We start from the raw sequence: 72089 nt of genomic DNA, 5'->3' as shown, positions 1-72089 counted from the left end.
TTTATCATACACACACACACGCACGCACGCACGCACGCACACACACACACGTAAATACATACACCCAAATAAGAAGACAAAAATGCACTCTTAGGCTCTATACTACCTGTATTTAATTGCAACCAGCCCAACCACATTCTTGGTTCATTTGCAATATATGCAAGACTTCCAGGAAAGTGCGAACTCTGTGCCTAATCATTGACTGACAGTTGCACTTTCCAATCGCTACATTATTTATCAGTTTATAGATGGGAAATACACATGATACTTGACGTGAAGCAGACCTAATTACACCCACTTTCTGTGTCCCTAACTGACGGCTGGCTTAGCTTCAAACCAAATAAATCATTCATCCTTATCATTTCGGCGACCGTACAGAGTTTTCACCTCCTCTCCATCCTGCAAAGGACGTTATTGCCTCTCCAGATGAGGCTGTTCCCAATCTATGTGGGAAGTGGTCAGCGTCACAACGGCAGGGTATGCGCATCATCAGTCTGATCTTTCCAGGGTGAAAATGAACCCCTGGCCTTGTCAGTTCTGTTTGACAAAAATTTACCATCGCGGGTTGAGCTTAGCTCACCACACTATTTGAAATGGATGCTAAAAAGATGAGGTCAGTAGCAAGCAAAAACAAATGATGTGCTTAATTAATGTCTGTTAAAAGGAACTGAAAAAAATAAAGTAACTGAAAGAACAAATTAATAGTGGGGGGGACACATTAACATGCCCGGTTTTTGTTTGTTTGTTTTTGCTTTTTATCCATCATTCATATAGGTGCAGTGATTGAGTACGCATCATTATGTCTCATAAACCAACTTCTTAGATATTGAGTGGGAAAAAGCTGTAGAACTAGAAATGAGACTGCTCTGTGTTTAACTTCATAGAGAGTTAATTGTGCAAATACACACAGTCTTGTAAGGAGAGAATTTGACACCTTAGAGTTTATACTTTGATTTCTATAACAGTTCAGTAGTTTAAGAGGGGGGGGGGGGCGGGCAGGCAGGGGTCAGGGGACATTTCTCCTAAGAGAGGCTTCTAGGTATAAAGGGTGAGAGGGGTTTGGGGCTGATCAAGGGAAAATAGTATTTACTGAGTGGAACTTGGACAGGGTAGCACCGGAGGGGAGTCCACACAGCGTAGGCAAGGGGGTCACCATCCAGAGGGGGAGGAGGGCAGGGGAGCCTTGAGGGAGAGGGGTATCTCAATGGGGCTTACAAATCTAGGGGATGTCACTCAGCCAATGGGGCTTACAAATCTGGAGGATGTTGCTCAGCAGCAAGGCCAGCAGTCTCTGAGTCAGAGAACTCTGGAGGGCGGGAGCTGCCTGGGGACTTGTAACTACAGGGCGGTCTCTTATCAAGGGCTAACAGTTGCTGGGTGAGGTTTTCCCCGAGAACACAAAGCAGCCAGTGTCCCCAGGGCTGAAAATCTGCTTGTTTGGCTGTGAGAAAGAACTGGAAATGTAAAAATTTGTGTTAGGGGCCAGTGGGCTTTTGAACTCAGGGGTCTCAGCCTGCCATGAGGAAGTAAACAAACTAGGTGCCAATGCACACAGGCCAGCTTTGGGTCATTTTTTCTTCTTTTTTTTATAACAATGAAGTCCCAGAATGCCTGCCTTGTATAGGAATGGGATCTTCTCCTACCAGTGGGATTCTGTCAACCCGAAAGATGTAGCAGGGCACTTGTATTCATTTTCTATGGACACAAACATATGACCATAAACTTAACTGATGGCGTGAGACAATGCACGTTTACGATCTTACATTTGGTGATCTTGGAAGTCCAAAGTCAGAATCAGTGAGCTAAAGTCAAAGTGTGGGGAGGTTCCGGGGGAACTGTCTTTTTTTTGCTTCTAGACGCTGTTTTCATTCCTTGGCCAGTGGTCCCACGTCACCTCAGTCTTCTTCAGACCTCTGTGTTCCTTTTAAAAGCGTCCTTGTGATTACATTGGGTGACCCTGGTAACCCAGGTAACCTCCCTGTCTCAAAATTCTTACCTTCAGCACATCAGCAAAGTCCCTTTGCCAGGTAAGGTGACATATTCACAGGGATTGGGGGGATCAAGGTGTGGACGTCTTGAGACCGTTATGGGGCCTCCCACAGGGTTTGGGCAGATCTCTGATGTGCCCCAAGGTGCAGACTCTTGATCTTTGAAGGGCCTCAGGTTTAGAACACAAGATAAAAGGAGGGTCACACCCAGCCACACCCGGGGACCTCTGGAAGGGAGTGCAGTTGTTTTGCAAATGGAGGTGGCTGGGAGAGAATTCTTGGTTTTAAGGAGTTCTTCTGCTTGGGGCTTCTTTCTGAGTCTCAGCCCTGGGGCACTTTGAGAGATGGGAGCAGGTAAAGGTAAAGTAAGGCCAGTCTTCGCTCATCTTCTTCCTTTCCCAGGCCATCCTGTCCCATCTCCCCTTTTCAGTTTGTGTCTTTAAGTCTGCACCCTGAAACCCTACTGTATGTCCTTCTGGGCATTCTTCTGACACATTGCGTGAGGCTTGTGATATACATCAAAATGGGGACCAATGGCTCAGACAGTTCCTGTTCTGGAGGAGGCCATGGCCCAGAGGAGGAGACAGAAAGGAGAGGAAGACTGCAGTTGGATCTTCAAGCCCTGACAGAGTGGTGGACAGAGACAGAGGGTCCATAGGGGGCATGGTGGTCACCTGGATTGGGGAAGGTATCACAGGACAGGGGACATTTGACCCAAGACTTGATGGATGGTCTTACGTTTGCCTCCCTCCTACCACTGGCCACAGCCCCCATTCTTCAGTAGATTCCTGAAGGTTTTCTTAAATCCCCTCTCCCCTCCTCCTTCTGTGTTCTAATGATGCCTTATACGTACAAGGTACCAAGGAGCACATGTACTCCGATGTTTACAGCGGCACTAACAACAATAGCCAAAATACAGCAAGAGCCCAAATGTCTATTGACTGACGAATGGATGAAGATGTGCTACACACACACACACACACACACACACACACACACACAATGGAATACTATTCGACGACCAAAAAGAATGAAATCTTGCCATCTGCAACAACATGGATGGAACTAGAGTGCATTATGCAAAGCGAAATCAGTCGGTCAGAGAAAGACAAATACCGTATGATCTCACGCATATGCAGAATTTGAGAAACACAAGAGAGGAACACAGGGGAAAGGAAGGAAAAAATAAGATAAAAACAGAGAGGGTGGCAAACCGTAAAAGACTCATTTAAACACAGAGAACAAACTGAGGGTTGCTGGAGGGGAGGTGGGTGGGTGGGGGTAGGTTAAATGGGTGACGGGCATTAAGAAGGGCACTTGTTGGGTTGAGCGCTGGGTGTTATATGTAAGTGGTGAATCGGTGGTTCTGCCTCTGAAGCCAAGACTACGCTGTAGGTTAACTAACTTGAATTAAAAAGAAGTGCTTAACTAAGTAGACTCCACTTCCGACAGATGCTGAGTTACAGGAATGGGGCTGGGCTTAGGGCTTAGGGAATCTGATTTTTTCTTTTTTTTCTTTAAGAGCCACGGGTTCTTCTGAAACACACAGAGTAATCAAACACTTGCTCTCTAGTTGGGATCTCAGGAGGGGAACTGGAGAGTGTACCCCTACCTGATGGAATTGAGGGGGCGCCTCCTAGTGGCTGAATCACAGCCCGAGTTCGAGTCTCTGTGTTGGGCATTTTGTGTTTTGTGTTCATTCCTGAAGCCTCGGGACCTACAACAGTGCCTGGTTTATGCTGCCGATACTTGATGAATGCACAAATGGCTCTTCTTTTTTTATCAGGCGCATAGATACTGACACCAGAGAGGACAGGAAGGCCAACTTTGAAGATCACTAAGAGACAAAGAACTTGAGTGACTGGATGCATCTCCTACATCACCCTCAGGATTCCCTGCGGTCTGTGCTTTGTCCCTGCGGTCAGCTCTGGAAAGGGAGGCGCAGAGACGGCAAGTAGCTTCCTCGAGGACACACAGCCAGATGCGGACAGGGTCGGAACTCAGAATGGCGCAAACTTACTGCTGAGTGACCGGAGGGCATCGCGAAGGATTGGCAAAGACCTCAGTCACACACCGCGTGTCTGTGTGTGACACTCCAGGGAAAGCAGATAGATGCTGGCATCTCTAGACAGCTAGGGCTTGAACACCTGAAGAGATAAATCAATTTGGGGGGTGGGAAAGAAAGAGGAAGAGGAGGAAGAAGAAGAAAGCTGGGCGGGGCGGGGGGAGGGGGCAAGGGGAGGAGGAAGGGGAGGAAGGACGGGCGAAGAAGAGGAGGGAAGGAGGAAGAAAAAAGAAAGTAACAAAGTAAGACATTGAACCCACTTTGTGTTCACGTCAGTATTTCATCCTCGGCCGGCACCTATACACTTGGACTTGTTTACTCTCTTGGAGGGGTTTCTTAATAGTTTCCTGTGCAGGATTCCTCTGCACTCCTCGGTGGGAAGCCAAGACTCCTCCCAGCCAGGAGGCTCCCTCCCGTTCCTGCGGTCCCCTTGAACCCTTTCCAGGGCCCTGCTTCTCTGGCTGGTGGCCAGGGGCTCAGACAAGCACTTCTCTCTCAGCACAGAAACCAAGTACCTCTGTACAGACGGGAGGCTGGAATTTTTGGTGCCAGCCTGGAAGCGATACTCACCCCAGCTGGTGTTTCTCTAGACAACAGCAGGGCACCGAGTCTTGGTCCAGCTCTTCACCAGCTCTGTGATTTGAGACCAATACCTTCGCCTCTGCAAGGCTCAGATTTCCTTCTCCGGTAAAGGTCACAGAACTAGACCTCTTTAAGGTCCTGGCAAGTTCCAGAATGTTGTGACTTCTAGGTGAGAAAAAGAGGGGAGCTTTGTCTGTTCTTCTTCCTATCTGCCCTTCTCTCCCTCCCTTCCTTCCTCTGTGCTCCTCTCTTTTTCCCTTTTGTCTTTCTTTCTTCTTTTTCTTTTTGTCATGTGCCAAGATTTTAACTCACAGGCTGCTCTGGCTGAAATTAGTACCTTAGTTTTATTTTTTTTTGTTTTTGTTTTTGTTTTTGTTTTTGTTTTTTTTTTTACATCATCCTGGATAGGAGCCAGAAAAATGATCTCTGAAGAGCTGTGACCATTTTGGGATGCTCTTCGATGAGGAAACTGGAGGATCTCTTGGCAGCCGTGGCTCCCTCTGTCCTGAGACACATCTACTTGCAAATCTTGTTCTAGAAAAGTCACCCCTGCCGTGCAGAGGGTTTCAGTGGAGGCGGTTAGCAATGGTTTGGGAGGGCAAGCCATTTTGATTTCATATGGGACATCAGTCAGTCATTGCAGTGGGAGAGGCTAAGTCAGCGCTGCCCTGGTCCCCAGTGGGGCCTGGCAGGGACCGGCAGAGGGCAATGGATGTAGGATGTGCTCTAAACTGTACCTTACCGCTGGGGAAACGGAGATGGTCCTTGAAAGTCCTTTTTCAGACCTGCGTGCAGGAGAGGAGGCATGGAGAGTAGCAGAAGGATCTGGTGTCATGAGATCTTTTGGTGGGGCTGTGGGCGGAACAGGGCTTCTTTGCGGTCCAACGAAACAGTAGCTCCGTGTACACATCCCAGCCCCTTTCCTCCCCAGCCGCACGGGCAACAGGGACAAGTTGCAAGGGGAAACTGTGCCGAAGTCCCTGGATGCTCTGCAGATTTGTGGGAGCTAGAAACAAAGGTTGGATACCAAGCCTTTGAGATTCAGCGACGTTGCCATTGTAGATGCCTTGGGTTGTATGATACAACCTGAGCTTAAGCAGACAACTCACTGGGCAGTGATGACAGCTGTTCACTGTGAGCATGTGACATGCTCCTGTTGGGGATGGAGGAAAGAACTGGAAGACATGGATGAGAGGAACCGGGACCCTGCCATCAAGCCAGGGGCGTCAATGGCACTATCGTTTTGAACTAAATGTATATGTGGCCTTGCTTGGACGCAGAGCGGACGTCTTCGGTGTATTCTGTCTCCCTGAACCTTGACATTGATTGCCTCCTTGCAGGAGAGGAAATTGAAGCTGGGGTTTGAGCCCAGGAAGGTCTCTCTCTCTCCGGCAAATTCTCCCCATCACAGGACACTGAATCTGTCCTCCGTTTCTCTCTGCTCTGCTCCCTTTGCTTGCACGTGCGTCATTTTAACACAGTGAAACCTTGGATCGTAACTGGTTTGTAACTTGGATTGTAACTCGCGGTAACTGGTTTCTGCGAGTGTTCTGCAGGACGAGCAAACATTCCTAGTCAATTTTAACTCGATAAATGAGCGATGTCTTGCAGTATGAGTAGTACGTGACACCGAACGTCACATGGTCACAACTGAGCCAATGGTTCTTGGAAGTCGCTTCGATATATGAGTGCTTTGCATTACAAGCGTGTTTCCAGGACGAATTATGCTCTCAAAGCAAGGTTTTACATTTGCATTTGATGTGTGCGTAATCATAGCACGTTACAATGGACCTTTCCTGCCCAAGACCCTGTCATATTCATGGCATACGAGGCAACAATCAATGTTGGGAACACCTCAAGCTTGGGTCCTCAACCTGTAAGAAGCACTTGGAGTTTAAAAACCCTTACGCTCTTGCTGCGAAGCCATGGGAGCTGGTAGAACTGAGAGGGGTTCGAATGTGGAGGAATTTGTTTTTCCTTGGAAATCTCATTCTTTAATTTTTTTTTAACGTTTATTTATTTTTGAGACAGAGAGAGACAGAGCATGAATGGGGGAAGGTCAGAGAGAGAGAGGGAGACACAGAATCTGAAACAGGCTCCAGGCTCTGAGCTGTCAGCACAGAGTCCGACTCGGGGCTCGAACTCACGGACCGCGAGATCATGACCTGAGCTGAAGTCAGACGCTTAACCGACTGAACCACCCAGGCGCCCGGAAATCTCATCCTTTAAACAACCTCCAGTTTTTAAACACCACACTCCTGTGATGTACTCTAGACTCTCATTAATAAACACGAACGGGTATTTGAGGTGTAGATACACGGCAGTCAATAAGGGATAGGAACACAGATGCAGAAGGCAGGTGGATGGCGTTGGGGCTCCACTTCCGCGGCTGGCCACCATTTACACGGGGTTCTGCTTCACAGGAGATCCCTCCCCACTTACGTACCTTGCTGGCTGACCATTGAGGGAAGGCAAATTTGCTTTTTGTTTTTTGCTTTTTGAATGCAGCATTCAAGGCCTTTTGCAAGCTTGGCCTGCTTGTACCCTCCTGTCCCCTTTCTCTACTCCTCCACATACTTAGCAGCATGTCAAGCCACGAGAGTGGCAGATACACCAGCCGGGATTCCCAGACAGACCATAATTTTTCACACCTCTAGGCCTTTTTGGCTCGAAACATTTTCCTCTTCTTGGTGCAGTGGCCTGTGTGACTTTCAGAGCCCAGCTGATACGCACCTTTTGGATTTAACCCCCTAGGTAGAAAACACCTTCACAACGTCTCTGAAGCACTTTTTAAGCGTGTCCAGACCTTATCATTCAGTGTCCCGGTCATTCTTGGCTGGAGTCCCCAACCAGGCACAAAGCCTGTGTCTCCTTGTCTCTCTCTTTTACCTCACGCAGCCCTGGCCTCATAGCGGGTGACCAACAAATGTTTGCTGCGAGAATATTTCAAGAGCCAATAGAGAGTAGACAAATACTCGTGTCCTCCAAGGGGGAGGATATTTTTTTCTCTCCATCTAGAAGAAGACATGCTTCTGAATCCTGTGGCACCAAGGGCAGGGCAGGGGGAACAGTCTGCCCTGGATGTGGGCACTGATGGGCACATTGTCCATCCAGAGTTTAAAACCAATAGTGAAAGGACGTAAAAGTAGGTCTGCTTTTTATTACTCCCATGCACTGGTGATGCTAACCCACATGAGTGATAAAATATTCTTCCATACAGACCACTCTTGCCCCTCTCCTCCACTTTATAGGTCACCGTCTGGATCGCTCATGATCTCCTCCCTTCTGCAGACTACTTCCGTCCTGCACCTTGTTTCTGTTGGGTTTTCTCCTGAAGCCCATTCGTTTATTCACTTGACACGTATCCTTGCAGCTATAGTACCCGGCAGGTATCGGTACACGATGATGAACAGGAAAGAGGCATTCCAGATCTCGTGAAGCCTGACTTCTAGTTGGGGGCCCAGGAAACAAGATGAGCGTACACGCGCTCGCAATTTTAGGGGTGATCACTGCTCCTCGGACAGCATCCCGGGATGATGTGGTCATGGTGGAGGAGGGGTATAGGGTCGTCAGTGCCAGCGACGGCATCTGGGGTGGAGTGAGATGCGGGCTGAGCTCCGAGGGGTGAGAAGGAGCCAGACACGTGAAGTGCAAAGCCTTGAGATGGGAAAAAGTGCTGCAGGACAACCCAGTGAAGCACCTGCTATGGGTTTGATGCGTCTGCTGTCTTTGAAACCCCCCTACTCCGGCTCAGCTCTTCGACTCAGCTGTGCCCCTCACACACTCCTGACTTGTTATCTGGGCGCCGAGCAGAGCCCGGCGGAGAAATAACGTATGTTCTGTCTCCGCGCCATCTCTCCGTGGTAAGTTGTGGTGGGTGCTAGAGCGGGCACAGGAGCCCAGATGGAGGGCTCAGCCTGTCCCCGCTCAAGCATCGTTCTCTTCCTCTCCATGATAAGGCCTAAATGAAGGAAGGGTGCGGGTCTGACAGCTCCCCGTCACATCTAGGACTGTGGTTCATAGATTTTGACACCACTCAATCACGGAGCTCTCTGAAATGAGCTCACGTAGCATCTTAATTCAGTAGATAAAACAGGTAAAGCCCAGAGAGGTTGAGTTGCCTACTTGAAGTCACACAGCTCTACAGGGGCAGTGCTCGAGTCAACGTATACATGATCCTTCCTTAAGCAGCGATCAGACGCTGGACGGTGTGAACAGCACTTCACATGGACTGTCGTTCCTCAAGCGTCCTAGATGTCCGAGAAAAGAAAACGAGGTGAGGGAACTTAATTAGGTGGCTTTTGAGAGAGATGTTAAGAGGAGAATCTCTCTTCTTTCTGTATCTCACATTCTCAAGATGCATACGCTTTTCAAAAGCCACAGGCCAACGTTTCATAGGCACTTTGAGAGGACCTTACTGATGTAAGTTAGATTTTTTTTTAAGGTTATTTATTTATTTTGAGAGAGAGAGAGAGAGAGAGAAAGTGCAAGTCAGGAGAGGGGCAGAGGGAGGGGGAGAGAGAATCTCAAGCATGCCCTGAACTGACAACGCAGAGCCCGACGCAGGACTCCATCTCGTGAACCGCGTGAGATCGTGAGCTGAGTGGAAGTCGGACGCTCAACCGACAAGAGCCACTCAGGCTCCCTGATGTAGGTTAGGTTTTGATTTAATATTTTGCAAGTATCAGATCCATTTCTGTCTTTTTTTTCCTTTTCTCTGCTTTCTCCTTTTCCCCACATCCCCCTCCCTACCATTTTTTACTGGTTGTTTAAGATGAAAAATTGAATAACATTAAAGATGTATAATTCATCTTCAGAGGAAGCTTGAGCACAGTCAGTTGAGGACAAATTAAAGCCTATCGTGCTTCATACGACACACTCAGAGAGCATGTAGCCTCACAAAGCTACGCACACAGGAGTGTGTTTTCTTAAGGAGTGGCAAGGACTGAAAATACAAGTACATTGTTAAAAGCCTCAGATAAGTTTTTGAATGGAAGGTATACAAGAGATGTTGAGCTCAGCGCAGCATACGTAGGGAAAACGCTCCATTCAAATTTGATTTTTCACAAAATGCCTCTCAAAATATTTGTCACAAAAGCCTCAACTTGAAAGTGGCCGTGTCCAGATTTTTAGGACTCTGTTGGGGTTTTAGTCCTTGTGGGCTTGAAGGGATACGATTTGGGCAGATGCGTGAGACCCCTTCTGTCTGACTGCAAGGCATGGGACAAGGGGGGGGTTCCATCACCTGGATAATGGAGAACTTTCTATCAGTTAGGGACCGTCTATGGCAGAGTACCAGTAGGAAATAGATTAACTACAAAGGTGCGGGGGCTTGTGGGCAAAGTATGAAGAACAGTGTGATCATTTGGATTAATAAAAAGGACAGGATAAGACGGTTACAAGCACCCACTGTTTTGAGAGGAGCAGTGACTTCAGTCAGGGACCTACCTGTCCTATACTACCCTTAGGGCAGGAATCAAGGAAGCCGGTAGCCTGACTTCTCTCCTCCCACCCACCAGTATCCTGCTGGATGTTGCCTAAATCTATTGGCTCAATCCAACTAGAAGCAAGAATACATTCCACAGAGACCAGCCTCATGGAGAGAAGCATGGGGTGGAGAAGAGTGAAGAGACCATCTAGAGCCAGACAGAGGGTAGGCTGACTACAGTCCAAGAAAGAAGGAGCCGACCTTGCGAAACACTCTGTTTTTCATCACTGCTGCTTGTGAAGAGAGGCCGAAGGACCATTTCTTTGGGAAACCTCAGCAGAGGTGGTGTTTGGACCAGATGGCTTAGAATGTTCCATTTAATTCAGAGACTTTGTAACGCTAGGGTACCTCAACCAAACTAGAAGCCCACAAATAACCATTACAAGTGCAATTGCATATTACAGTCACTAGCCTCAAGTCCAGGAAAATTGAGTTCTTCTTCCCTTTTATAGAGCAATAACCTTTTCTGGCATCCGTGTTGATGTTCCTCTGAAGATTTTTTACAAAGCAATAAAATCAATGGTATATTTAATTGAGGTGCGAAGGGACGTTGATGGTCAACAAGCCCAACCTGGGATGAATATGTAATGGGAGCTCTTTAAGTTTCACCCAAAGACCAGGGTGCATGATAAGTACATTTTAATAGGAGCTAATATATATTAAGTGCTCACCGCGTGCCAGGCACCAAGCCATGAGCTTTGTATTAACTCATTTAATCCTGCGAAGAGTTTTTTGAGCTAGGCACTATTATCGGTTTCTCCTTCTCATCTATGCCTTGAGCACCCATGGAAAGGTACTGTCCGGATCTCTCACGGTAGAAAGCACAATTTGCTGAGAGTCCCAGCTGCTGTCCCCTCGAATGCACTACCATGTCTGAAAGAACACACTTTCCCTGGGCGCCTTCCAACCCAATGGCCACGTAGGGCAGAACACTCCACATCTGTTCCAGTGAGTTGCAAGACTCGTTCGGTAAGAGACTGGCCCAAGTACACCTATTAGCTCAGCCAAATCTTCCCTGAAGCTGTGCTACAAAGATCCTTCCTCCTCATCAAGTCTTCTTCTCTTCTCATCTTTCACAGACATCAGACCCCATAGAATTCTGTAGGTTCTCCCAACTTCCTCCTGCTCCCTCCTCACTATGGATTGAATCGGGACCCCCTCCACCATTGAGATGTTGAAGCTCTACCTCCCCCCCCCCCCATCTCCAATGTGACTGTGTCTAGAAATAAGGCTCGTTAGGAGGTAATAAAGATTTAATGATGTCACAAGGGTGGGTCCCGAATCCAATAGAAATGTGTCCTTGTAAGAAGAGGAGGAGAGAGATCACACTCTGTCTCTCTCTGTCATGTAAACACACAGCAGGAAGGTGGCCAACTGAGAGCCAGGAAGTGGGTTCTCACCAGAAACCTGAATGCCTAGCACATCCAATCTTGGACTTGACCGTCTCTGGAAACTATGAGAAAATAGATTTCTGTTGCCTAAGCCATCCAGTCTGTGTTTTTTTATTTTAGCATCACGGGCTGACGCTAATACATTCCTTCATTAAATGTCTTAACGTGTCTAACGCCATATTGGCATTGGGGGCTCAGGGGACCCGAAGGAACACATGTACCGCCAGGAATTTCAGGTCTTTGCCTAAGTTCATACACCAGGGCTAGCCAAAGCTGGGGCTCAAGGCAGTGGGACTCAGGCTGTACCTGCCTACTCACTGAACTACCCTGCCTTGAGTCAGTAAGTGACTTGACTTGCCTCGGGGCACTTCAGAGGGAACAACTTCTATCCCCACTTAACCAAAGCGTTTCTGTTGTTATCTATCTTGTAGAAGATAGATGGCTTGAAGTCAGACCCCCGTCGTATCCTACTGAGACTTCTTCACTCCAGCAAACTCCTCTGGTACTTTCTTTTCATTGTTTGTGATGACGCAGGGCTCAGATGCCCCCTCCGTCTGCCTCCTGCTCTCCAGAGGAAAGTAAGACAGACGTGAGCGTAAATGGGTTCCAACATTTCCCAGCTGTGAAAGCTCAGACACACTGACTGCCATGAAGCTTTGTTTAATTATATGGGGAAGAAAATGAGAATATCCGTTCCTAACTCGTGGGTCACTTGGAGTGCTAAGTGAGTTAACATTTAAGGACCTAGGAGTCAGCTAATACATACAGCCATTTATAAATAATATATCCTACCCCGATTTGGATGTATCTTTTGATTTATTCAAACCAGTGGCTCATAAATCTCTTGCCCCAAAATGCATAAAATATTTTCACTTGTGATGGTGGCCTTTTCTACTCCTCCCTTGTGGTGAGATTTCCAATAGAGAGACTCAGGACAGTCCATTCAGAAGCTCTGCCTAGAATTGACATTTTCTCATATGTTCCTATGAACCAAAAAGAAGCATTCTTGTTTCCTAGCTGGTCATCTCATTCCCAGAATGTCTCACAGACTCGGTCCTGACTAGCACCTGAGTTGCTGTCACCGGCCTGTGTCAGAAGTTGCTGTTTCCGGGGCGGGGTGGGGAAGAGTTACGGAAGCCATTCTTCGTCACCACGATCTGATCTTCAATGAAGCATAGTCTGCTTTCAGCTACCTCTAATCGTTCTTTATCTGAACCCATGTTGAAAAGTTAAAGACAAACAGACAATTGTTGGGGCACCTGGCTGGCTAGGTCGGTTAAGTGTCCAACTCTTGATTTCGGCTCAGGTCATGATCTCACTCTTCATGGGTTCAAGCCCCACATCGGGCTCTGCATTCGCTGTGAGGGGCCTGCTTGGGATTCTCTGTCTCCCTCTCTCTCTGCTCCTCCCCCACTCGATCTCTATTTCTCTCTCTCTCAAACTAAATAAACATAAAAAAAATTGTTTAAGCGATCCTTAAAATTGAAAATGAGATGTAGTGTCCCGTCCTGGGAATAGAATGACCTTCAGAGCCCTAGGTGAGAACTTGGTCTGACGCTAATGAGCTGAGTTACCTTCGGCGATTTCCTTAACTTCTCTGTGTTTATTTTCTGCAACTCTTCCCCCTCCTGAGACCTTCGGTGGGGATGGAATGGGATTGGGCACCCGAAGGCCTCTGTGTCAACATGCAGAAGCCCCCACAATGGTCATTGGAACTGTGCGTGCACGAGCCTGCTATTTGCGTGACACCCACACCATCTCTTCTCATTCCAAATTGTAATGTGTTCAAAACTCTTCAGGGTTTCTGAGAACTTCTAGGGGAGGATTTCCACTGTTTTATTCCCAAGAAAGTCGAGGATGGCCTGTTAGAACTTGGAAGTTCCACTTGTGATTACTATCATTAGAAGACACCATGAACAGGCTTTTTGTTCTTTTGTTTGTTTTCAGTAAAACGAATTGTTAATTCTTGCCATTCAATGTGGGTTTTGTTGAGAAATCAAAGTTTAGGTGTCGGGTAATACTCCTTTGGCTGTGTTGATTTCCTTGCTTAACTGATCTTTATGCTGATCCTTTGGAATATACGAGAATACCTAGAAAGTCCCACTGGGCTGTCCCTTGGTTATTACCTGCATTGCCAAATACCTGCGGCAGGTACTGTTTCCTGTTACTGTAAGTTCTGAAAGAAGGCCACTATTCTCTGAAGAACAATACACCTTATCCAATCATTTCTTAAAAGCGATCTTGTTGAATACGTCCATATGTCTAAAAAGTTTCATTTTAATGTTTGTTCTCTAGCTCATTTCTTCACGTGTGTCTCCAAGCGACAAGCTCTTATGTTGACAAGCGTTATGTCTGTGCTCGTGAGACACTGTGACTCCTTCCTAACACCAAGCTTCTGGAGCGTTTTGGCCCCTGAGAAGGTGACCACAGCATGGTCAGATGCACCCATGGCCGGGGTGCGAGGACTCTGTGACATGTTATAATGGGTGGCTTTCATGAACCATAAGTTGGCACCAATGGCTTTTCTCCGTATTGTGGTATGATAATTAAGACTTCTTTTCCACAAGTTTCATCCACTGAAAAATAAACTATTGGGTAAATAAAATATTGATTTTAGGCCCTTGAGAAGAATTTGTAAGCGTCAACCCCTGCCGTTGCCCTTCTGTCACCCCAGCTCCTGAGTGGACTGGAGACATCTTTCTAGAACACGACACATCCCTGTGTCTGCAGTATTTCTGCTCAAGGCAGGACAGGTGTCAGCAGCCTCAGCCCCTTCTCCAGTGGGAGTCTAGTAGAGGGGTAGTAATCCTAGAATTGTGCCTCTGTCACTCGTTAGCTCTTTGAACTTGGGCAAGTTCACTCATCATCTGTAAAACAAGAATATTCCCTCTTTCGATGGTTTACTTTGAGGACTAACTGGGGCATTACATGTAAAGTGTCTGACCCATGGTAAGCCCTTAATGAATGTAACTTATCATCATCATTATTTTTCCTCTCCCTCCAGGCGGCCATGTTACTGAGTCAAGACCCATCTACTCTGTTCCAAGCCTGCCCCCATTCTTGTATAAAGCATTATGACTGACACACAGGGTCACGGGGCCAGGCTGAACCTCCTCACTTCTTGGTGACTTTGGAAATTTATCTCATCGGCAACTTCCTTTCTCATGCGTGTAAGAGGTGTCATATCTCCATTAGTGGTGCGGTAAAGAGTGCATGAGCTAATTTATGTGAAGTGTTCAATAAGAATTCCAGGCAGCATTGGTACTCAATACTATTTTTTTTTTTAATGAAAATAAGTGTAGGGGCGCCTGGGTGGCTCAGTCGGTTTAGCGTCTGACTTCAGCTCAGGTCATGATCTCACAGTTAGTGAGTTCAAGCCCCGCGTCGGGCTCTGTGCTGGCAGCTGAGATCCTGGGGCCTGCTTTGGATTCTGTGTCTGGCCCTCCACCTCTTGCGCTCTATCTCTCTCTTTCTCAAAAACAAATAAACACTAAAAAGAATTAAAAAGAAAAATAAATTGAAAAAAAGAAAATAAACGCAAAACTGAGTATGTATTGGTAAGTTTCGAACCAACAGTATATTGGGTCTGGTCTTTTAAGAATCCCCACCTTGTGTCCACATGCTAGGGATCACTCTTGCTTTCCGGACAGCATCATCAGGTAACTAATTCAGCCCCTAGCACTGTGTTTGTTTTCAGTTTTGTTTTTGCTTTTTCCTGGCCACTGTTCTGAGAAACAGAGCGCTCACTTGTCTTTCGGAGGCTGGAGGCACAGGGCAGGCATCATCACCTCTGCCCTTACTGCTTTCCATAGAACATCACAATTCACACAGGGGCACTAAATACATTAAAATGAGGAAAAGTGAAACTCTGCTAAGTAAATATTCATAAAGCACAATTTGCCAAATGAAATTCTGTACTAAGTGAACATGCTTAAAATAAGACCTCATTGCACAGGTACAGAATTTAACCAAGTTATAAAATTCATTAACCAATGAGTACACTCATCCATTAACAAATTAATTGGCTTTCCCTACTTTAAAAATGAATTCATAACGGAATGGCTTATTATACTGATCTTTCCTCATTGAAGGCTATTCATACAGGAACATCAAATGTGGAGGGAAGAAGGTACAGCTCGCATTTTTTTCCCCTCTCCTTTTCCATTGGTCTACTGATAAACTCGGTCTTAAGTCAAGACCCTTATGTCTTCACAGTCAGGAAAAGACACAGCATGTTTTGGGTTTGCTGTTTTTTGTTTGTTTTTGACATTTACGAAATGTCAATGAACATATTTCATTTTCAGAGTAATCCTGGTGGGGGTAGAAATCATTAACCATCTTGATTGGCCTAAACAAGGTCACATGCCATGAGTCCCTCTCAGAGCAGGGACTTGGCCAAGAGCTGTCTGACTCGAAGCCTGGGCTCCCTCTACCTCAGACCCCGCCAAGCCCCAGTCTTAACCAGGAACAGCCCTAACTGATGGATGTTAGATAGACTCTTAGGACAAGTCCGTCCTGCAGGTGTTTGCCAAAGTTCAAGGACTTGCTGCCCAAACTTGCAGTTTTGGGATGGTGTTCTTGGCGATGTTGCTACCCCCATCTCAGGGCGCTGATTTGAACATGGCTTCCTTACACTGGAACCTCTCTAGGTTCAAGTTAAGGGGAGCCCTGGGGTCCTCTTCCTTAACACAAGCTAGAATCAGTCGGATTCATCTTCTTGAAGAGAAACAGTGCAAGCATGTGAGGAATGTCAAGGTGATTGTGGGTCATAGGAATTCAGAGCTTGGTATCTACCCCATGTTCACCCCCCTCATCCGCTCATAAATGAGGGAACTGAAGCTGTCTCTTTTATTGGCCAATTTGAGCAGCTTGGGAGAAGGAGTGCTTCAACAGTGTTTCAAGCTAAAACCAAAGCTGTTATGAGATGAAGCGTGACTCCTAAAATTCATGTGTTGAAGTCTTAATGCCCAAGACCTCAGGATGTGACCTTATTTGGAGACAGGGTCCTTACAGAGGTAATCAGGTTAAGGTGAGGTCATTAGGCGGCCCTAATCCAATGGGACTGGTGTCCTTATAAAAGGGGATTTTTTTAAATGTTTATTTATTATTTATTTTGAAAGAGAGAGAGAGAGAGCATGCACAAGCCAGGGGAGGGGCAGAGAAAGAGGAGCGAGAGACAGAACCCTACGCAGGTTCGGCACCTTCAGCGCAGAGCCCCAAGCAGGACTCAAACTCACCCAAAGGGGGGGGGCTGGAGCTCACCCAACATGGGGCTCGAACTCATGAACCATGAGATACGACCTGAGCCAAAGTCGGACACTCCACCAACTGAGCCACCCGGGTGTCCCTGGAGACGGGATCTTTAAAGAGGAAATGAAATTAGGAAAACATCACTGGGGGAGCCTCCTCCAGTAAGACCGGGGTCCTTATGAAGCGGGAACATTTGGACTCGGAAAAGCCTAGAGGCAAGAGCACGTGAGGAGACGTAGGTAAGAGATGGCCATCCAGGAGCCATGGAGAAAAGCCTGAGACGCATCCATTCCTACAGCCTCAGATGGAGCCAACCTTGCTGGACCTTCAGTGTGGAGTCTAGACTCCAAAAACTGGGAGAGAAACTATTTCTGTTGTTTAAGCCACTCAGGTCGCGGTGCTTTGTTACAACGGCCCTACAAACTGCTACAGCGGGTCTCGAGGATCTCGTCCTGCTCTGCCCCTCCCCCCAGGCCCTGTGCCAGTCTCCTTTTCCTCTATCCGCAAAGCTCCAGGTGTATCCCCTGTCAACACCGTCCTCTACCTCTGACTGCCAGCCACTCCCGGCACAGGGCTTGCCCTGGAGCAGGTGCTTCATAAATATCGATGGACTGGATTTCACTTGCAAAGAGCGCAGATCAGAGCAAGGAGTCTTGAGGAACTCAAGGAAAGTTCCACTGGTCCTGCCTGGGTCACACCCCAGAAGGATGTGTTGCTACATAAGGGCACCGAGTAAGGTCGTTCTGCATCCCAAGCACAGTATCCAGAAAGAGCTCTAGGGGCACCTGGGTGGCTCAGTCGGTTAAGCGGTCGACTCTCGATTTCGGCTCAGGTCATGATCTCGAGGTTCGGGGGTTCGAGCTCTGCATCAGGCTCCTTCCTGACAGTGCAGAGCCTGCTGGGGATTCTCTCTGTCCCTCCCTCTCTCTGCCCCTCCTCCACGCATGGGCACGTGCGTGCGCGCTCTCTCTTTCTCAAAATAAATAAATAAACTTAAAAAGAAGTAAATTGTTTAAAAAAGAAAAAAGAAACAGCTCTAGGAAAAGTGATTAACCTGGAGTTTGCTGGTTTGTTCTGCGTTTGCTGTCGGTTCCTGATCACCCTTCCGATGGGAAACGTTTGTAAGAGATGATCACAGGGATTATGTTCTATTTCCGGATACCACAGTGGACTGGCGTAGATGTCCTTTCTGGCATCTTGGAGGACGTGGGGCCTGAAGCTTTCCTGGGGAATCTTCTTTCAGTCAGCATAACGTGTGCTGTCTTACCCTGTTCCCCAGGTGGCTATGCCCAAGTAATAGCGTAGGTAGAGTACGTTTGTGCAATGCTTACTTCCCTGCATCTCAGGAAATTGCATTGCCTAGAATGACCACATTTTTTTTTTTTCTGGAATTGGTAAAACTTGGCTCATTTAAGCTTTTCCATTTAGAATGATAATATTCTTGATGGAGCCTTCCACCGCATTAGAGCACATTGCCCCACGTGTGAAGGTAGGATCATTCTTTTCCGAAAAAATGTTTTCATATTCGTACCTTGGGGGATCATCAAATGTACCGTAAGTAAGACCTTACCTTTGGTGGCCTTGGGCTACTATTCTTCTGGAACTCTGGTTTCCTCTCGGAGGCAGCTCATGTTAGTGGAGAGATGGTACCTGTCGGAATAAACAATTGAATTCAGAGGAGTTTGCTGAGACAGGAAGGGTCGATCATCGCCGTAAGGCACACACACAGTGCCGGAACACGTCCTTGACTCTCAGGCTAGGTGGGTGCTGAGCACAGTGCTTCAAGAGGAACCTGGGACTGAATCCTGCTGTTTTAGGGGTCTAGGGCCGCCATGCCAAAGGACTAGAAATTGAGGGGCTTAAGCCACAGAAATTTATTGTCTTGCTCTTCTGGGAGCCAGAAGTCCAAGATCAAGCTGTCAGCAGCCCCTGGCGACTGGGAGGAAGGATCCGTTCCACATCCGGCTCCCGAGGTCTGGTGCTTTATTGACAATCTCTGGAGTTTCTTGGCCAATGGAAGCCTCGCCCTGATCTCTGCCTTCACCTTCACGTGGTGCTCTCCCTATGTGCGTACCTGTCTCTGGACTTCCTCTCCTGATGAGGACACCGGTTATAGCCAGAACCCACGCTAATGGCCTCTTTTTCATCTAATGACCTCAGTAAAGACCCTGTCTCCAAATACAGTCACATGTGAGGTACTGGGCATTAGGATGTCAACTTTTTTTTTTTTATGTTTGTTTATTTTGAGGCGGGGGCGGGGGGCATGCAGAGAGACAGAGAGGCAGAGAGAGAATCCCAAGCAGGGCTCCATGCTGCTTAACCCACTGAGCCATCCAGGGGCCCACACACTTCAACTTTTAACGTCTGGCAAAACAGTGACCAGCTCTGTTGGGGAGACAGTCACTTGACCTCTCCTGTCGCCTCACATGTGATAGGAAGCAAGGACCACACGCCTCCCAGGGGGGTACGTGAGAATTCCTAATGAAGTATGGAAAAGTGTCTTCGAACCGTCTAAGTGCTACCTGTGGTTCTAGGGCCAGGACAGTGCCACCGTGTCACAGAAGAGCGTGCATGTTAGAACGTGAGGGAGTTGTCACGGGAGCCATATGTCAAATCCTAATCAGGGAAGTGAACCTCTTTTGATAAGCACTTACTATGTGCCAGTACGGTGCTGGTTGATACTTCTGGGGAACTCCAGGTTTATCTGGCTCTGTCTGAAGAGGGCTCGGTTGATTGGACTATAAGCACCTACCTGCTCACCCTGGACATATTCCCGTTCTTGGCTGAAATAGGAGGGGGAAGGAAGAGCATTGGGGGATTCCTAGCGACAGCCATCGTTCCTACCTATGGGCCAAACTTAGAAATGAAAGGAGCCCTTCTCTGGAAGCATACTAGGTCCTGAAGTCTGCACCTACCCCCCACCGGCGTACCTGAGGGTTTACAGGTTGGAGGTTCCCTGGAAGGTGTCTCTCTAGCAGGGCAGTGTTAACTTGTAAGGACAGCAAGGGTGGGTGCCGGGGAGCACCCACCGGGAGACGCGTGCATGACGTCAGTCATCAGCTCACGTATGAGCACCTTATAAGGGAGGCGGATCAGAAACTTCCCAGAAGGGGCTCCTGGGTGGCTCAGTCGGTGACCCAGGTCATGATCTCACGGTTCGTGAGTTCGAACTCCGTGTCGGGCTCTGGGTTGACAGCTCGGAGCCCGGAGCCCGCTTCGGATTCTGTGTCTCCCTCTCTCTCTGCCCCTCCCCTGCTCATGCTCTGTCTTTCTCTCTCGCGCGCTCTCAAAAATAAACATTGAAAAACAAATGCAAACATAAAAAATAAAAATGCACCTCAAAATAAATACGTAATTATTAAAACTTAAACCCGTTGCCCGGCAATCCCACTCCTAGGTATATACCTAAGAGAAGGAGAATACACATCCACACGGAACCTTGTATATGAGTGTTCAGGGCGACATTATTCACAATGGCCCCGAAATGGAAACAACTCAAATGGCCATCAGTGCATAAGTGAGTCAATAAAAGGCAGTGTATGTATAAAAGCAAATCTTTATTCATCCGCAGAAAGATTACTGATTCTACAGTGGTGGGGGGGGGGGGCCTCCAGACCTCTGGCTCCGTCAAAGGTCATATAGTGTTATGGGTCCTTATCTATGAATTATCCAGAATAGGCAACTCAATGGAGATGGAACGCAGATTAGAATCCACCAGGGGTCAGGAGGAACAAAGAATGATTTGATGGGTATGGGGGATTTTTGTGGGATGAGGGAAAAGTTTTGAACCTAGACAGAGATCGTAGCTGCACCAGATTAGGAAGGTACCAACGACGCTGAATTGTTTGCCGTAGCATGGTTAGCTCTGTGTTACGTGAATTTGGGCGCAGTTAAAGAGTCACCATTCGGGTGTCATGAAATTGCCACGTGAATCCACAGAGGCATGAAGCGGGCACTTGGGGCAACACAGGCCTCGGGGCCCTCGCCCTCAAAGCGGGGCGACCTCGATTCAGGCTTGTTATTTTTGGCTCAAAGCCCTGCCCCGCTTTGCCTGCGGTGACCACAGTGTCTGCAACGGAACGCCCGGCTTTTGCTGTGGCAAAAACGTTCCTGGGCCGCAAGCTCTGAGATGGCACAGGCAGGGAGATGTCAGGTCCGAGAAGGAAACAAGGAAAGCCTTGGAGCCAAACGGGGGAACCTAGCCCCCAGCCAGAGCCACACCCGCACCCCCTCAGTGATTGTCGCCTCGGCCCGACACCCTCAGTTTCAGATGCAGATCGATCGTTGTCGGCAGATTGGAGGCACGAAGGACAGGCCGTGGACCCGTCCTACCTAGCCAGTCACACAGCCAGACTGAAATCACTCCGGGCACACCGACAATCCTTGTCATTCCGAGGGCTCCTGGGGTTTTAACAAAAGACCCCATAACCTTGTGCCCCTACCTACCACGCTTCTTCGCTTTTCAGTACAAGTCTTCCAAAGGGTTTCCCAGCCCATCTTCCTCTACCTCTCCCTGTCTCCCCCATTCCTCCATCCAAAGGTACCTGGGTGCTATCCCCAGCCCTGCAAATGCTGTCTGCATTTTGGCATCGACCTTGCAGGAGGTCCCCCGGCGGAGGACCCCCTACAGAAGACCTTCCCCCCACACCCTCCTGTTTGGGATGCTCCCTTTCTTAGCGCCCTCGATACCTGTCTCCTGGGGCTCGTCTCTTCTGTCCCCTCCATTGGACTCTAAGCAAAGCGAGGCAGGGGAGACACTGGCTTCATTCTGTATCCAAGCACCGGGCAGTGCCTGTGTCTTTTCCTTGTGGGAGGGAACGAATGAATACTTCCATTCTTCCCGGTGAAAGACTGGGATTCCATTCTCTACGATGAAAAAAACAAAACACAAAACACGCCACAAACGAGCAAACAAACAAACAAAACCCAGGAGCCGTGGCCTGTGTCGTGCTGTAAATTTCCCTGGATAACATCCAAGCTCTGAACGTTCTTGTTGGAAATCTTCAAATGCTCTGTGGAAAGCCGGCCCTGACTCCGTGACTCTCCTGCGTCTTAAGGGAGTAGGTGTCTTCCGTTCTGGAAGCACCACAATGGAGAGTCACATGAGCATCAGGCTGAGCAGGGTTTCATTTCAGCTCTGTCACAGAGTAGATAGGTGACCTGGAGTGACCGAGCCCTGCCTCCCACATCTGTAAACTGGGGAAAATAACATCCACAAAGTAAATACTGACATAATACCCACCTGCCGTTATTAAGCTAAATTAAATGAGATGGTATACAGCCAATTTTGCTGTAATGTTCATTACACTATGTACCATCATGCAATAAAAAAACCCAGGGCTCAAGGGAAAAGACGCAATTGTTGGCACGGCACTCCAAAATCTCATCACTGACACATTTTCACCAAACGGATAGGAACTTAATAGAAATGGTAGCACAGCTTTACAAGTAGTAAGTGGATAAAAAATAAAATGCCTCAATAAATATGGCCCTTGCCCTTGAAAAAGACTCAGCGTTTGGAGCTCATGAGTGATTGGAAACTGGATAAAACTGGGTGGACCGCTGGACAGTTTTTATTATTATTGTTTTAAGTTTATTTATTTATTTTGAGATAGAGAGGCCAGGAGGAACAGAGAGAGAGGGCGAGAGAGAGAGGGAATCCCAAGCAGACTCCGCATTCTCAGCGCAGAGCCCGACCTGGGGCTCGAACTCGTGAACCGTGAGATCGTGACCTGAGCCAAAACGGAGAATCGGGTGCTGAGTCCAGTGACTCACCTGGGCTCCCCAAATTGGGTGGCAGGTTGTAGCACAGGATGTGGACAGGAGGATACGACTCGTGTCCCACGCGAGGGACCTGGGGGCTAGTAGGTGTCACGGATGTTTGACGTGTGCGTTTCACATATTCCCACGTGGCTCTGTTCCTGCGGATGCAGTTTTCTTTATTTATCTAGTGTTTCTTGTGGACAAAATTCCACGAAGCCAACGCAAAATGTGCGTTGTCCTCCAATTGCTCCCTGATACATCAGTTGGGCTGGAAAACATTTGTGTTATAAAAATAAGCCTTGAATCAGAGCTGGCTGTAAGTAAAGTACGCGTAGCGTCCCTGGCCTGCGATAAACATTCAATAAATGCTTTCTGCTTTTCCTTTCTATTTCCACCCCTCTTCCCCATAAACTCTGATCTTCTTGAGGGCAGGCACTATGTTTTGCCCACATTTGTGCCCCCAGGGACTGGCATCCATTAGTCCATCGATAAGTACTGTTAGATGGTAAGGGCAGGATGGGCTGCAGCCTTTGGGGAAAAGGCTGCTGTGTTTGACAGAGGCTCGATCGCAAGGCGTGACTCAGTGGCCCTAATGCCTGAGGGCCTGCGGGTTAGTGCAGCCCCAGACCCGGCTGGCCCAGTGCCGGATCCTGCTCACTGACCTCCCCGGGAGGCTCCCCGGCAGGTGGACAGGCAGGTATCTGTCACAGCGGGAAGTGGAGTGCTCCAGAAGTAAGAACGAGCCATTCTACAGCTCCTGAAGGAGTCTCAGGGAGGTGACAGTGTCTCGAGTTTGGTAAGTGACAGAGTCGGGAGCACGAGGGTGTGGAGAGCTGGCCGTGTTCTCCTGCGGAGCAAGGCGGGGATGGAACGGGCCGCCTGTCCTGCAGGGCAGGGGTGGGTGGATGAGGGACGGATGATGGATACCAAGTGCTGTCTGCTCTTGGCGGAGGGCACTCACTGCATCGGCACCGGACATCATTCTGCTCTGGCCCTAATAGAAGCATAACTATGGCCCTTCTCTGCCATGAGCAATTTCCTCGGCTCTGCTGACACAATGGGAAATATCCTCGGCGAGAGAATTAACTATTGGTGTCACAGGACTATTAAAGAAACAAACGGCTCGGCGCACTTCCTCTTCCTGCTGCAACCCCATCTCTCAGGCTGGCACGGAGCCCTTGCACAGGGGCCCGCTGTCCCGGCTTCCGAAGCGGAGATTGTTTTGAGGTGTCTGGAACTTGGTTTCGTAAGGTGATTCATTCATTCACTGTTTTGACACGTTCATTCACGGTCTGCATCCGCGTAAGGTTTTACCTGCGATTCACATGCGTGAGCTCCAGTCCGGGCTCTGCCTCTGAGCAGCTGTAAACTTGGGCAAACTCTCTCCGAGTGCCAGGTTCCTCTGGACCCATGTCCTCACCTGTAACATGGGGATCGTCATCATCAGTATAAGCATCATCACGGAAATACCTCCTCCTGCACTGGGTTGTTTGGAGAATTAGCTATGTTCACATCTCAAGTCTAGAAAACACTGTGCATACAGTAGGCAGGCGCTCAGGAACGTGACTTTCTTTTTTTATGTTGACTTACGTATTTTGAGAGGGAGCGAGAGCAGGGCAGGGGCAGGGGGAGACAGAAAGAGAATCCCAAGCAGGCTCCGCTGTCACCAAGGTGCCCGATGCGAGGCTCCATCCCAGGAATCTCAAGATCATGACCTGAGTTGAGATCAAGAGTCAGACGCTTAACCACCTCAGCCACCCGGCGGCCCCAGGAATGTGATTTTCTTTTCTTTCCCAGGGGGCCCCAGGGCCTGTGCCCAGCAGTGTGGGGAACACGGACAAGTGCCAGGGAGAGCCCTGTCTTCACGGAGTTCACGGTCTGGCCCACAGGGACCCATGGGCCTGTCTCCCAGCCTGCAGAATTATGCCCCAAATCCAATCCTGGAGAGACACCTGCCTCCCTTTCTCTTGAAAAACAACAACAGCAACAACCACAACAACAACCCACAGTGACTGACAAGTTTTGTGGTGAGGAGATGAGACCCCAAGTGCGATGAAGTGTCCAAAGCTGTGCAACGGCCCTCAGTGAGCAGGCAACAAACCCAGCGTCTCAATAACACGTGCAGAGTGCTTTCAGGACATTTCGGAACAGGAGTCCGAGCTGCTCCCCAAGTAGATCCCTGTGCATCGGTCACGCACACGGGAAGGAAAGAACCATAGAAACTGATGCACTTCGGGAAGATCACCCAAAATTAGCCAGCCATCTCTAAACGAAGTGTGACGTACGCTTCCTTGTTGGGGGGCAGCGTGCAGGGGGGTCATGGCAGCGACACATTCAACACTACGTGCATTAACTGTTGCTCCTGCTTTGGCTCCAAATGCCCATATTTGGCCACGTCTAACATCTAAAGGCCCGTTGAAGCAGAAATCAGAGAGCTTCTGAGGGTAGGAGTAAAAAACTCACCTGGAAATAATTGTTGAGTTGTTACTCTTGCCTGACCCTCAAATGCTTGTAGGGGCACAAAAAGAAGTCTCCGATGTGGTTTCTGGAAAAGATGGTGGTAAGGATTCGATGTTCCAGGTGTGGGCTCATGCCATGCATCAAAAGATCCCTTGCAAACGTTAAATCTTACATGTCGAAGGCATCGCTGTCACTCCAAGTCATAGCGTGAGCTAAAATCGTTTTCCATTTGGGTACAAGAATGGCTTCCTAACCGGTCCTAATTGGTCTCATTACCTTCATCTCATGTCCCCCCTGCCCCCAACCCCATTGCCATCATCCACCATCTATGCAGCTGAAGTATCTCATCAGATCACTGATGAGATCACTCATCAGATCAGGAGTGATACTCCTCTGCTGGCCTGGCCACAAAGCCCTCCCTAATCGGGGTCCCCCTTCCTCTCTGACTTCAGCTTGGACCTCCGCCTTCCTTGCTCACTGGCTGTCCTCCTGTGCCTCAAACATCCCAACCTTAGGCATTCTTCTCATCATTTAGATTTTAGCTTCAAAGTCCCTTCCGCTCAAAGGCCTATTTTCTAAAAACAAATGCCCACATGGGTCATCTTTTGGTCACGTGCCTTGTTTTGTTTTTTGTTTTTTTTTTTATTGTCGTCCTGGCAACTGTTTCTATCTGAACTTACTCTGTTTATTTGTTTGCTAATTTATATATTGCCTGTGAATACCCTACCACAAAGCAGACTCTGTGAGAACCAGGGCCTCATCTGTCTTGTTTATACCATGTCCCCAGTGCCTGGAACGTGGAGGGCGTGCAATTAACTTTTATTGAATGAATGAGGGAATGAGTGAATGGGTAAAATAACTTGGTAGAGCCACAAGGCTTTGGAATGGTCTGGGGAAATCTGCGAAGCCTTTACAAAGAACAGAAGCCAGAGCGTCAGTGGAGACATGAATGGTTAACTAAGATGCGTCCCCGCAACTGAGTCATTTACCATTTGCTTCCCCACGGGGTTTGCCACAGCTGCTGCCGGAGGTAGGTAAGTCATGCACAACATCGGTATGTCCACTCCAGATCAGATCCTTAAAATCCCAAGATGATCAGCCTAAGTCAACAACATGAGGCTGAGAGAAAAGTGCTGGGAGGGGGAAATGCAGCCATTCTTCATAATGAGTTGGCTCCCAGGGGTTCACCGTAGGCTTTCATACCCAGGTCGGTCTCTGCAGCAGCTTCAGGAGGTGGTAACTCCCCCCGGAAGTCAGGGGGACATCGCACAGAGGCAAACACAGGGGGTCTGGAGCTGAAGCAGGGTGCTTAGGTCACATTCCAGCTACTTGGGCTATGACTTTGGGAATGTCATTAAACGACTTTGTCCCTGGGCCGCCTCTTATGTAAATGAAAAGGTACATAATCTCCTCAAATGAAGGCGGAGATTAAGTGAATCAACTCACGTAAGGTGATTAGCGAGGTGGCTCGCACACAGGAAGTGCACAGTTCAAATTTACTACATTATTATTATGATTTTTGTACTAAACCAAGACTCAGAGAATGACGAGACTTCCTGAAGGTCGTGTAGTGAGCAAATGGCAGAACCAGGAGTCAAACTCAGATCTGGAACACTGTAAACCTGAGACACCTGCCTGCCCTCCTCCTAGGGACTCAGTCACTAACAGTCAATTCCATATAATTTATATACTTGGACCATTCTTTGATATTCATTTTCCTCAGAGGAGCAGTAGGCATCTAGAAAGCAGATTACCTGTGTGTAAAGCAGGATGTTTGGTGCTCAGACACATCTTGCCGATTCATGAACTTTGACGTAAAGCATCCATTTACGGAAACCATCCATTCTTATCGCCTGATGATTCCAAAGGTGAATTTCCCTCTAAGCCAGCATCGTTGGTGTCCCTGTGGCGTATGTTGCCTGATTTTAGTCTTTCTGGTTTTCTGTTTCAATACGAAAGAGCTCAGTCAATCGGTAAAGTCCCCAGTGTGGTCTCTGCCATGAGCTAAAAGCATCACTACCATTTGATTGTCTAGAAAAGTAGCTTGGAGAGCAACACAGATCAGCCCCTGCCTTGAGAGTGCTTATCCTAATGAACTTCATCTGAACACGTGATTGTGCACCCAACAGTAAAAGGCACTTAGGTTACAGGGATGACTCCACCCTCCAAACCTAGAGTCCCATGAGGAAATCAGTTATCTGTGAAATAATCGTAAGATGGCCGGATAAATCCCGCAATAAAGGGAAGAGTAGGAAGGACCCACAGTTAGTGATGCTAAGAGCAGGCCCCCGGCCAGGCTAGGGGAAGAGGGAATTGGCCAGGTAGGGTCTCGGGGGTGGGCTTTCTGAAGAAGCTAATACCCGAATTGAATTTTGTACCGTTCGTAGAATGACACCATCTAATGAGGGTGGAGAGACTCTTCTGTAGCTAGAGGTGGGCAGTATTTTGAACAAAAACAGGGAGGCCTGATACATGAGAAATGAGGCGGCATGGGACATAACCAGCTTTGAATGGCTGGGCTGTGAAGGGTCAGGATGAATCTCTGAGCACTCTTCAGGTCCTGTTAGGGGTCTCGGACACTTCCCTGCAGGTAGAGCAGGAGTCCCTGAACAACAGTAAGGCAAGGCAGAGCCACAGCAACAGTGGCATTTATTCATACTTTCTTATGAGCCAACACACAAATTTATGACCTTAGAGTTCTGGAGGTCAGAAGTCTCATATGGATTGACAGAGCTGGTTCTTTCTGGAGGGTCTAGGTGAGAGGCCATTTCCCGGTCTTTCCTGCTTGTAGGGGCTGCCTGCCCTCCTTGTCTCAAGACCATACATCACCCCAGCCTCTGCTTCCAAGGTCACTTCTATTTATTTTTAACTTTTTATTCATTTTGAGAGAGAGTGAGAGAGTGATGGGAGGGCAGAGAGAGAGAGAGAGAGAGAGAATTCTAAGCAGACTCCGTGCTGTCACTGCAGATCCCGCCATGGGACTTGAACACACCAACCTTGAGATCATGACCTGAGCTGACATCCAGTCTTGGATCCTTAACCGGTTCAGCCACCCAGGCGCACCCACTCCTCGTTTTCTAACTCAGACCCTTCTGCCCTTGTCTTACAAGAACACTAGTGATGTCTTGGGCCCACCTGGATAATCCAAAAAATATTCCCATCTCAAGATCTTTAAAGATCTGTGTTGTTTTAAGCCACTAAGTTTGTGATAATTTGTTACAGCGGCAATAGGAAGCTAATACATGGAACCAGATCTTAAAAAATTATCTTTATTTTACTGACGAAGAAACTAACTCTCAGAGGGGATAATTTGTCCAAGGGCACCCTGCTCACAAAAGGTAGAACTGGTGTAACAATTAAACAGGGCAAATCCATTCTCCAAGAACAGCTTATTCTGTGCGAACCCACAGTTCTCTCGACTGAATTGAATGGAGATCCTTTCTTGTCGGTTTCTTCCTCTCGCTGTTCTTTATGAAGCACCCTTTATGCAGTCCTTATGCCCACCAATGTGCCATTCTTCACAGAATAAATGAGAACGGAGAGATCTTTTACTCCTGCCAAAAAACCTAAAAGCGAGGAGGAAAAACACGGGTTATTAACATCTCAATGAGATTAGAGAATCTGAGTTTAAAAATTAGATTGGGTGATAAAAAGCACATTCTTCATAAATATTTAACCTCCGTCAGCATGACGGTAATTAGAGAGCTGAGGGGAGCTCACTGCTGGTGACAGGCTGCCCCTATCTCTGAAAGGGAAGGTCTCTGTGGCAGCTTTATCATTCCTCTTTAAGAAATAAATTATTGGAGTCCACAAAAATGAAATACTGCACCGGCACCAACATTTTATTTGAAATGTCCCCCAAATGAGGCTTCTTCAATTGTTGAACTCCAGCAAATCTGCCTCCTATTTTAAGGCTATAACGGACCTGAAAGCTATATGTGGTCATCTCAAACAGTTCTCCCATTTCATTCTTCTATATTCTTTTGGTATGCCTCTTGCAGTGGATTGATTTCAGTAATAGCCCCAACTTGTTCAAGCCTCCCTCAATGCACACCCCACGGTAGTGCCCTGTGACACTGACTCTGACTCCGGGCTTGGCCATCGGCTTGCTTTGGTCAAAAAGTGGTAGCGAACAGGAGGCAAGACTTGAAAAGTCCTTGCCCAATAACGCTCACCCTCTTATCCTGCTCTTCCAATCCTGAATGGGACAAGCTTCGACATGCCTATTAGACGATACAAGCCATGTGGTCCAGTTGCCTTGTCACCCCACATGGGAACCAGCCAACTGGCACACGTGAAATTTGGACACCTTACACTATCCAGCCCCAGAAAACCACCAGCTGTCTGCTGACCACTGGTAGATAAGCGAAACCAGCTCGGCCTTGGACAGTCGTGTGGCTGAGCCCAGCCTAAAGTGCCAATCTGCAGAACCAGAAGTTAAAACAAAACATTGTTTTAAGTCACTAACTTTTAGATTGGCTTGTTATGCAGAAAGCTGAAACTAATATACTCATCTGCATTCAAGTATACTCTTGGCGTCTTCGCTGTTAAAATATGCACAATACAATAATACCAGGAAAAAGAAATATATCATAACCCATTCATTCTTGCAAGGCAGCTACTTTGCAAAAACTAATGTGCATCATTGAAGGGAACAACACCTTCGGCGGTCACTAGCTTTCTCTATCGTCCTCCCTACCTACTCTCAGCCCAGATCCACTTTTTTTTTCATGTTTATTTATTTTTGAGAGGGAGGGGCAGGGTGAGGCGCAGACAGAGAGGGAGACACAGAATCCGAAGCAGGCTCCAGGCTCCGAGTGGTCAGCGCGGAGCCTGATGGAGGGCTTGAACTCCCGAACCACGAGATCATGGCCTGAGTTTAAGTCCGATGCTTAACTGACGGAGCGACCCAGGCACCCCAAGCCCAGCTCCACTTTTCTAGCGATTTCTCACAAAGGTTGCCAACTGATGCTGTTCTACTTTTCTAATTCCCACTCTCGATTCACTTCAGTATGAATTCCACCCGAGCTGCTTCACTGAAACTGTTTTTACGAGGTATTTGTCAGGACTCTACCATTTAATGACAAGCAACAGAAACCCAAATTGAACAAATGCACAAGGCCAAAAGGAAAGTTGTAACAAGGATCCGCGGTACCTCACAGAACCCAACGATGGAATCCAACAAACACCTCGGCCACCAATGGAGCCACCCCTTGTTATCTGTGTATCTCACCTTTGGGTCTCTTCGCATGTTTGGTTCTCTCTTCTCTGTTGCTGCAAACAGGCGGTCTCTATTTCTGAGTCTGTAAGACAGAAGAAATGGTGGCAGCTAATAGTGTTTGGGTTGCATCACTTCAGGTCAAGACAACAGCCAGGCCCATCATCCCTCGGATGGATTCCACATTCCCTGAGGACCTTTTCAATTGATCCAACTTGAGTGAGGCACCAATTTCTTCACTAACCAATAGTGGCCAAGGTTTGGTGCCATACTGTGTAATCACACAGACTCTCTCATGGTGACCTTGTAGATGGGATGCGTGGAGGGAAGGACAGATCTCAGAAAAGATCCAGAAATGTGGTGGATATGAGACAGACAAAGCTAGGAGCATCCACCATGATTCACCTCTTGGTTTCCGATCACATAGTCTTTCATATGCACAATTTCAAAACTTCCCCACTCTAAATGAATAAAAACCTTCCCACCATGAGTTTTGATAACGGCTCTCGGAGTTGCAGCTTTATTATTTTTTATAGACTTGTATAATTAATGTTTGTCTGCCCCGCTCATTTATATATGTATGAAGGCAGGGACCAACTTGTTGCTTAGCTCAGAGTCTGGCCCATGTTAGGAGCCCAAAACAATGTTTGCAAATGACTGAAGGGACACCAAGTAATTTTTAGGTTTGGCATCTAGAAATAATGATGTGGATAACTGAATTCTGGGTCCACAGTATATCTCTGTGTGTATGTGTGTGTGTGTGTGTGTGTGTGTGTGGTGAACAAAATGAGACAACACCTAAATTCATACAGCTAATATATGGTAAAACCTGAGCTTTGATACTGATATTTTTTATTTCAGAATACTTTTTAACTATTTTGTTCTATAGATTTTTCCAAACATACTGATATACAATGGTGAAGGAGACGCAGGAAAAACAAGGAGGAAAGTTGATGTAGCTTATGCTGAACATTGATCCAGAGCATAAACCACATTCTGTTGGACAATTACAGTGAGATCAATGACAGGATGAATGGAGCCCATGGAGATGAACTTCATGAATCACTTCTTTTGATCAAGGAATGAGACTCAAGGTCAACTATATGGCTGCACCCAATTCTGTTCACTGGGAGATTTCTTTTGTACATAAACTTTCAGGGTTTGATGCTGGAAGTCTGTATTATCTACTGTAGAATATTGGCCCTGCTTTGACCCACATTCTGCCTGATTAGGAAAGAAGATTTCAAAACTTTGGTCCCCAAAATGAGGGACACTGTGGAAGTTTTTCTGGAGAGAAATGCTGGTTCTGATAGCCTTAAGTTATCTGACTCCTCCCAGATATCACTAATCTACATCTCTATTATCATACACAATTGCCTGGGGTCTCTAATTAGGAGTAGAAAGTCCTTTCCTTAGTAAAGATATTTTCCTGTCCTAATATTCTTTTTTTTTTTTTTGCTTTAATTTACCATATGTTAAATTGGATAATACTCCTCTTATTGTATCTTCCAGAAGGCCATACATAACTGAACACACATATTCATGATGACCTGACAAAATACTTCTAAGCTTTAGCTTCAATACATACATCCAAGACCCCAGATGAACAGACAATAGTTTTTAATATTAGTTCCGTACAACACAACAGACATGGCAAGTTTCCTGGTCCGGGAGAAATACTTTGTCATTCCTCCCACTATCCATGACCCTACCAGTTCTGAGCACCTGCTGCTTCTAAGACTACTTGTGATAAATGCATAGTATAGTGGCTTAGAGCATGAAATGTGGATCCAGAGTACCTCTGTTAAGACGTAGCTCTGCTCCTCACTGGCTTCATGACAGTAGGCTAGTTATTTGACCTTTATGTGCCTCAGTTTCCCTGCCTACGATATGGGTTTAATAATAGGGCCAGTGTACGCGTTCAAGATGAAATAGTTTGTAACTTTTTCATAATATATGTTAGCTACCGTAGCATAAATTCGTTTATTTGTCAAAATATTCATCTTATAAACAAAATAAATCAACCTTGAATTAGCTGAGGCATAAAGAAGGATTTATTGTAATGATACAGGTTTATGAAAACTAAGATTAGAATGAATCTAGAACAATGGAGAAGTTGGACACACAAACTCATATACCAGTATGCATTTTTCTTGCTGTAGACAAGCTTTCTCTTTTTCATGGTTTGAATGAAGCAAAATGGCCACAGTCAACTTTCTTGATGTATTTCCACTCAACGCAAGATAGCAGACGAACTTGGCTTGAATATTGATTTCATTCCCAATTGCTAGCTACATATTCTTATGGGTATGGTTTGGGCCAGGTGCTTACCCTTGACTCAAGCAACTGTGGCTGGGAGTCAAGATGAAGTTATACCAGTGGACATTTCCCAGAGTAACAGTATAGACTGAAGAGGGAGGGAAGGTGCTTTTTCACAAAGGAGCAGAGGTGTAGAGCACGGTGCCCAATAAAGAAGAAAAGAACAATAGTTTTCTACCCCAGACTCAGATAATCACTTTGTGGTGGAATCTAAAAAATAGTTTTCAGTCTTCTTTTTACTTGATTTCTCAAAGGCGAGGCAATTAATCAAATTCTCTTGAAATACTGTGTTTATTTGAAGGCTGTATTTCTTTCTTTCTTATTTTTTTAACTCTTTCAATGTCATTTCTATGCCTATATTCTATGCATCTTCCTCCACCATTCCATATTTGAATGTTGATATTTTTCAAGATTTTCTCCTTATAAGTACCTTTGTCTTTGTGTATTTTCTTCCAGGCGATCTCATTCACCACCAGTTTCAAAGGGCTTCTGTATGCTGATAACTCCAGATTTCTATCAAGAGTTCCAGACTGTCCACTCAATTTCTGCACTGCAAGTTTCTCAGCATGTCAGATCAAACAAATCCAAGCAGAATTCCAGGCTTCCCTTTTGAACTTGCTCCTGATCCATTACTCTACCACGTGACATTCTATGTACATTCTCTCCAGAAACAGGCATAACAGAGGGTAACCGACCGCACTGGGGCATCTATTTTATTGAAAGCCCCATTTATAGCAATTCTAGAAAGATCAAGGAAATTCCTGAATTCAGAGATAGAGTTTAATGGAAAAGATTCCATCAAATGTCAAAGAGGTAGTTCTTTTAAGGTCATTAACGTGCCTTTGTTTCTCCAAAGCTGAGATGTTGCCTGATAGCATAAGTAAATATAGGAGATGTGAAGTCTAGTCATTTATATATTGTCTGTAACTTTTCATGGGAATCCTTTGAGAAATGAGTTCTCATGGGAATCCTTACGTAAATGAAGATTGATCTATGACATTCAGGGATGCTAGGAGACATAAATGACACAGTTAAGAAAGTGGTAGAACTGGGATTTGAAGCCATCTAGCTCCAAGGGAGATGTGCAAAAATAAATGAATAAATAAATAAATAAACAAATAATAAAAATGAGGAAGTTGGGAGTTTCAGAGTCAGGATATTCACAGGAATGTCTAAGTCATAATCAGAAAATTTCTCCAGCCCCTGCACCGAGGAAAGGGTGTGGTCCTTAGTAGTAATGATGTACTTGTGTATTGACTGCATAGGGAGCCACTACATCGTTAAAGTCCCTGAAATCCATCATGGCAGCCCAGGGGTGCCAATGAGGCTGGAAAAGGAGGGTCCTGCAGACAGCTTTCAGACAGGCACTTGAGGTGGAAAAGAGGCAAATTACCACTCTTCTGGGGAACATCTCTTTCTGTGACTGAATTTTTAATTTACAGAGAGCATAAAGGAAAATATTTTTGTATAGGAAATCCCAGCACGTTTTCTAAAGATGTGTACTTTTCTTATAGAAAAAGGGATATGCGACTTAGTGGGGCAAAAATGAATTTTTATTAGGGAAAATGTATTTTAGCATTTAAATGACACCATTTGAATCCTGGGATGACACATTTGGAAGGTAGCCTAGAAATAATCCAACTCAATCCCCTCATCTTACATTTGTGGATACAGTCAAGGGACGTGAGGCATGGGACAAGTTTGTGTGCAGGGAGAATTGTCATACCACCACAGACCCCAGGAATTAACATGCAGACTTCCCCTTCTATCAGCTTGTTAGAGCAAGTGATATCATTAATCTCCTCTAACAAAGGAATCCATCTTAAAAGTAATCACATGTCCCTTAATTTTGATTATTTTCCCATGATACTAAATAATGAATAATTAATTCACATTCACAAATACACATTAGAAACTGTACAAATATAAGGTGATATTGAAGACGATGATGGTGGGATGGTGATAATAATGGTAAATAATAATAATACCTCTGCAGTTCCTTTTTTGTTTGGTAGGTAGTTCATGATTCCGAAATTCCCGTGTTATGTGTGTTAATTTATGAAAATGATATTTTTGAGAAAACCCTTAAAAAATAAAGACTCACTCCCAGTGCTATCACACATAGATAGTCATTATTATTATTTGCGTGCAGATTGTTTCTGTTTGTTTCTTCTAGAGATGTAAGGTCAAAAGCAGAGGTTAAGAACGCTGGCTTTCCCTTGGGGGAGACAAATTTCAAATCTCAGCCTCATGCCTGGAAGCTGTTGACTTTGGATGCGTATTCCGACGCCTCAGTCGTGGTTTCCTCCTCTGTGAGGCCAAGGTACTAACTAGCAGGTTCTGAGGATTTAATTGTGAAGCATCCGTCCATTCCAGGGACAAAGCACATAGAGCTCTTAGCTATTGTTATTTTAATATATGTTTACAATCTACTCTTGAAAAATATAGCATATATTGATATCCATAATGTATCTTAATATATACATGTCTAACCTCTCGAGGAAATTGCACATTCTACTTTATTTAAGGTGCCATTTATGTTAAGAAGTTTTCATGATATAACATTCACATTTAAATGTCATTTTTACAGCTAAAAATAAAAAGATACGAGTAATCAACCCTCTTTGTTGACATTTAAGGTCTTTCAAAAGTTTGCAACTATGAATAATGCTGTGATGAATGTGTTTATATATACTGGCTTTGTAAGGATACATTTCAGAAGTGGAACTACCATGTCAAATATGATGGATATTTATAAAGCTTAGGAGGCACATTGTTGGATCGCTGTCCCAAGGGGTTACAACAATTTACACAAAAATTAGCAATGCCTGACAATTTTCTTGTCTTTTAGTACACTTGAAAGAATTCCATACCAATATTAAAAAAAAACAACAACAACGAAAACGACTTGGAGAATTTGATATTGAAGCAAAGAGATTTCATTGTGATGATTTCAATTTCGTATGACTTTGACGACTGGTGTGTTTGAACATCTTTGCATTGCTTTTTAAACCAACGCATTTCTGCCATGGAGGAGATACTATTTTTTTTATTTATCTATAGACATCCAAGCATGTTTCTTATTGATGTGTTTGAGCTATCTGTTCAATGTTGATAACAACCTCCTCCATGTTCGCTACACATATGATTTCCCAGTAATAGATTTACATCACCTCTTTCCATACCCTGAGTTTCTTTGTTTATTACTTTGTTTTAATTTATATTTGCTCTGATCTGAACATTCCGATGAGTTTATGCGCTAAATGCAAAAATGTTAACATTTAGGAATTATATTTCTGGTATGCACGTTTTGTTCCTTTCATCTGTTTGTTTAGGCCTAGGTCAAAATCACACCCTTTTTCTCGTTGTACCTTTATCGCATTTTAATATCTGATAAGATTAGTTCTCCCACGATGGACTTCTGTTTGGAAACAATTCTCTGCTATTTTTACATTGTTTTTCTTTTTAACAAGATAAATTTGGATTAATCTCTCCTAGTTCAGGGGACAATCTGTTGTGATTTTCATAGAAATTACCTTCTACTTTAAAACAATTTGAAAATAAATAAGAGTTTAGAGTCTTTAGTCTTCTCATCCAGAAATATGCTCTATAGGCCGATGACTCAAGTATTATTTTATACTTTCCAATAGTATTTTGTACTTTGACACAAATAGCCTTACATATTTCTTACTGAAATTACCTCTGAGGATTTCATTCCTCTGGCTATGGTTAATGGGATGTTTTCTGATTATGTATTTTTAAATCTAGTTTCTGCTGCCTATATGTCTGCGGTACTGTCCTTGACCCCCACAGTTCTTTGGGTGACTCCTTCAGGTAAAAAGTGCCCGCATTAGTTATCTTTGGCTGCACAGCAAATTTCCCCTAAACCGAACGGCTTTAGATGACAACATGTATTATCTCACATTCTTTGTGGGCCAGGCATCTGCACGTAGCGTAGCTGGGTCTTCTGGCTCAGGATCCCTCAGAGGCTGTAATCAAGACAGGATGACCTGTGTCCTCTTAAGGCGTGGCAGCAAGATTAAACTCTTGGAAGCTCAGTCACTTGGCTTTTGGCAAGATTGAGTTCTTTGTGGGTAGTCGGGCTGCAGGCCTAGTTACCTGTCAGCTGTTGACTACTGGCCCTCCTCAGTTTTGCGGCAATCTGGATGTCCATGGACAGCTTGCTTCGTAAGAGTGAGAAGAGCCAGGGAGACAGACGAGGAGGGGCTTGGGGAGGGAGGGGAAGGCAGCAAAATGAAAGTCACAATTTTCCTAACCTCTTCTAGGCAGTGACATCCCATCACTCTTGCCGCATATTCTGTTGGTTAGAAGTCAGTCACTGGGTCAGTTCCCGCCCATGCTAAAGGGGAGGGAGGTACACCTGCAGTGAAAACCAGGAGGGTGGGGACCCCGAGGGTCAATGAAGAAGCTGCCTCCTGCATTGCCTTTTGAATGATTTAACAAAGGCAGAAGCCCAACTATAATTTTCAGTCCAAGGAATCTACTGCATTTACTGCTAGGTAATCCAAACAGCAGTTCACTCTCTTAGCAAAACTCATAAAGATTGGGCCTATCCAGATAGGAAGTCCACAGCTGGCTGTCAAAACCTCTGGGGGTTGTTGCAGAACTTTTAGCCGAGCTGACCATGATGCCCCCCCCGGGATCACGCCCAACCCAGAGGATGGCTAGCTCTCAAGTGATCACAGTGGGCCAGGAGCTACTCCACGTTCCTGTTTTCTCAGACATTCTCAAACAGGGAGGAGGGAGTTTAGGGGACACAGCTGAAGAATCCTGTATCAACTTGCAGTGTGTATGAAATGGAGACGGTGTCCCCCAACTCCTCCCCCCGCCTCCAAACCAGAGCTGGATTGCACTTTGTTAGTGAAGAATTAACTTGCTGTCTCTTTCATTTCTTTTGAAATAGAGAATCGAAAGTTCAAGGGGTCTCTCCGGTGTTCAGAAGTTTGCCATCCAGGACTCTATAAGCACTACACGGAACGATACTAATCGCTTAAGGGAGTTCTTTGAAACTGAGGGCTTTCTTCCATCTTCAAGGAGACAGAAATGGAGTCAATGATTCTCTCTTGCAACAATAGATACTTTCTCCTGCACCCAGTTGAAAGGAGAAAATGAAAGAAGCGTGAAGTGAGAATTAACCGGGCCCACGCTGGACTGCCCAAGTAGGGTGATAACGAGCTACAGAGCTTTAAACATGTCTCTCCTTATTATCATACTCATGCCGTCATGATACCTATTTACTGAACCAAATGCAGAATGAGTATTGCTCAGAATACTGAGCAAGTATTGCTATGAATGAATTAATAGCAATTCTTTGCTATGTTATCAGCCCTAGCAAATGAATATAGAAAGTTTCAGCCAAAGGACCAGAAGTGGGGTAAGCGATGACCAGGCCTTCCGCTAAGAAGGAACAGGCTCAGTTATGGCAGCTCTAAGAGACTAAGACAGGGCCAAACACGTGCCCCTACTTCAGATCAGAGAAGTCCAACATGGTTTTTGCTAGAGGTTTGCTCAGAATTCATTCATCCAACCATCCATCCCATACACATTTGCTGAGAACCTGTTACGTGCTAGGTATTGTTCTTTAGCCTAGAGATTTGGCAACAAACAACCCAATGTCTTCGTTAAGAGATACAAGCAAACAGATGCATACATGGGTTCAGTAGTGATATGTGATAGGTTAATGTATGCTATGATACAGGTGATTAGGCAAAGCTTCTCTGAAGAACATAATACGCGTAAGACAATAAACATGGCTCTTAGCACGTAGTAGGTGCTCAAAATGGCAAATTCCAGTGTGGCCCTAGAACCATCATGCTAAGCGGCTAAAGTTCGACATACGAGAAGCACTAGATATCCTGTCCATGTTATTTTATATTTTGTGAAACCCCGAAAATCTTAAAAGCAGCCTTAGGGTATCTGCGTCGCTTATACTTTATCAATGGGGAAACTGAGGCCAGGAGAGGGGAAGTGACTGAGCTGAGGTAACAGAATTTGGTTTTAGTCCAAAATACTCCAACCCCCGAGTGAAGTGGGTTCTGTATTGATGCATCAGCGTCTGCCTGGGCGGCTGGAGATATTAAAGCTCTGGCATCTGTGAGATCAGCTTTTCCTAGTTTTGGAACCAAAGAAACCCTGGCCCGGAGTCTACTGACTCCTGGCTGACAACTCTCACATCTCGCCTAGCCCCCGCCCCGTGCATGGGGAGGGGCAGCCATAGGGGTGAGTACAGGGGAGAAATAAGCCGGGGACGGGGGAGAGAGGCATGAGGAATCCTTCCAACACAGCCTCGTCCCCTCTCTCCCACGCTGTCCATCCAAGTCAAAGCTCAGACCTGGCCCCGTTGCTCCCCTGCCTGCCTGGTGGCTCCTCTTTGCCATCAGGACAAAGCCAGATTCCTTCTGTGAAGAGGTGACTCATGATCTGGCTCCTGCTCCCTCTCCACTTCTCCTGGCACAGTTTGGGAAACCAAGCTGGCAGTCATTCCAGAAGTCTACTGTGCTCCTTCATGCCTTTTGTACTTCTTCTACTCCACGACTGCAGTATCCCCTTTTGCTCTTGATTCCCCTAAAAAATGACTGTTCATGCTTTGCCCCTTGGCTGTGACATTGCCACCTTTGGCCAGGGCCTGCCAGGAGCTTAGCCCTGTGCTGAGTCCTTCTCTTTCCCTCACAGTCCTATCACAGTGCCTGACACCTTGCACCCCAACACCACCTTTGGTCTCTTTCCTGGTTTGTCTCTCCCACTAGACCATTATGAGGTCACATAGGCAGAGACTGTGTTCGGTTCACTATGGCCCTCAAGGGCCCTATAGCTTGTGCTTGGCATAGAGTGAGGCATCGAAGAGATATTTGTTGAATCAACCACGGGATGGATGATTGGATGGTAACCACGGCCACGAGGTCTGATCACTAAGTCAAGATTTGGAGGAGTCAGGGCACAGCATGATTATGAAACAGTTTTGGGGGTGTGTATGAGTTTTCTCCAGGCCTAGATCTTGATCCGTGGACCTCTAGCAAAAACCATGTTGGACTTCTCTGATCTGAAGTAGGGGCACGTGTTTGGCCCTGTCTTAGTCTCTTAGAGCTGCCATAACTGAGCCTGTTCCTTCTTAGCGGAAGGCCTGGTCATCGCTTACCCCATTTCTGGTTCTTTGGCTGAAACTTTCTATATTCACTTGCTAGGGCTGATAACATAACATAGCAAAGTACCACGAACTGGGTGACTTAATGAAAGGTGCTTTATTGTCTTACAGTTCTGGAGGCCAAGAGTCCAAGATCAAGGTGTTGGAAAGTTCGATTCCTTCTGAGGGTTATGAGGGAAAGATCTGTTCTAGGATTGTCTGCCCTCTGTACATTTACCCTTTGTAAAAAGACACCATATTGGATTAGGGGCCCACTCTATCCCAATATTACATCTGCAATGATTCCATATCCAAAACACATCACAATCTGTGGTTGTGGGGGTTAGGATCCGAACATCTGAATTCTGGAGGGGATAAACTATATAACAGGGTCTATAGGGGGCTAAATAATGTTCCTCCAAAGTTCACGTCTACCCCAAATCTCAGAATCTGGACTTCGGTGGAAATGGTGTTTTTACAGATATCATTCATTAAGTGCTTAATTGAGGACAGTAACTTTCTGTTCTTTAGGTCCTCATTGTGCGATGCTTTGTTCCAGCAGCTAACAAGGGCCTGCATTTGAGATGAGAGAAGTCCAACACAGTTTTTGTCATAGGTCCAGGCAGCAAGATCTAGTCCTAGAGAAAGGGGACATGGGAACCAGATTCCACAGTCAGGGTTCACAGATTGAGTATCAGACCCAAGAGGAGAACAGAGTGACTAATGGTTAACCGTGTGGCTTTGGCCATTAGAGTTCTGGGTTCATATCCCAACTCTATTACAAAGCGGGTGAACCTGAGAAAATGATTGAAGCATTCAGGGAGTTTGATTCCATGTCAGGTGAGGATAACAGCCTCTGCCTCCTATGACCAAAGTGAGGAATCAGAGATAATGTGTTAAAAGTGCTTAGCAAGCATGTGATCAAAGTAACTGGGAGAGACATGGAAATAAGAAGCTTCCTAAGGTAGACTGGCCATGGTGGAGGTGTTTATGTAGGGCTTGCAGAGTGATGCCCACATGGGCCTACTAGGCTGGGTCACTCCTGCACCACAGGCAGAAGGACCCTGGGCTCCCTCCAGGTCCCAGTAGGGTGGGGAAGGAGCTCTTTATACCAACAAGGGCATTAGGCTCTTCTAGCTGTGTGGGGTGTCTGGGTGTGGGCCAAATCTTCAGGAGGCTGCCATATTTTCTGCTTCTGGGGAGGGCAGGAGAGGTGCCAATGTTCTCCCTCCTGAGCGCTCCACCCTCGACCAACCAACAAAAGGGTAAACAATCCTAACCCTCGCAAAACCTAAAACGATCCTTTTGCCAAGTTAATAGTCCCTATTCTCTTTGTTTGTCTGCATTCTAAACTCCCGGGACACTGTTTCCATGCACGTTGTTTAACAGACAGACGCAGCCTCCATAGCAATGACTGGCCAGGGGTTGAGGCCCTTTGTCAGAGAGCACTCTGTCTTGGGCGGGATGGGGTCTGATTTCATCATCTCTCCTGAGCCCTGGGATAGTCCTCTGATTTCCTAGGAAGTTTCTTTTAATAGGAAAGGTGCTAATGCCTCTATTTTACTTCATTATGCCTTACCGCCTGCCCTTTTTGGCTTCTCATTTCCCTGAAATTTTCTGGAACACTACTGCCCTCCCACCCCACTAAGACTTCAGGAAATATAGGAAATTAGTGGAGAAGGTAAGAAGGTTGGCACCAAATTTTACCATGGGAGAAATTCAGCTAACCACGAATTCCCCCACCCAGTGCGTGACAAACAACTTTAAATTCCTCCCACGCCCAACAGCCTTGGCCGCCACCACGGACAAGCTCTTCGAGGCAAGATGGCAAGAGGTGTCATGAGGCTACTCACTCGCTCCTGGAAAAAATGATTCCGAACGAGACACTCCTCCCAGGGAAGTCAAGCGGCTCTCTCAAGGGCCCTGAAGTCAGAGTCAAAACGGCTTCACCCCGATGCGCTGTGTGCCTGTAGGCCTGCCATTCTAAACCAGGGGCACTGACAGAAAATGAAAAGAATTAGCATTCCAGGTTGGCAGCTTAGGCAGAAGTGAGTCTCTGCCTTTCCAGCAGAACAATAAAGCCCAGGTGCTGGATGCATCTGAGACCCACCGGTTTCAATCTAGGGCGACGGGGGTCGGTAACTTGTCCGTGATAGTCATAATAATCGTGACAACAATGCTAAACTTTGCGCGTCTGCTTATCGAAGACCTACGGCAGGTCGGAGACCGTGCAAACCATCCTGCATATGCGTTCTGTAGGCTGGTTTGGAGATAGGGGACTGAACCTTTCCGAGGTCACACAGCTGTGTTGACCAGGAGCCTGTCCCGGGCCCCTCTGATTTGTAAACCTATGATCCGCCAGCTCCTGCCGCATCAGAAGGCAGTGGGGGAGCGTGGTTATGCTTTCATCGGGGCCCGGTGGCGGCGGCCTTTGGATGCCCACCCCTCCGGTCACTTGCCTGTGACGCTGGCCAGCCGTCAATCACGTTTCTCAGTGTCCTCGGCTATGAAATGGGAGTCCATTTGTCCCTCCCTCTTACACACATTTGGTGAGTGCCTATTCTCTGCCAGGTGCTGGCGATCTAGGAAAAAGCCAGAGAGACTCCAGCTCCTGAATCCTGCCTTCTGGGAGCTAGCTGGAGGAAGGGGGAAATGAACAAACCCTTAAGTGAACCCTGCCGCACAGTACTTGGCTGTTAGTGGGGAAAGGAAGGCAGAGAAGGGGGATCAGAGGTGCAGGGCGGGAAGAAGGCGGTGGGGCAGTCCTGTAGCAGGTGTCCAGGGAAGTCCTCCCTGAGAGGGGGGCATCCGAGCAAGGACCGAGGAGGTATGGAAGTAAAAGCCCAGATCCATGTGGGAACAGCATTCCATGCAGAGGAAACGCCCGGGAGCGTACCTGGCAGAGTTGAGGAGAGCCGGGGGAGGCCGGCGTGGCCGCGGAGAGAGGCTGGACTGAATCCAGAGGGGAGTGAGGTGGCCGGGGCCCCCACAGGGCTGAGTTGCTGCGGCTGGATTTCACTCTACGTTGAGGAACCACCGGAGGCTTTGAAAAGGTACCTGATGAGATGTGACCTGTATTTTCAAAGTGTCGTTCTGGCTCCTAGGTGGAGAAAGGACTATGGGGTAACAAGTTCAGGGACAGGGAGGCTGCAGCCACGAGCCGGGCCAGAGGGGATGGTAGCTCGCATGCAGATGGGGTGATGGCTTGGGAGGGGTGTGTGGTGGTCAAATTCTGGATATGGTACGATATTAATCGAACGCACCTCCCAGGACTGTGGTTGCCAAGAGTAATTGAGTTGACATAGACAAAGCGTTTCCAGTAACGTCCTAAGTAAGTGTTAATTGTGTTTCTCCCCTTGTTGGTAGAACCAGCTGGAGACACCTAGGAAATTGTCGTATTATAAAGTCTGTGCTTCTTCCGTCCCTCTCCTCCTCCTCTTCCTCATGTTTTCATTCACGTGTCCCTTCAAGGCCCGATATGTATAATGGTTAACTACGTGGAGTTGCATTTCAGGCCTGGTTATGCCATCTGACAGCTGCATCACCTTGAGTATGACCAAGAGTCTCAAGTCCTCTGAGCCTTAGTCCCTTTCTCCCTAAAGTGGGCAGAGCAATGGTACCTACTGCGGGGGATCGATTTGAAGACTGAACTGATTTGTGTAACACCCTTAGTCTAGTGCCTAAAGTTGGAATCCTCAGTAAGAGCCGGTTATTATTATGTGTTGTATTACTGAATTTGTGTTAGCAGTTCGTAAGGGTCGTGCTGTATCTAGAAGATGCAACAACGTCGGGGCGCCTGGGCGGCTAAGTCGGTTGGACTCTTGATATCGGCGCAGGTCGTGGGATTGAGCCCCGCGTCGGGCTCTACGCTGAGTGTGGGGCTTGCTTGGGAATTCTCTCTCTCTCCTTCCCACTCTCTGTCCCTCCCCCTTCAAAATAAATAAATGAAAACTTAAAGAATGTCCTTTAAGAAGATGCGATACCCCTAGTCCTCTGACAGCTCATATCCAGGGGAAGCAGCCCACAGAAGAAGCCCAGAGTACGCACAGAGAAGTCATACAGAACAGCATAACGGAAGAAAATATGGTGTGTGGCCAGGGTGTTGCCCTGTGGTACAAAATCTAGCCTATGAGTTCAAGGAAGGCTTCCTGGAGGAAGTGATGTTTAAACGCAACCCTGAGGCATCCGTCGAAGGCAGTCAGGAAAGCTGGGAGTTGGGTGAGGTTTCCCAACAACGTTTGGGCCAAGGAAACAACATGAGCACAGACCCTGAGGAGGCAGACGGCATGATCCAGTCAGACACGGAAAGCTGTCTGGGGGACTGGCAGAGAATCCCCGTCAATCAGGTGTTTATCAGAGCCGCGCAATGAATGAGATGTGCGTAAGCTGTGACGCTGTGGCCCCTCTTTCGCAATTCCTCTGTTTAGTAGAACGGGGTTTCAGAAGGACTTCCTGACTGTAGCACCTGTCTTAGCTAATGTCCAAATAGTGATGTCAACTGGGGGGAAAGAAAGAAGGTTCACCACCCTCCTCCCAAGATGGCTTCTCCTCCCGTGTCCCACGACCACCCCCTAACTGCCATTTTGCTAATGGCTTCGGTAGCACCCTGCAAGGCCAGCAGGTCTATTTGCCAGCTTTTTCTCCTGTAGCCCTCTGCCCATCACACACACACACACACACACACACACACACACACACACACAGAGGCCCTCATTCAACTAGACACAGAACTGTGTCCCTCCACCTCCAAAAAGCCTCCTACCTTCTCCCTGTCTTTCTAATCCCACTACCATGACCCATGACTGTGACGTCACTCATCCAGAGGCTTACAAATGCCCAACTCCTCCTTTGGCCCCGTCTGTGCCTCGGACAGGCCAGTGGCTACCACACCTTTGCTGTCAGATTCATCTTCAAAGCAGGGGTCAGCAAACTTTCTCTGTAGAGGGTCAGATGGTAAATATCTTACATTGTATGGGCTACAGGATCTGTGTCTCCACAAGTCCCCTCTGCCATCCCAGTGCAAAGCAGCCAGAGAAAGGAATGGGCATGGCTGTGTCAGTTGCACTTTATTCACCGAGTCAGGCAGAGGCCAGAATTGACCCTGTTCGAAAGCGAAACTTAGCATCACCCAGCAACCGCTTCCCGTGCCTTCCAGAGTCGTGGCGTCAGCCTGAAGTTAAACACACTTACTACCTCTTCTCATCTGCTTCAATCTCTTTTTTCTCTGGAAAGGCCCTGCCTCCGCCACCACTATTCCCCACCTGCCATCTCCTCTCCCCATAGGCCTCTACCTTCCTCACCAGCAAATACGCTCTATCTACTGAACATACTCACTGTCCTGTCTAATTGGCTTGTTAAAATCTTGCTGATCTTTCAGGGCCATCTCTAACCTTGGTTCCATTTCCCAGGGGTCTGGATCACAGTGAGAGTTTATCCCAGAGGGTCAGGAATAAACTGTTGGGTGTTGATGTTCCTCCTGGTCAGCCTCTGTGGGGAAGGAAGATGTGTCACCTTACACGAGATGCTAAGACCCCCTACTCTTGCCTGAAAATTCTTTGACACTCCTCCCATTGAGAATTGGGGTCCTTGCCCCTGCCTCTACTGGAGATGCCAGATATTGGCACTCAGGGTCAACAGTATTAGCTGAACTCAGTCATATCTACCACGGCACCAGATATGTGAGTAAAGTCATCTTGGACCCCCTCCACTAGCCCATCCACCAGCCAAATAGGACCTTCATCAATATCGCATGAATTATCTAACCAAACCCTGCCCAAATTCCTTACCCACAAAACCATGAGATGAAAGAAAATGGCTCTTTGTTTTAAGCCATTAGGTTTTGGGTTCGTTGGTAACATAGCAATCAATAAGCAGAACATAAGCTTCTAGATTAGCCACACTACTCAACTCTTTTCCAAGCCAGGGGACTTTTCACATTCCCATTTGTTTTGAAGTGGTTCTTCCACCTGTCTGGAATTCCCTTCTATTGTTATAATTTCCTTATATTCTTTCCTTTTTTTCCTACTAGAATTTTTATTTTATTTTTTTGTGCATCCATGTAGAACATTACTTTCCCTGTGATTGTTTTATGATTCTTCTAGCAGTTATTCACCAATTCTTTGACACTCTTCCAATAAATGGTTTTAAATTCATCACGGTGGTGATCACCATGTTGTCTGAATTTTCTTTCAACGTGGTTGCCTTTGCCAGTGGGCTGTGATCTCCTCAGAGGTAGAAACCATGCCTTATTCGTGTACGTGGTGTGGTTTTTGGTGTGGTTGGTGATAATTAGTAGCCGTTTAATAAACATTTAGTGAATGAATGAATGACTGTAAGAGCTGGGATTTGCATGCATGCCGGTAGTTGACATGTGGGACGAAAAGATTAAAGAAATCTTCTCATTTACTGAAAAATCCAATTGGAACTCTTCCATTCCTCATCCCAGAGGAAAAGATAAATAAGTTTAGCTTATTTTTTTTTTTTTTTTTTTTTAAGTTTAGCTTATTTTTAACATAGGACGTATGTCAGGAATGAAGATTGAGCCTAGGGTTTGCTGTGATAACAAGTAAACTCTAAATCTCAATGGTTTAAGATGGCAAAGGTTCATTCATCGCTCACATCACTGTCCAGTGTAGATTAGGCAGCCTTCCTGACTTAGATATTTAGGCTCCTATTTTATATTCTGCCAACATTGGAGTTCTTTCCTTCTAGGCAAGCAGGTAGGAGAAACAGACTCTTGAGAGCATGTTCCAATTTTAATTGCTTGAGACAGATTGACACAAAACTTTTGCTCACATGCCAGTTGGCAGGAACTTGGCTAAATGGACCTCACCCTAACCCAAAGAGGAGTGGAAACTGTAGTCTTTCTTTGCAATCCAGGAAGAGGAAATATTGTCTCTTTTACAGAGACCATATTAGTTGGCTTTTGGCAGTCAACAAACAAGCACAAAACCTAACAACTCAAAGCAATCAGAAACAATCATTTATTTTGTGTGAGTCAGCTGAGTGCTCCTTCAGGTCTCGGATATATCAGCTGGGACTTGAGGGTCTAGAATAGTAGTTCTTACCCGGGGATGACTTACACCCATCACCGCCACCACCACCAGAGAATACTTGGAAATGTCCGGATACATTTTTAGTTGTCATAACTGAGGGCTTTTGTTGGCATTTAGTGGGTAAAGGCCAGAGATGCTGCTAAATATCCCTTAATATATAAGACATTCTGCCATAAAGAATCGTCTGGCCCAAAATGTGCATAGCGGGGAGGTTGAGAAACCTTCATCTAGGGTAAACTAACTCAGGGGTCATGGGCTGTTCAAAGTAAGTACTCAGCTGGGATGGCTTAACTCTTCTCCACGTGACCTTCCAGCTCCCAGTAAGGTGGCAAAACACGACAGTGTCAGGATTCTACACAGCAGAAGAAAGCAAGTTCTGATACGCGAGCACTTTTCAGCTTCCGCCTGGTCTGTTTGTTAATGTCTCATTGGCCAAAGTGCTGTGTCTCTCTAGGGTAAGAGCTAAAAATGTGGCCATTTTGGCAGCTCAAAACAAAGCTCTTGCATGAAATTTGCATTGCGTGTCCAGTGCCTGCCCTCAAACTCTCTTTAACACATATCTGTGATAATTCAATGCATTACAACAGTGTGTATTTATGAGTTCCTCTTTCCTGCGTTCCTCAGAATATTTGTAGTGACTTGTGAGGGTTCAGAGTATGGGCCCTGGTGTCAGACTCCCTGGACCCCAATCCCAGCTCCATGACTTCCTACTGAATACAGTGCAAGGAGCATAATCTCTCCGTACTTCTGTTTCCTCATCTATAAACCAGGAATAATAACAATAATAACTCCTGATAGTGTTTTTGAAAAGATACAATGAAATGATACATGTAACATGACTGTGAACGCTCCAGAATATGGTAAGAGCTCAATAAATAGCACTTCATTATCGGTAGCGTTATTTTTCTCGCTTGGGGAAGAGATACACATGGCTTCTTGTTAAGGTAACAAGACTTTGTGTTTTCTTTTCTCCTGCTCTTTTTCAGATCACAGATGAAGAGGGGTCAATGACAACTCATCACGGCTAGCTTCTGGTAATCCAAGTGCCGGACCAGTACAATGATTCTTATTTAAGTCCTTGGTGATTTGGAGAAGCAAAGACTAAAAGGCACCTCTAGGCACCTGAAAGCCAGCCAAGGGGAGGGGGGCGGTTCGATGTGTGCATGGTCACTTTGGAGGACAGAAGAGGTCTTTGCGTTGGATGGAAGGCACAGGGAGTCGGAGTTGTGCCAAATGCAAGGAAAAACAATGTACTGAGTGTAAGAGGAAGCAAACAGGGTGTCAAACAACGGGTGTGTTGCTCCTGTTGTCTCAAGTCGGTTACCCAGAGGCCGATCCTGGTATGATATTGGGTGTGACAGTAAAACAGAGATGTGGGAAATAGGATCGGAAGGAAAGAAGGCCAAGGAAGCACATGGTATCAGGTTTGGGATATCAACCCTTAGAGGGTGACTTTGGCTCAATTTCACAGGGGAGTCAGACACGGTGAAGGTTACCTCTAAGGGTTCCTGAATCGGGGCCAGGAAGCTGGAGTGTTTGGTTATGCCCTGGGATATAGCATCCATTCCTAGACACTTCTGGGTCTTTGCACTTTGGTGCCTATAGGCAATGAGGGAGCTGGTGTCCGAGGGCAGCCTCCAATAGTTGCTGTTGGGGGCAAAGGCACACTGGAAACCATTGAACACAACCATGGTAAAAGGGATCTGAGGGAACATAGGCAGAGCACTGACATCATCTGCTAAGTTTTGTCTTTTGGGATCTCCCATTTCTGAGAAGGTCCAAGAAGAGCGGAAAACTAAAGACATGGCCTCTTCACACCTATTTTGAGTCTGGGATCTATGTAGCAAAGGCTCTCTTTAGAATAAACCATTACTATTGCTTGGATTTATTTGGCTACCTCTAAAAACAAAGTGCCCAGGGGTGCCTAGGTGGCTCAGTCGGTTGAGCATCTGGCTCTTGATTTTAGCTCAGGTCACGGTCTCACGGTTCATGGGTTCAAGCCCTACATTGGGTTCTGTGCTGACAGCACGGAGCCTGCTTGGGATTCTCTCTCTCCCTCTCACTCTGCCCCTCCCCTGTGGTCACACATTCTCTCTCTCAAAACAAATAAATTAAAAAAAAATAAAAAAGGAAAAAAATAAAAACAAAGTGCCTGGAGGAAACTTTCCCCCCAATACCTGAGCCTGGTCTCCAGTTGTCCTATGTAAACTGGACCTTCTCTGTGGTTATTCAGTGGACTCTGACTTCAGACAGATGTGGTTTCTTATCCCTGTTCTACCCTCTTTTGGCTGAAGAACCTTGGGCGAATCACCCAACATCCTTGCTCTTTGGTTACTTCTCCCATAAAATGGAGACAATAATACTTACCTCTTGGGTCTAAGACAAGGTTTCTATACCGGGTTCACAGTAAGTATTCGCATAAATACTGAATGTTTTTATACCCAGTTTGTCACAGCAGAAATTAAGGCAGGGGCGCCTGGGTGACTCAGTCGGTTGAGCATCCGACTTCACCTCAGGTCATGATTTCACAGTTGGTGGGTTTGAGCCCCGTGTCGGGCTCTGTGCTGACTCCTCAGAGCCTGGAGCCAGCTTTGGATTCTATGTCTCCCTCTCCCTCTCCCTCTGCCCCTCCCCCCGCTCTCAAAAATAAAGAAACATTACAAAAAAGGACTTAAGGCAGAAAGATGAAGTTCTATCTCAAATCACTTGGGGAGAGCGTAGGTTATTCTCGTTCTCCTGAGTCTTTCTCTAGCCTGATCGTTAAGATATCCCTTTATATGGGAAACGAGATAATGCCAGATAGAGTGGTAGGGCCACAGGTCAAAACCTCTTGTATTCGATCACAACCTGTCGCATTCACTGTCGCTATCATCCGTGGCTTCTATTTCTTAACTCCAGTACCTTGAAAAATCATTTATGCTCTCGTTGCTTCAGTCAGCTCTCTCTGCTACATAACATAAGCTTAGGTGACATAGACATAAGGTCCCTCTGGTTCTAGCTGTCTATGATTCAAGGAGGCAGAGATGGGAAGACAGCACGTAGGGACTGAAAGTCTGAGCGTAGTGATATCCACGGAGTTGTGCTTACTCCAGAGGTAGAGAGCCTTTGTTACTCACAGGTGGAAGCGATAAATCATAGCCCGCCTATCGCAGAACTGACCTTATCGGACGGATGGCTGGATTTAGAATGTATTCGCTTGCTTCCCTTTAAGAGTCTGGCCCATCTTGAGGAGTGGAAATTTGGAAACGATGAACAATATCATAATGCTAATGAGGGTTACCTGAGAGGTACCGAGTATGTGAGGGAGGAAAATCAACCATAAGTCAAGTAGAACACTGTGCAGCGAGCCGATCTTCTCACCGGCGCTGGGACATCACAGTGCCGCAACTGAGTAGCTCCTTGAAATACTTTGCTAAATTACCCTGCTGGGTACCCCTTATTACGCAATCCGCCTCAGAAAGTCCTGTAATTTCCACCCCCCCCGCCCCCCGTGGCTGGCAAAGGCTCATGATTTCATTATGCTGGGGGGCTTGGTACTGTCTCTTTTGAGAGATTTGCCTGCCTGGCGAGTGGCCCGAATTACCTTCCTTGTTGGGCCTTGATAAGTGTCTCCGAACGAAGGGAAAACAATTTGTACAACTCTTCCCGTCAATTGGAAGCTGAACTGTGGGACTGAATAAAGCTTTGCTCCATCCCACAGTGCCAATTTACCCTTATCAAGTGCAACAGAGAAAATGTGGCCGTGCGTTACTGTGGGAATAGGAAAGAACTCCCAACAAAATGAGAAAACAGTTATTGGACCAGTTTTATCAAGCCAGAGCTAGCTCTGCAGCAATTTTCATACAATTATGCCATGTTAGAATCGCCTCACCATATGGCCGGGCATTGATCATTTTGCTGTGATGTTAATTTAATATGGAGTGCGGATGTTCGCTTGTTTTGTTAATGAAATTTTTACTTTGGTATTCTGATTCTATCATAGAATATGTGAGCATTGACAGGGTCTCTAAACAAAATGTTGATATTTGTAAAATAAAAATCTCTGTCACAAACCCCACACTATTTGAACTTTCTGGAGAGGTTCAGGCAGGCAATGGTTGAGTCTCATAGACAGAAAGACTGACTGAGTCAAGAAGTTCTTAATTTGCGTTACGGTCAAGCTAGTGGTAACTCTCACGTCAGGATTCAGTCCAAATTTTTGCAGTGAGATATCCTTTCCATGCTGGGGCGCTGACCTGCCTTTAATACAATTACTTACAGGGATCTCATTGTGACATATCCAATAGCTCTCACAGTCTACTGGGGAAAGTAGGTGTAATCAATGAGTAGGCATCCCCTGCCCGTGATGTGAGATCTGAGTGCAAATCATGTACCTTGGAGGCCAGAGGCCAGCTCAGACAGACAAGAGAAAGTTACCAATGAATCATAAAAGGGTCATAGAAAAGGTTGGAGAGGACCTTTGAGGTGCTCCAGTTTTACAGCTGTGTTTCCCAGAACTACTAAGATACTGTGCAGGCGTCTCAGAGCCCAATGAGGAGCTTGTGGGGGTTCTACCCTCTGATTCAGTCACAGCTGTCCCATTGTCCCTTGGTTTTATTTTTTAATTTTTTTTTTAAATTTTTTTTAATGTTTATTTTTGAGAGAGAGAGAGACACAGACAGAGTGCAAGTGGGAAGGGGCATAGAGAGAGGGAGACACAGAATCCAAAGCAGACTCCAGGCTCTGAGCTGTCAGCACAGGGCCTGATGTGGGGCTCGAACCCACAAACCGTGAGATCATGACCTGAGCTGAAGTCAGACGCTCAACCAACTGAGCCACTCAGGCGCCCCTGTCCCTTGGTTTTAAATATAGGATTTCACAAACATTCCCCTTTGATAGGAATGTCCACCATGGGACACAATGTTTGAAACAATTGATCTAAGCCAATGCCCTCTCTTTCTGCAGGTGGGAAAAGCCAGCCCTAGAGGGGTTTAGGGGTCTGGGAGGAATCTGTGTCCTGTAGGAGTCATAGCAACAGCCTATCTCCCGACTCTCTGTTCTTGGCCATTGTTGGCAAGGCCAATTAAAACAAAGACCCAGTATCTTACTAACGTTAATGCTTAGGCTTACACTAACCCCATGCTGTAGACCACATTGGTAGACTGAGGACGTAGGATTGTTGAGAAATATGTAATTTATAGACAAGCGAGACATTTGAGTGGTAGGGAGAAATGTTTAAGGGCCTATGAACTCTCAAAAGACTTTTTCTTCACTAAGATTTCATTATTTATTTATTTGTTTACTTATTGATTTTTAGAGGCAGAGAGCGGGGGAGAGGGGCAGAGAGAGAGAGAGGGAGAGAGAGAATCTCATGCGTTCCATGCGTTCCATGAGGTTCCATACTCAGCACAGAGCCTGATGCAGGACTTGATCCTTCAATCCTGGGATCATGACCTGAGCCGAAATCAAGAGTCAGATCCTTGACTGACTGAGCCACTCAGGTGCCCATATTAAGTCATTTAAAATTATTATTCATACTTCATTTCTATGCCTTCTGTCCATTCCTGCTATCCAGCATCACCTCGTAAGCAGTCTCTTTGTCTTCTCTTTTGCCTACATCAAATTCATCTTATACACGATCACAAAAAAATACCTTTCTAGCATGCAAATCTGACCATGTTACTTTCCTGTTTGGAACCTGCGTTTTCTTTGACACGATGATGTCTTGACATCTTAGTGGTACTACAGAATGGCTTTCCCTCCCCCTGTACCCATTATTACTTCTCTGGCTTCATCTCCCATCGCTACTACCCTTGTTCTCCATGTTCCAACCAGAGCCATTTATTTTCTTCTCCCCCCACTCATCACTGCTTCCCACATGGACCTCCAGACGCGTGCAATCGCTCCTGTCTGAAATAGCCTAATGGCACTTCTTTACCTGGAAACCTTAAGCTTTAAGATTTATCCTGAGAATTGCTTATATCAGGGAAGCTGCATTGTTTTGTTTTGCCTGTAACTATCATATGTGAGATAGATGTTCTCTAGCATGCCTTTATTTAGCAACTGTCAAATTCCAGTAAAACCTATACCTGCGACCATCTCCCATTTGTGGACATTTCAGGACAATACGTCCTCAAATCTTGTAACACGTAACATAGGGCTTGGCACAGAAAAGGTGCTCAGTAAACATCTGAATGATCTTAAATGTCTCTCTTTCTTTTATTTTTTTCAATAATATTTTTAAATGTTTATTTTTGAGAGGGAGAAAATGAGCAGAGGAGGGGCAGAGAGAGAAGGAGACAGAAGATCTGAAGTAGGCTCTTCGTGGGCAGAGCCTGATGCAGGGCTCGAACTCATGAGCCATGAGATCATGACCTCAGCCAATGTCAGATGTTTAACAGACTAAGTCACCCAGGCACTCCCAGTATCTCTATTTCTGATCCCACGTATTTGTCAGTCTCTGTTTGAAAGAGATAAAACACAGCTCAAACAAACTCAAGCCAGAAGAGGGATCCAGGGGAAGTTTACAAAGGTATTTAGTTATATCCTCAGGGCTTCATGGAGATTGGAATGCTAAGGGATTTAAGTCCCATTCTGCATCTCTCTGGGGCCCCAGTCTCTCTCATTTCTTTAAAAAAAAATTTTAATGTTTATTTATTTTTGAGAGAGAAAGAGACAGAACATGAGTCAGGGTGGGGGCAGAGAAAGAGGGAGATACAGAATCCAAAGCCCCAGGGTCTGAGGGGTCAGCACAGAGCCCGATGCAAGGCTCAAACTCATGAACCATAACATCATGACCTGAGCCGGAGTCAGACGCTTAACCGACTGAGTCACCCAGGTGTCCTTCTCTCATTTCTGTTTTCTTCTGAGGGTCTGATGAATTCCTTCTTCCTTTCTTTCTTGGGATCACTTTTTTATGCTTCTGACTACATACGGAGGGAAATGATCACTGTGGCCCTGGTTCAGTGTCCCATCTGAGCTGAGCCTAAAGCTCCTGAATGTTGATCTGGAAGAGGAAGAATCTGATTCCTTCTACTTCTCTAACCAAGCATCATCTGAGGGACAGGCATGGCTGTGAAACCAACATGGAGGCCACACTCACCCATTTGGTTGGGTCTGATCCAAGCAAAGAGGCTACAGACTGTACAGATATTTCTAGTGGATCTGTTCTAAACATACAATGTGTATCAAGACTAGGTACTCTAGAGTGAGACTGGCATTTCCCATAGTGTTTTCCAACAAATACCAGTTCCACAGGCTGATGACAGTTATACGAGAAAAACAGAGTGTTGTGACCCAATAAGTTCTAGGAAGATTCTCAGTTAAACAAAGTTAAACAGGTCTCTTTACTGCAAGACTGCTCAAAGACGTAACATCCATACGTGATTTGCGAAATGGGAAAAAAAAGGATATCATTTGCTGTATTCCCTAAACTTATTCGCCCAGGGACACGTTTCTTTCTTCCCCCCAAGAAGTGTCTTTTAGCATTAAGGGTCTGTAGAATATACTTGGAAGATACTAGAGTAGCCCAGGGCTAATTATCTCACCCTGTTGGTAGAAATACATACTAATCAATATGTGATATTCTACCAATTTATAGTAATGACATTTCCTGGACTGTATTTAGGAGTCTTTGAGGGGCAATAAATTCCTCTTCTTCTCTTCCCTCCTCCCAGTGAGTGTGAACCATGATTTCCCCAGTGACCATCCCTCAGGTGGAATTTCTCTCTCTCTGCTCAGCTTTGGGCCTAATTAGATGTCTGCCAGGGTTTTAACAGATTCCACCTAGGACATGAGCCCTAGTTCTTTTTGAGAAGAGTTGTTTCAGCAAATAGAAATGAGCTGGGAGAACAGAAGCAATAGTTGTATACAGGGGCACAACACAGTGCATTTCCATGATGTTTTCATGTGCATGATGGGTTCAGATCCATTCATCATGTGCTTATCGAGTGCTCGCTCGATTTTAGATTCCAGGCTAGGCTTTGCTGAAACCGAGATAAACAAGAGCAGACCTTAACATAGGGCAGCTCAAGTTTTGGTGAAAGAGACAGATGTGTCAGCAGATAATTTCCGAATGTGAAAAACACCTTGGTAGAAAAAAAGCAAATGACAAAGAGCTAGCCCAGAGACAGGGATGATTTACTCTGGGGGAGGTTGTAGAAAACACTGTTCAGAGCAAGTGACCCCTGTTCTCTGTTTTGATGAAAAGGTATGTGTTCTCAACAAAGGAGACGAAAACTTTTTTTTATGTATGAGGTAGAAGAAAAAGGGTCAAGGACAAAATCGTGGGTTAGACTAACAATTAAATGGCTGGTAAAGGAAGTGAATCCAAGCCAGGGGACTGAGAAGGAATATCTAGAAAGTTGGGAGAAAAATTAGGGAGAGAGATATCTAGGTAGACAAGGTAGAAGAAAGTTCCAAGAAAAAAAGAGGGTCAAAAGCATCAATTGCTGCTGGAGAAAATCCAATAAGATGCTAAAATAATTGGTTTAACGTTAATATTCTTAATCTTGAGCTTGAGTACATTGGAGCTTCCAAAGACAACACGACAACGATTTGGACTTCCGTCAACTTTTTCCATTATAAGCACCACTCCGTGAAAACCTGAAATGCACCTATGATAACACAGCATAGACTATTGTTACTGAGTAAAAGCAAATTTTAGTTAACAAACGTATTTTAAAACCTGAAAACAAAGGTGAGGGAGGGATGAAAGTTTAAAAAAATCCTTGGTGGGTACTGAGAATATGGAGACCTGACATTTACACTGGATTCTACCATTAAGCAACAATATGGACTTAAGGAAATCATTTCATTTCTCTGGATCCGAGTTACCTGTACAGGGAGCAGGTTTAACTAGAAGATCCCTAGCGTTCTTCCAGAGAATCCTAAGTCCTTGCCATGTTTATGCGGGCTGACAGAGACCCATACCTCCATGCCATACCACAACGGTCATCACATATTAAAGAGGAAGTAGAATTTCAGACAGGTTGGAGATCCTTGGACAAAGCTGAACCTATTTGGGCCTAACTAGTCAGCAACCGGAGAAGGCAGAGGAAGCAGGAGATTTTTTTTTTCTCCCTCAGTGACACAGAGGGAGAATCCTAGCTCTGGCATAATTCGCTGTGTAATCTATGACGAGTTTTTTCAATTCTGTGTGTCAGTTGTCTATTGTTGCATAACAGATTTTCGCCCTAAAACACCGCGACTTAAAACACAGATGAGCGTTTCTGCAGGATAGGAATTCAGGATCAGCTTGGTGGGTAGTTCTGCCTCAGGTTTCTCCTAAGGTTGTCAGATGTCGGCCAGGGCTGCAGATGGCTTGACTGGGGTAGGGATTCGCTTCCAAGGTGACTTCCCCACGTGGCTGTGGCTGTTGAAGGGAGGCTTTAGACTTTTCCCACATGGGCCTTCCGACAGAGCTGATTCAATACGTCCTTCGTACAGAGTACCGGGCTTTCCCCAGAATGAGCAATTCAAAAGACTCTGGAAGAGTGGGATTCACTTTTAGAAACTGGCCCCAGAAGTCAAGTCATGTGCCGTTATTTCCACTATATCCCACCGGTCATTCAGGTCAGTGCCGATTCAGTGTGGGAGGGGGCCACACGGGGCAGGAGCATAAGCAGGAAGCATCAGAGGTCACCCTGGAGACTGGCTACGGCAGTCTGTCAATATCACCTTCTCATGGCACCGTGGAGGTGCCACTCAGTTCTTCTCATACACATGACGCAGGCTATGCCAACTGAGGAGATGTTAGCGCTTTCTTCTTGCTGTTCTCTCTTTCAAAGCGAAATCGAATAAATGAGATTGTGAGGAACCAAAGAAACTGTCCTGAGAACACGGAGAAGGAATTCCTTTCTGGCTGGGGAATACCTTCAAGGAGAAGGTGGCATTTGAACTGAGCCTTTGGGGGCGTGGAGAGTTTTAACAGTCAGGAAAGGTGAGGATGGGATGGGGTAGGGTGGTGGGGAAAGTCATTCTACCCAGAGGGCCTGGCACGACCAGAGACTCGACTGGTTGCAGAAGTAGAACTGTCCTGGAACGGAGGGGGTGTGAGTGTCTTTACAGGATACGCCACACCAGGCCGAAGGAGAGACGGGAGGGTGAGGCTAGAGATACAAGTTGAAGAACCTACTATGCAGTCAGGTTCCCAGACACCAGAGGTGGGATTGATGGCAAAACTTGTCTTCTGAGTTGACATTCCTCTTTGGACGTGGTATGTTTAGTAACTGGTTTCCCGTTGGTCACTTGCAAGAAGCTTCTATAACTTCTCTCATACGTGCGGGTGTGGCAGACAGCCTGCAAGGTGTCCCCTGCTCACCCTCATCTCACGGGGACCCTCTCCTTCATGCACAGGGGCTGGACCTAATGAGTAGCCTCGAGAGAAGAGGATGTGCCATGAGTGGCCCTGTGGAGAAGTCCATGTGGAGAGGAACTGAAGCCTTCAGCCAACCAACGGCGAAAACCTGAGCTGCGCAAACAGACGTTGTGGGGACTGGATGGGACTGGGAGCTAAGCCTGGCCCAGAGGAGCCTCGAGGAGATAGCAGTCCCTTCCCGTGGACACCCTGATCCCGGGCCTGTGAGTCACTCTGAACGAAGGCATCTGTTATGCCACACCTGGACTCCTGACCCACAGAAACTGTGGGATAATGGATGCTTACTGTCGGAAGCTGCTACATTTGGGGATCAGTTGTGACCCAGCCACAGATAGCTAATACACACGTGTTGCCTGTACAATGACCTGTTACAAATATGTCTTCAAATCAACTTACCTTTCTGAATAGATAGACTTATTTAGGAGGCAAAAATGCGCGTTAGAAGTACAAGAGTTCGTATCAGCTTCCGCAAATAGAAGGTTGACAAAATCATCCCGTTTTCTATATACTTTGAGGAAGACTAGCTGGTCGAAAGACGGGGGTTTTCCAGGCCCTGATTTGAATTCCCTGTTCACTTCCTGTTAGCTGCGTGTTGTTAGGAATATTCCCTTTTGCTCTAAGACTTAGTTTCTTCATCTGTCCAAGAGGAAATTTATCTCTGTCTTAAAAAAATTTTTTTTGAGGATGAAAGAGACCATTCTCACGAGAGCACCCAATGACGACGATGTTGATGACGATATGATCACAACTACCACATTTTAAAAATCCCTAAACACACACCAAACACTGTGCTAAAAGGATTTCATATTGCCCCCAAACCTTCGGATGTCACCATAGACATTTTGCCACCCAATAAACTCATCTGGAGAGGTTGAATAATTCCATTGAGAGCATATAGCTAGTGCAATGGCAGAATCAGACTTAAACACAAATCATGTTCATTGCTAAGTCCCTACTCTTCACCATGATGGATTACAGACTACACAAAGCAAACAATCAAGCAGACCAACAACAACAACAAATGTTGCAACCAATGTTGGTTCCTTCATCGTGCTTAAGAATGAAGCTTCACGACCGACTTCGGCTCAGGTCATGATCTCGCAATTTGTGAGCGTTCAAGGCCCACATGGGGTTCCGTGGTGACAGCTAGGAGCCTGGAGCCTGATTCAGATTCTCTCTCTCTCTCTCTCTCTCTCTGTCCCTCCACTACTACAACTCTGTCTCTCTCTCTCAAAAATAAATAAACATTAAAAAATTTAAAAGAAAAAAGAATAAAGCTTCAGTTTTCCGCGTCCTACTTACAGTCACATTGGGTGCTTGTTTTTCTCAGCCAGGTTCAGCTCTCTCTCTGTCAGATCACCCACTGTTTTCTCACAGAGCTGTGGTCAGGACCCCATTTGTCGAGGTTCACAGGAGCTCGTCAAACATCACCCAGGGTCATTTGGAGCTGCCTGTAGTAATGACAAAATCCATGCCTTCAATTTCTTAATTAACCAAATACAATGAAGTCTGTAAATTGATCAGAGTTGGATCTCATATGGAATTAATTGGAAAATTGTGGAGAGGACTTGGTGATTCATTCCCACTTTATAAATCTTACTGGGGATTTTACGACTGACCCAAATGAAACCCAGTTGCGTTAAAAAAAAAAAAATTGGTTTAGAATGTGATCACCACTTCAGCCTTTTGGTTTTGGTTTTGGTTTTGGTTTTGCTTGGGAGCATGTGGCATTCCAGCCTCAGTGTCCTGTGTAAAGAGTGCTCTCTGGCATTCTGGGGTAACAGAGTTGTGAGAAATGCCCGGTGGCAGTATTGTGAGTGGGCTTCTAGGGAGCTTTTTTATAAATTCTATTAGCACCCATTCTGGCCAGATGCCTCCAAACATTACTATTGATACTATCATTTAATGTAAGCAGCGCTATTTCCCCCCTATCTTATAGGAAATGTAAATAAAAGCATTCTTGGAAGCCTTTGACGTGTTTTTGACCTACTTCAAACCAATATGCAGAATCAGAATGCTTAATACGGCGCTAAGAAAAGTTCCACAGCTTTTCCGCCCCTCAGCCCATCTATACGCAAATTCTGAGACAGCCACTCCACTTGAGCCACGCGTGCATTGGTTCCACTGGCTCAGAAGTGATCTGATAATCTGAGACCGTCAATGCTCTGTCTGATCCAGAGCCCTGAAACCTGGTCCTGGTGAAAGAACAGTGGGTAGGGCACCTGCCTTTGCCTTCAAGGAGCACACAGGTGAGTGGAGAATGTGGACGTACAGGGGCAGGTTCCGAAAACGAGTTTGACGTTCGTGTGCGGAACGGCAGCAGCATATCCACAAGTGTGATTATTTCTACCCACGTGGCTTTCTGCCCAGACTCTTCTTGAGGTGCTAACTCTGGAGCTGAGCAATGAAAGAGAAGACACGGTCATCAGGCAAACTTGAGGGAGCAGCAAAAAACCTGGCACATCCCAGGGCATGAAGGGGGCTGTCAGTGGCCCGGGATGGCTGGGACACTTTAGTTTTCCGGGTCCTGACATGTTGGAGGTGATAATCGTCCCATAATAGCACTTCTGTTGCACTGGCTCAGCCGGAATCTTGGTGATAGTGGATTAAGAGTGCGATTAATACCAAAAGAAATGCGATTCGCTATTTTACATTGTGTTCATACATGCAAATTAGAGAGGAGACTTGATATAATTATGTAGAAACCTGAGGTTAATAAATACCAGTTTGTAATTATCTGTACCTTCCTGGAGAAGGGTGGGTTGGAGTCTACATTAATGGAGTAAGTGGGAGAAAGCCCTGTGCGTCGGCTCCTGAGCTGTGTGCTTTCCACCCAGTTTATACCTAACTCCTCTGACCATCATGCCGAGAAAGCCCTCTTATCCCTAGTTTACAGTCGAGAAGTCAAAACCCGGAAGGGGAAGTCATGTGTTGAAACTGGCATGGCCAGTGCCTGACCAGCCTGGATGGCACCTGACTTGGTCTGACTGAAGTTCACGCTCCTTCCCTTCCCCCTGCCTTTATTCTATTACTTGAGGTTTTCATGATTTCGGGGGCTATCAAGCTGGATTCAAATACTAAAAGCTGAAAATTTATTGATTTTTGTTGTTGTTTCAATATACTTCAATAAAGTAACTGTCAAGTCATGAAGTCAGAGTATGTACAACTTACGAGAATATTTGATTTTAACAACCCTAGATTTTCTTTTTTTTTAGAAAGAAGCAATTAATTTCAGGCGTGAAACTAAGCCCACTCATATTTACCCTTCAAAATCAGAAACCACCAAAATTTACAATAGGGAAAGTTGATAAATTATGCTATGTTACTATCATGGAGTATTAAGCAGCAAATGAAAATATTGTGTTCAAGGACTATAAAATATACACAGAAAATAATGAAACAATTTTCTCGGAATGCATTCTAAAATCTTTTATAACGGACAAGTATTTTAATAGAAAATTATACTTTAACATTACTTTTAATCGAGCAGACAGAATATAAAGATTCTGTGTAGATTTTACATTCCCCCATCATCAAAATCGGGTCGTTTTGCTTTAAGAACAAAGTACAATAAATATCTCTAAATAATAATATCAGTGCATGATTAATTGGCCATCTGATTTATACAGGCAAGGTGAATCAGTTCCAGGATATTTGTAGTAAGAACAATCAAGCAGATGTCGGAATGGGTCCCAAAGCCAGCAATTACTCCAAGACACCTCTTATTTTCAGCCACAGTTCCCACATTTACTTTGGTCTCTTTTTCTTTGCCCTTTTTGGTTCGTCTTTTTTTTGCACAGACTTGTGCTGTGCCCCATCTGCTATGATTCACCCTGTTCTAATTATGCAGCAGGCATCCTGTCTCTGTGAACCAGAATCTTATCAGTTTTTTTTTTTTTTTTAATATATATAATTAATCAGGGACTCCCAGGCGAAAGAGGCAAATGCAACATTTTTAAAAGAGATGTTGTTGCTGGAAGTAACTTGCACAGGCCTGGACGCACCTGCAACCCTTGTTGATTTGGGGCAGACTTGCATGTGTTAAATATCTTCGTTTCCTGGAAGGCTGTTGGGTTCAGGGCCAGAACGGGAGCAGAACTCCTGACATCGTGCCGCGGTGGGCCTTTTGCTAACCGTGACTCTTGGGCATATCCCTTAACCCCTTGGCTCACCTTTCACGTCTCCTACGGTGACAGATAATTTCTGATCTTCCTTCCAGGTCTGATCCTTCTTCCAGACCCGACTCCTCCTTCTTAAGCGAATCACTTTTCCCTTAGATTCAATGGAGCCATGTATCTATTCAACGGATATTATTGGAGCACCTATTTATAGGTGACCCAAGTTTTGGAGACAGGGAATCGAACTATAGTTCTGCTACTGAACAACTAGGTCAGGCCTGACAATTCCTTTCTATGTTCCTACTTTCTTACTTAGCGAACGTTTACGTCACTCGACTAGGTGCCAGGCACCGTGTGTAACACTTTAGAAACATTAACTTACATTCTCCATTTTACAGATAAGGAGACTGTGACACAGGAAGTTTCAGTAACTGGATGCTATGGACTGAATTGTGCCCCCCCCCCCCCCGGCAAATCCTTATACTGACGCCCTAACCCTCAGAGCCTCAGAATGTGACTATACTCCGAAGACAGAACCTTTACCATAGGGATGAAGTTTAAAAGATCTTAGTGTGAGCTCTAATCCAGTCTGACTGCTACCTTTATAAGAAAAGGAGGTCCGGATGCCCAAGGAGATGCCACCAATGTGTGCAAGCAGGGAAAAGACCACACGGGGACAAAGTAGCCATGTGCAAGCCCAGGAGAGAAGTCTCAGAAGAAACCAAGCTTGCCCACACCTTGATCTTGGACTTCCAGTCTCAAGAACTGTGAGACAACACTCTTCTGTTGTTTAAGCTGCCGGGCAGCGGTGTTTTGTCACAACGGCCCTAACAGACTCATGCCACCCCCCCGCCCCCAAGCCCGCAAAGTCACAGAGCTGGAAGTAAGTGCTGGAGATTGGATCTAGCGTCTGTGCATTTAACCACAACACTCTGCTGTCTCTTGGAGATAACAAATACACCTTCCCTTATAGCCAAATATGAGACGGTAGAAAGAGCCTACTGTTCAGAATGGAGTATATCCTGCCCGGACCATCATTCACCGTGTGACCCTAGGCAAAGAATGGAAACTCTCTGATCTTCAGTTTTCTCATCTATAACATCGAGGCGAAAATACTCACCTCACTGGGTTGTTAGTTGGGTTGGAGTACGCAGCACCTGTGTAAAGTGACTCCTAAGGTACATGGTACACAGAGAGGATTTAAATGTCACCCTCCCTCTTCCCACGAGTTAATGGATACGGAGTAGTCGAGAGGTCAGAACCTCGCGGCAAGGGAAGGGCCGCAAAAGGACCTGATGATAACACCTGCCTTGTGTGGCATGTCTTCCACCTGCCAGGCGGCTTTCGTATCCCATCTCCGCGTCCTGTGAGGTGGCCCAAGGAGATTTGTGCAATTCCTCATTTTAAAGATCAAGTAAGAGAAGCTCAGAACGTTTCAATAACTCACCAAGGTCATAGAAGGTGCCCGGCCGAGGAAGGATTTGCCCATGGTGGTTCTTAGGCCAAAGCCTGAATTCTGCTGCCTTTCTATTTCCTGTCAGACTCCTTGTTAATTAGTTCCTAGCAAAGCCGTGAGCCTCTAGAGGCCAGGAATTACATTTTGTGTGGCTCCCACAATCCATAGACTCTGGCCTATGCACAGAGTACATTCATATTTAAATGAGTGAATAAGCACATAAAGATGATGGGCGTACTCACCTCTGATCCCGCCAAGCTCCTCAGGTGGGTGAGCACAGGGCTCTAGGCTGACCTTGGGCCTCTGGGGCGCCCTTCCGGAATGGGCGTGGCTCGCAGGCCAAGTGTAAGAATACACACGGGCTCTGATGCAGCAGGCTGCTCCCACAGCCAACAGGCGCCCCTTCTGAGGCTCCAAACAACCCCATCACATTCTCATTCACACTGTTCCTGAGCTCCTCTGCCTACTAGGTCCTCTAGTGGACGATAAAATAAGGAACTTCCTGACTCTTCTTGCCCTAACACCTTAACACTTCCTTTTTAGCATTCAGGGCCTCTGGCCTGGGACCAGATCAATATAGCCTGATCTCTCACAGAAAATCACTTCAAAATGATGCGCCCTGGGCAAGGCAAGCAGCTGGTCAGATTTTCTGCAGATCAATGGCCGCGACCTCAGGAGACTAGGGTGTGCTCTTTCCTTAGTGCAATTTGAGGCTTGCACTTAACCTTACAACAAGGGTGCCCTTGAATGCTTAAGTAGGTGGCTTTTGATCCGGGTCTTGAAAAGCAAGTAAGAACTTTGCAAGAAGGGACAGGAAGGCTGGGAATTGAAGAAAGAGAGGCCACTGCGTGCAAAAATGAGCAGGCGAATTGCCCAACCAACAAAAACAAAACTGGTGATTTACTGAGCACCTACTTTATGCTTGGCACTCTATAGGGCGTCTAACTCCTCACAGAAAACACTATGAAGTAGCCAGTTTTATCTTCCATTTTATAGAAAGAAAACGTGAGCTTCAGGGAGTTCATGGGACCTTTGCGAAATGACATAGCTGTTCACTGATGGGGAGTTTAAGTGTCGAATTGGCCGAGCCAAAGCCCTCTCTTCCTAGAAAGACAAACAAAATATAGAGGATGTCCTATTTAGCCCCCAGACTCCAGTCTCAGGTACTTGTTTAAGGGAAAGGAGGCTTATCGGTTTGTTTTCCAAGTGATGGTTTTAGAACTTGATGAGTGGCATGGCCAGGGCCACAAGGTGGGACTTTATCTCATGGGGAGCTGTGGCAACTCTGTCCCCTGTTTGTGGTACTTGGAGAAGCTGACCACTTTTACGAGGATCAGAGGGCAGAATTCCAGACATTGAGATGGAATCTTGGGAAGAGACGTCACATGATATATCTGTACCCGAGGGTCATCTGGATCCCCACCCAGCTGGCATGTTTTCTTTCACTTATTTATTCTTTACTCGCCAAATATGTAATGTGCCACTTCCCGGGCACCAAGCACGTGCTAGTCGCCGGGGCACGGAGTTCACACATTGTCTTCCCGCTCTGCCAGAGTCAGGAGACTCACTCTTACGTGTGCGGTGGGCAGGGCAGGCAGCAAATGAGTCCCCAAGGCGACAAGCCTGAGACTGCCAGAAGAAAGTGACGATGTCTTAAGTGGGGTTGTTGTGGGGAGAAGTCCCACAACATGATGTTCCCGAAGGCTCCTGGAAGGAGAGACGGGCTGCTTGCCATCTGGCTTCGGAGCTGGGACAAGATCCAGACAGCAGCCCGAGGACCTGGGAATAGGGGAGAGGCGAGCAAAGGTGGGGCCAGCCCGAGTACTTGCAAAACCAAAGGCCACCCAGGCTGTCTGTTCCTGTCTCATGTTCCACCTGGGGCTTTCTGTCTCTGAAGACGTTGGCTTCTCACGTCCTCCCTTCTTTCAACCTTGCCGGACTCGTAATCCATCTGGTAAGGTGTGGGTTCAGGGTGGATTTCAAGGACTCAAATAGATTCCATGCCACGTGGCCGCTCAGAATTACCTCCCGCTCAGTTCAAAGCAATTTTTTTTGAACTTTCACTAGAGCAGCCAGACACGGGCAAAGGTCCTCATACACAGGAGGCCCTTTGGAAACGTATATTCCATAGATGTGCGTTTGCACACTCCTCCAAGTTACCGCCTCTGCTTCTCCGACCCCCTTTCCTTCTGGTGATCTCCTCCCTCACTGTCTTTGTTTCTCCCTGTGCTGATCTCTCCCTGTGTCTCTCCCCCTGTCTCTCCCTGCCCCCATACACTGTCACACACACGTCCACCCGGTTCCCGTTCCTCCTTTGTTCCTACCTCTCTCCTCTCTCCTCCTTGCTAACCTTCTTTTTCATTATGCGTAAGTGCGGAGTGGCACTACCCTGGAACCAATTTCCTGTGTCCGTAAAGCTCCCTGTGCCAGGCAGGGATCAGTCTGTCCCAGATCATGACAAGTTAGGAAGCATCTTTTACATGTACACAGGGCTTTACAGTTTTATGAGGGGAATTCTGAGTTTTGCCTCAATTTTCCATTAATTCTTGCCACAGCCCTGGAAGGGAGGGATTCAATAACCCGCCTGTGTTTACTGAGGACCCCCCAGGCATGATATAAGAAGTGAGTTAGAATAGCTTAAAAGCCAGTTGGGAACCTGTTAAAATTCCAATTCCCAGGGTTCCCCCACAGAGATTCCGATTTAGGAGAGACTGAGACTCTGCATTCAACAAACTCTTCAGGTGATTCTGATGACACTGGCCTGTATTTAGAGAGAGGTGGTCTGGGTGCTTCTCCAACCTTGAGGTACACAGAGGTCACCTGGGAAACTTGATAGAATGCACTTTCCGATTCAGTAGGTTGGAGGCAGGGCCTGAGATTCTGCATTTCTTTTTTCTTTTTTCTAAATTTATTTTTGAGACAGAGAGAGAGAGAACGTGGGGGAGAGGCAGAGGGAGAGGAAGACACAGATCTGAAACAGGCTTCAGGCCCTGAGCTGTCAGCACAGAGCCCGACGTGGGGCTCGAACTCCCGGACCACGAGATCATGACCTGAGCCATGGTCGGCCACTCAACCAACTGAGCCACGCAGGCACCCCAAGATCCTGCATTTCTCACAAACCCCCAAGTGATGCTGATGCCCAGGATGACCCTTGGGTGAACACTGGGTGCTACACTGGGCATAGCAAGAGTCTAATAATTTTCATTCTTCTTCCTTCACAGATCTGGAAGTCACAGAGGTCAAGGCCACCTCCCCAGATTGGTAGAACTCAGTAGGTAGTAGATCTGGCCTCCCAGCCATGATCCTGTGGCTTTAATATTTTGCATAGGGATTCCACGTGGGAGGACAAGCAAATGGTGAGATCACGTGAGAGACACAGTTTGGAGGCCCGATATCAGGTTTGCAGTCTTTGGACAGTCCTGCTCATGCTTCCGACTGGACCAGCCAGTCTGGCTGCTGCCTGGGCTCCCACCACTGCCCTGCATTGCCCGGGGCTGGTCGCTCCCTGGGGAGCCCAGGGCCCTAGAAAGATCATTGCTGGTGGAATCCCGTAGGCCTGAGTTAAAATGTTGGCCCTGCCAGTTCGAAGCGTATGGATATGGTATCGAGGTTACTCACTAATGAGGACGTTTCAGTTCATCTCCCTGAGCCTCATTAAGTTTCTTCTTCGTAAAGCCAAGGTCATCTTCTGCCTCCCAGAAGACCGTCAACATAATACAGGATCCTGACAGCGTGGGGTGAGTGTCAGGGAACTCTGAGCTCTTACTGATGTGGGCAAGGTGATCACAGGGGTTGATGCCCAAGGTGGTGGCAGAGCCAGGACACTGGCTCAAGACCCTCTCGCTCAAATCTTCGGCTCTTCACTGTTGTGTCCAGTCCCTGTTACTGGTGAGCCCTGAAAGGGCAGCGACTGTGGGGGGGTTAAACATCGTAAAAGCGCTTCAAAAGGTGGCTGGTCCGTGGAAGTGATCAGTAAGGGTAGCATCGTCGGCAGCACCATTGGTGTGGCACCTGCATTTGGCACGCGGTGCCTGGTACACAACAGAAGCCTGACACTGGGGGATACGTGGCAGCCCTAGAACCAGATGGAGAACCACCGAGTGGCTTCAGGGTTTATTTCCACTTAATTTCCGGGCACCGGGTGAATCGTCCTTGGGGACACATATTACTGTTTGGACAGCTGACTGTTATAATCTTGAGTGTCCTCTTACCTGGAACACATCTCTTTAGACATGGGGTGTAAAGGAAGCCAGACAGGGACTTCCTGTTCATTCTCCTGTGATCTGATTCCTTCCGGTTGTGCAGTATCATTCTAGTCCCCTGGATCCCGGCAGGGGTCTCCACTGCAAAATACAAACGATCACACCCGTCCCGTAGAATATTAATGATGGTCAAACTGTAAGGAACATAACAGTTGTCATCGCTAGATAATCAGGCACTGTGTTCTGCTGTATGGAGAGTCTCTTCTTGAAGCCCAGGAGCCAGGTCTTATGAATATGCTCATTACAGATGGGAAACTAAGGCATTAGAAGTTAAAACGTCTCCAAGATCACAGAAGTGCCTCATGACTTTTACTTGTAAAAAAAAAAAAAAAAAAAAAAAGTAGTCCAGTCCAGCAGTTACCTTTACTTGTATTTCTCAGGCAATCATTTTCATTGTTCTTGGAACAAACCCAAAATCCCAGGGGTGCCTGGGTGGCTCAGTCGGTTGAGAGCCCGACTTTGGCTCAGGTCACGATCTCACGGTCCGTCAGTTCAAGCCCCACATCGGGCTCTGTGCTGACAGCTCGGAGCCTGGAGCCTGCTTCCGATTCTGTGTCTCCCTCTCTCTGCCCCTTCCCTGCTCATGCTCTGTCTTTCTCTGTGTCTCAAAGATGGATAAACATTAAATTTTTTTTAAAAAAAAACAAAAACAAAATCCCAGCTCCTTGGTGCAGCTGGGTGCATACAAGGTCCTACATGACGCAGCCTATGCTCATCTGTCCACCTTTCACTCTTCATATATCTCCTCGGTGCTTGGGCCATCATGTCCCCATGGAACACCAGTTGACTATTCCCCTTCCTGGCCTAGTGACATCCTCTCTGAGGGACTGTAGCAGCCTCATTGAACCTTTCCTGGGAAGTCTTCTGTACGGTGCCATCCAGGGAATCCCCCCTCCACAGATGGAGTGCTCCTGACCATGGCTTGTCGCTCATTTTCTTGTCTGCCTCCCACACTGGATAGTGAACTTCCTGAAGCCTACTTTGTTTCTCATTTTACCCCTAGTGCCCAGCAAGGCACTTGACCTTAATAGTCATTTCCTAAATAGTTGAGTGAATACGTCCACTATTGCTTCCAACTTTGACCTTGGCACTAGAGTCTGAGCTTAGACCTCCCTGGAGCCACGTGATACGCTGATGCCGTTCATGTTACGTTTACATGTGTTACTTTTCTGGACCCCAGAAACCCCATTCATCATATTCGTTTCTTCCCACGATGTCACAAAACTGGTGTTCAGTGAATAGACGCTTTTAATCGAGTCAGAGGATATTAGACTTGAAAGAATCATTCATGATCGTCGAGTATAAATACCTCTGTTTGCAGATAGGGGACATGAGTATATGGAGTTGATTAATTTGCTTATAAAGGCTGAGGGGGGAGAGAGCACGAGCTAACAGTGTCACAGGCTGTGGTGTTACACTTACCTGGGTTGGAATTCTGAGGCTGGCACTCATTGAGTTTTATAGTCTTGTCTCATTTCTTCAACTTCACTGAATCTCAGCGTTCTCATCCTGATCACATATCGAAAACGTCAGTTGAGAGGCTGTTTCTGAAAGTCCCTAAAACTGGCAGTGCGGTGAAACAGGCCTGTTCTTATCAGCCCAGACAGGTTCCGATCCCCGTTCTGCCTCTGATAGGGTGACCCTGAACAACTTACTTAACCTCTCTATGCCTCAGCTTTCTCATCTGTAAAATGGGGATTATGCCAATTATACCTCCTTCATTTGATTATTATGAAAGAAAAGTTCTAGTTATTAAAAGCACCCTCCCCACCCAGATAAAATAACCGGGATCTGCTGTATTGGAACACTCAGCAGGGGCTGGCTGCAAGGACAGGGGCTACTGGACAGTTTTAGACAGAAAGCTGACCATGTGGGCTCTTTGATCGCTGAGCATGGAACTTACCAGGAATGGCGTGGCCGCCTCAGCGACTAGCCTATCCCAGGAGAAGTCACATCATTTTTCTACCTGACACTCTGTGTATGGGGCTAGGCGACAAGATGGGACAGATGTGTTCTCTCTGAGAGACCAACCCTGAAGGAGTCACAGTGCACGGCCAGCAGTGAGAAGATGGTTTGCTATTTTGTTTGCGATCGTTATTGCCATTTCTGTTTCTAACTCAGTGTGAGGGGAGATGTGCACAGAGGAACCTTGCAGATCTTGAGAGATTGGCCATGTGGAGTCAGTGATGTGGGCCAGGGCGTAATAGAGCCTTTGAAACTGCTTCCTCCAAGTCGCTCAGTCGGATGCCTCCATCAGGACCAGATGCACAGGGACCCCAGGGGGTCCTAAGTGCCCATCAACTTTCCCAGCCATTCTTCGTCTTCTCGAGAGCCTTCTTTGTGTATCCATATAGTCACGTTTTGATTCATGCAGGAGACACTTATTGGTAAGTGCGACAAAGCCACGCACTGGGCCACCATAGCAGCAAACAGCAAGAACCATCACCCTCAGGGAACTTACGCCCTACGGGAGAGAAAACTACAGAACAGTATGGGAAGGGCCATTGTCATTGCAGAGGGAGCCAGGGGAACGTGGGTGAGCATGGAATACGCCTGGGCAATCATCTGGGAAAAGCTTCCCAGAGAAGGTGGAATAAGATGGGATTTGTTACCACTACCCACTCAAGAAAAGCGTCATGGCAGAAGGCTTGGACGTTACCTGCCTCAGCTCCCCCACTGAATGGATGGAGACGCAAAAGATGACAGGGGAGGGAGCCGCTGCATGGCTGTGGTGTAGAGGGCTCTGAGCACTTGGGTTATCCAAAAGTCGCCATCTGAACTACGAGCAGATGGCCGCAAATGTCAGCGACACCTACATATATGTCACTTTGCTCTGATGTAAATATGGTTCATGCATGAAGAGTGGTTATTAAGCAGAAGTAAGGCACTTTTGAGGGTAATTATGAGGAGACAACAGGCAACAAACAGGCTTATCTTTAAAGGAAGGCAGGTGACCTTCTGTTTAGCGGCTAACAGTGTGGAGACAGGATTTGGGCAAACTTGAGTCAAGACCACATTTCCACCTACTGTATGTGACCTTGGAGGCTTAGATTGTGTGGCTCTCAGGGGAATGTAATACTTAAAAGCATGTGCCCTCTTGTCATCAGATGTCCTGGGTTTAAGGTTCCCAGATTTAGTGAAGAAAAATACAGGGCATTCCAAAATATGCGAAGATCTCTTACAGCTCAGCCATCAGAAAACAACCCCGGTAAAAAATGGATCAAAGGGTTGACCAGACACCTTGCTGAAGAAGATATACAGCTGACAAATAGCATATGAAAAGGTGGTCCACATCATACATTGTCAGGGAAGTCCAAGTTGAAACAACAAAGAGATGTCACTGCGCACTTCGTAAAATGGCTAAAATCTGGAACATTGACCACATCAAATGTTGGCAAGTGTATTGAACAGCAAGAGTTTTCATTCATTGCTGATAAGAACGCCAAGTAGTAGCCACCTTGGAAGACAGTTTGGCAGCTTGTTATAAAACTGAGCATTCCCTGGGGCGCCTGGGTGGCTCAGTCGGTTAAGCCACCAACTTCGGCTCAGGCCATGATCTCAGGGTTCATGGGTTCGAGCCCCGTGTAGGGCTCTGTGCTGACAGCTGAGGGCCCGGCGCCTGCTTCAGATTCTGTGTCTCCCTCTCTCTTTCTGCCCCTCCCCTGCTGTGCGCGCTCTCTCTCTCAAAAATAAATAAAACACTTAAAAAAAAATAAAACTAAGCATTCCCTTACGAATGTGACCCAACAGTCATGCTCTCTGGTATTTACCCAAAGGAGTTGAAAACTTATGTCCGCATAAAACTCTACATGCCGATGTTTATAGCAGCTTTAGTCACAATTGCCCAAACTTGAAAACAGCCAAGATGGCCTTCAGTACGTGAATGGACAAACGGTGGTCCATCCAGACCATAGGATGTTATTCAGCGCTAAAAAGAGGTAGGCTATCAAGTCACGAAAGATGTGGAGGAAACTTGAATGCATATCACTAAGTGAAGTAAGTCAATCTGAGAAGACTACTTCCTGTAGGATTCCAATTGTATTATATTCTGGAAAAGGAAAAGCTGTGGGGACGGTAAAAAGATTGCTGGTTGCCAGGGATTAAGGGAGAAGAGAGGTAGGTAGAACATGGAAGATTTTTAGAACCGTGGAAATACTCTGTTTGATACCGTGATAATGGATAAATGTCATTATATATTTGTGCAAACCCATAGAATGTACAACTAAGTGAATCATGATGTAAACACTTTGGGGGATGATGTGCCAGCGTAGGCTCGTCAGTTATAACCAAGGTATCCCTCTGCTGGGGGAGCTGATGGTGGGGGAATCTGTGCCTCCGGGAGGACAGGAGTATATGCACAGTCTATGTACCTTCCCTACGTTTTGCTGTGAATCTAAAATTCTCTAAAAATAGTCTGAATGTTGTAAAGTTCAAAAAGGAAAAAAAAAACCCTGGGTATTCAGTTAACTTTGAATTTCAGATGAATAATAAATAATCATTATGTGACATTCACATTTAACTGGACAGTCTATGTTTTATCTGAAAACCCTCCCTGGATTCAGATCCTACTTTCTCTGTTTCTCCATTGTATGACCTTAAACGGGTATCAGTCCCTCATCTGCGATCTTGAACTTGCCATGAGCTGATAGATACAAAACTTTTCGTAGAGTCCCTGGCACATTCAAGAGAAGTTAGGCACGGGGAGCCTGGGTGGCTCGGTCGGTTCAGAGTCCGACTCTTGGTTTCGGCTCAAGTCATGATCTCACGGTTCATGAGTGGGAGCCCCGTGTCAGCTTCTGCACTCACAGAGTGGAGCCTGCTTGGGATTCCCTGTGTGTGTCTCTCTCTCTTTGCTCCTCTCACCTGGGCTCTCTCTTTCGTTCTCTCTCTCAAAATAAATAAACTTAAAAAATCAAGGCACTATTATAATTATTCATTTGACACGTATTTTTGAGTGCCTACTGTGAGCCTCACCTCTCAAATGGAGATGTATGGTTTCCTTGGGGAATTATCATAGGGATTAAATGCATCGTGTGTAATGTGCCTGGTGCCATGGCTGTTAGATTTATCGGGGTGTGAGCCCAGCCGCCACTCTCTGCTTTCCTTAGTTCTACTGGACCCAGCTTTGCTCTCTCTCGACTCACATGCGTATATCTCAGGACAATAGTGAGGCACG

The 72089-nt window shown here is 46.4% G+C and overlaps 3 long non-coding RNA genes across 4 annotated transcripts; 1 reads left to right on the top strand and 2 right to left on the bottom strand.

Annotated features, from left to right (window-relative positions):
- Window positions 1–28251: 28251 nt before the first annotated feature.
- Window positions 28252–62908, bottom strand: LOC132692704 (uncharacterized). Of its 2 annotated transcripts, XR_009616530.3 has the most exons (5): window positions 62643–62908; window positions 58380–58528; window positions 41519–41662; window positions 30221–30290; window positions 28252–28553 (listed from the first exon to the last, which is right to left on the bottom strand). It is a non-coding gene; the product is annotated as an uncharacterized LOC132692704 (long non-coding RNA). The 2 variants fall into 2 exon arrangements; XR_009616529.3 differs by lacking the exon at window positions 41519–41662 and having other exon boundaries at window positions 62643–62906.
- On the bottom strand, window positions 36143–39083 carry LOC144616203 (uncharacterized). The gene is made up of 2 exons (XR_013555338.1): window positions 38877–39083; window positions 36143–37630 (listed from the first exon to the last, which is right to left on the bottom strand). It is a non-coding gene; the product is annotated as an uncharacterized LOC144616203 (long non-coding RNA).
- LOC132692705 (uncharacterized) lies at window positions 39834–41784 on the top strand. Its single transcript, XR_009616531.3, has 2 exons — window positions 39834–41346; window positions 41453–41784. It is a non-coding gene; the product is annotated as an uncharacterized LOC132692705 (long non-coding RNA).
- Window positions 62909–72089: the final 9181 nt, after the last annotated feature.

Source organism: Panthera onca, chromosome B1, assembly GCF_046562875.1.
Source record: "Panthera onca isolate mPanOnc1 chromosome B1, mPanOnc1 haplotype 2, whole genome shotgun sequence".
NCBI classification, from domain to species: Eukaryota; Metazoa; Chordata; class Mammalia; order Carnivora; family Felidae; genus Panthera; species Panthera onca.
This window is presented reverse-complemented; position numbering and strand designations above follow the sequence as displayed.